Genomic DNA, 72089 nt, shown 5'->3' on the forward strand with positions numbered 1-72089 from the left:
ATCTCAGCATGAGGGGAAAAGACAAAGAGATCTCATTCCCTCTTCTCGTTTTTTTTTTTTTAGGTTCTCAAAATAATTCCCAGGCCCATTTTGGGGCCCTTTTCAGTTGTGATCATTCCAACCGGCTCAAAGCAAAGAGCCAAATGTATGAAAGAAGACTTCGCTGGGATCAAGACAGGAAATGAACGTGGGAAATGATTTATACGGAATCAGGGGAGTGTTCCCATAACGTACATGGTGGGACCGCGGAGGACCCAGATATCTAAGATGGACGACGACCACACAGGGAGGAAATTATTATTCAATGTAGACGAATGATCACTAAGCGTAGTACCGCAAACAACAACAACAAAAACATTGTAAGATCCTGCAGAGACTGGCTACAGTATGTCAACACAAAGACACTCCTTGAGAAATCACTGTGGTTTAACTTTCCTTTGCCAGATAACTGTGGTTTAACTTTCCTTTAACAGATAACTGTGGTTTAACTTTCCTTTAACAGATAACTGTGGTTTAACTTTCCTTTAACAGATAACTGTGGTTTAACTTTCCTTTAACAGATAACTGTGGTTTAACTTTCCTTTGCCAGATAACTGTGGTTTAACTTTCCTTTAACAGATAACTGTGGTTTAACTTTCCTTTGCCAGATAACTGTGGTTTAACTTTCCTTTAACAGATAACTGTGGTTTAACTTTCCTTTGCCAGATAACTGTGGTTTAACTTTCCTTTAACAGATAACTGTGGTTTAACTTTCCTTTAACAGATAACTGTGGTTTAACTTTCCTTTGCCAGATAACTGTGGTTTAACTTTCCTTTGCCAGATAACTGTGGTTTAACTTTCCTTTAACAGATAACTGTGGTTTAACTTTCCTTTCCAGATAACTGTGGTTTAACTTTCCTTTGCCAGATAACTGTGGTTTAACTTTCCTTTGCCAGATAACTGTGGTTTAACTTTCCTTTAACAGATAACTGTGGTTTAACTTTCCTTTAACAGATAACTGTGGTTTAACTTTCCTTTCCAGATAACTGTGGTTTAACTTTCCTTTGCCAGATAACTGTGGTTTAACTTTCCTTTAACAGATAACTGTGGTTTAACTTTCCTTTCCAGATAACTGTGGTTTAACTTTCCTTTGCCAGATAACTGTGGTTTAACTTTCCTTTAACAGATAACTGTGGTTTAACTTTCTTTTAACAGATAACTGTGGTTTAACTTTCTTTTAACAGATAACTGTGGTTTAACTTTCCTTTGCCAGATAACTGCAGAGACTGGCTACAGTATGTCAACACAAAGACACTCCTTGAGAAATCACTGTGGTTTAACTTTCCTTTGCCAGATAACTGTGGTTTAACTTTCCTTTGCCAGATAACTGTGGTTTAACTTTCCTTTAACAGATAACTGTGGATAAAGGAAACAACACTCTGTGCACGAGAAAGATGAGAGAAAGATGAGAGAAAGATGAGAAAAAGAAGAGAGAAAGAGAAGGATAGCAGCAGACAATAGTCACAAATTGGAAAAACGTAAAAAAAAATAATAATGTTTTGCTAATATATTGAGAGAAAAAATTACTGAAATATCTAATTTCATAGCTCGTGAAATGCCATTCCTGCCCCATGATTGGGTCTAGACTAAAGTTCAATCTGACCTTTGACCTTAGAAAGGGGATCTGAGAAATGTAACCAGCCAGTGGATACAGTATATTCTAGGAATAAAGTTGAAAGGATGCTGATGTTCTGTGAATACAACAACGTAGAGGACCAAAATAAACACGCCGGAAAGAATGGATTTCATCAGGGATCACGGTCTGAGGTTCCTGAGTGTGCGGGAATCCTGACGGGACTCGGGGGTTGAAAGATGGACTCGTTTGACAACTCTCGTTTGGAGTAATGTCCCTGGAATTTCTAGGAAAGTGGACTTTTGTTATGCATTCCAAATTGCACCCTGTTCCCTATATAGTGCGTTACGTTTGATCAGAGCCCTATGGGTGTCACTTGGGACTCAGCCTTTGGCTTTGGTTCCGCTGATATGGAACAAGTCCATCTATCCTCGATGGTGCAAACGATGGTGTATCGTTTACTAATTTATCTAGAAATGAACTAAATGCTTCTCGGTGAAGTACTATTGTGAGCAGCGATAAGGATAAGACAGGGATGGGATAGCAGGCACTGCTTGGGGTCTGGTTTGTGTCAGACATGTTTCAATTTACAATACATTTACTGTTCCACTAGAGGGAGTACTGTCTATTTTAAAAGGACAGGAGCAGCAGTTGATCCGTCCACCTTCGTTACCAAGTTAATTAATTACTGACGCCGATGTTCTACCATTTTCCTCTAACAGTGATTAACGCAATCAGATCAATAAAAATCACATCAAGAGTAATTGTACGCTATCAAAATAGGCAACAAGCAACATTGTAGGGTATTTTGATCCTTAGATTTTGATCCTGAGATTACTCGTTGGTTATTACTGCATTGTTGGAACGAGAAACACAAGCATTTCGCTACACTCGCATTAACATCTGCTAACCATGTGTATGTGACAAATAAAAGTTGAATTGATTTGAAGTAATAATAAAGTCAAAGAACTAAAATGTATCACTTTAAACTATTAAAAAAATATAAAATATGATAAACGGTTAGAATTACATATGATATGACACATTGTATTGAACTGATAATTGGTTATATTTTGAGATTTTAGAACTTCTCCACAGAATAGAGTTATGGTCATATGGGATAGATAACCTGTGGTCCTTCCTCCATCAAAACGTCACAGCCGTCGGTATAAAAGAAACGTGAGCCCGTGCTGGAGGGCGCACAGCTCTGCAACGTGACGTTAGCCCGGCACTGTTCGGAGAAGGTGCGTGCGGGTCAGTGGCACGAGGTGAACGACAAGGGTTAAATAGAAGAATGATAAAGAAAAGACAATAGGCGGTATGCGTTCAGTTACTAGAATGATGATTGAGACCGTTATTGCACTGAGTAGATTTTAGTTTGGCCCGCGCTTGGCATTTTATTCATTTGGAACGGCTGGGCGATAGATGTCTGATGGCTGAATTACACACCTGGATTTCTATGGATCACAAACCAGCGAACATGGATTTCCCCGGGAGAGAACATACGTGTATGAAGAAGACAAATGAAAGTGCGAGAAAATAGTTTTTGTAAACTGCTATGAAGTTGATTTTGAAAGTTTAAACATACTTTTACGCTTAAGGTTAAGTTTAAACATACTTTTACGCTTAAGGAACCTTGTGAAATAGTCACCGGTTTGAATCCGCTATTAGACTAAATTTGTTTACCTAAGTGCTTCACGAACCAAGTGCATCATTGAGCAATAGAAACATGTATCTCGGTAAAGCTCTTCTGTTGGTGCTTCTCCTAAACTACACGACTACCAGTCTTTCTCTGTCAACCTGCGCCACGGTGGATATCGATCATGTGAAGCGGAAGAGGTTCGAGGCGATACGGGGACAGATACTGAGTAAGCTCCGGCTGACCAGCCCGCCACACTCCCTGGGACCCAGTCAGGTCTCCTACCAGATCCAGTCGTTGTATAACAGTACCCGGGAGCTGCTTGAGGAGTTGGGGAGAGACCGGCAGCAAAGTTGCGGCCAAGACAACACGGAGACCGAATATTATGCCAAAGAGATATACAAATTCAACATGGTCCAGGGACCGCCAGAAAATAGTAGGCTAAGTCGTGTTATGTTATATTCATCTTAATTCTCTTTTGGTTGATAAGCTATATTCTATTGTTATTTTTTGTGAAACTCTTATTGATGGTAGTTTGGTGCTCCATTACGCACGAGATCAATGAATAGAGAGCGTGCCAAATGCTTAATTTTGAAAACTTCCACGTGATCACAAGAGGGAGGGCTGTTACCTGAGTGAAGATCATACAATTAGTGGTTGATCTATTTGTCATGACAATGATGGGTCCTATCTGGGCTTTACATAGTTGATAGATGACAACGGATAGGAACCGATCAACTCTGTATATTGCATATATGGAGTGTGTGGATAACATACAGTAAACCCGAGTTTCCCAAACTCGGTCCTCGGGACCCCAATGGGTGCACGTTTTTTCCCGTTTTTTTCCCATAACACTACACAGCTGATTTAACATGAATAAAGCTTGATTTAAAGTGAATTATTTGAATCAGTTGTGTAGTGCTGGAGGAAAAACCAAAACGTGCACCTCATTGAGGTGATGAGGACGGAGTTTGGGAAACCCTGTGAGTACCCAGATGGAACCCTGTGAGTACCCATATGGAACCCTGTGAGTACCCATATGGAACCCTGTGAGTACCCAGATGGAACCCTGTGAGTACCCAGATGGAACCCTGTGAGTACCCAGATGGAACCCTGTGAGTACCCAGATGGAATGTGTCAGAAACGATCTGTTTAAGATCTCCTTAGATGTGCTAACTATTCACGTTATTGGCCGTATTCAGGAATGTGTCTAGGACTCCAGTGAGATGTGGGACTAGTAGAAGCTGTGTTGTGGGTGAACCTGGAAGTTGCCTCAGCTCTTTCCCCCAACCTATTTCAATCCAGAAGACTCGAGCTTTGTGCAGTCGTTCCTACTCCTCCTTCCTCACTCTTCCTCTTCCCTCCCTCTTTGTCCCCATGGACCCAGTCCCTCTCACCAGATGTGTCCGTTTTAGTTTCAGCCAGGCCCAAATGAGAGGGACATCTGCCCCAAGCTGATTGGAACAGGGCTGGGAAAGGGAAGGGGAAGCCTTGCTGAGGGGAGATAGGAAAAGTTAACATGGAGACAGGAAAACTTAGCTGAGGGAAGGACAGTGAAAGTTAACATGGAGAAAGAAACAGTTTGCAGATGGAAGGACCTCCTCCACTCCTTAGTCAGAGAGCCACTCCCCACCACACACTATCCCCCTTTCCCGATCTCGCCTAATTATCCCCTTTATAGACATCCACTCCCCACCACACACTATCCCCCTTTCCCGATCTCGCCTAATTATCACCTTTATAGACATCCACTCCCCACCACACACTATCCCCCTTTCCCGATCTCGCCTAATTATCACCTTTATAGACATCCACCGCACACTATCTCCCTTTCCCGATCTCGCCTAATTATCACCTTTATAGACATCCACCGCACACTATCTCCCTTTCCCGATCTCGCCTAATTATCCCCTTTATAGACATCCACTCCCCACCACACATTGTCTGTGAGGTCTGAGTAACAATTTCTGAGAAGAGAGGTGACAGGGAAGGGGGGTAGAGAGGTGGTGGTGGGGGGTAGAGAGGGAGTGGGTGGAGAGGGAAGGAGGGGGGTAGAGAGGGAGAGGGAGGGTTAGTGTTTTTAAGTGTGGAAGAATTTGAAGAAGGTCTTTTGGGTCGACACAAAGCCCATTGCATCGTGGTCCCTTTGAAGTCAACAAGTGTTGTAGTAAAACGCCTCCCCCTCCCTCCATATAAAGTGCTCCTGACCAATAAGCAACACCACATGGACAGATTGCTGCCTTTAGCTCCTACTACATCCTGGAGCCCAGTTAAAAACACAATGTAAACAAACATAATGAGTGATGCATATTGAGGAGGCTCCAGGGTGAAGGTTCCTCTAGGGACAGATCTAGGATCAGATTCCCATCCCTTAAATCCTAACTTTAACAATTAGTGGGTGGGTGGGTGGGTGGGGGGGGGGGGGCGACTAAAATGCAAAACTGACCCAAGATCGGTGTCTAGAGGCAATTACACCCTACTCCCATTTAGGATACACCATTCCTCTTGTTTACAAAATCTCTATAGCGTTGCAGTTTTTCCCTGGGTGTCAAAGGTCAAACTTTTCTTAATGTTCTCGATCGACATCGATTGACGATCTTCCTCTTTAGTCACTTGGCTCATCCTAATGAACTATTATCCCTTGTAGTGTATAGAAAAAAAGTGACAATAGTCATCTGTAACACTTATAGGTTGAAGTTTAGATTTGACTGAATATTCACTGTGATTACTTTCATATGATCTCATACTCTGTATGAAAAGACGATTGTCAAACCCACCGAAATGCAAAAAGATTCACATAATCTTGTTGTGGTTCTATATTTAACCAGAGGTCACACATTGAGATTTGCATTTCTTTTTATTTCCAGGTCTGACCAAGAGTGCTGCATATACATGAGATACAACACAACATAACTAACTATAAATGAAAGTTAAAAACAGTGCAAAGTGCAAAAGAGAGCTTTAAAAGAGCAGGTTCAGTTGTCAATAGAGTCATCATGTGAAACGGCTAGCTAGTTAGCGGTGTTCGCGCTAAATAGCGTTTCTATCGGTGACGTCACTTGCTCTGAGACCTTGAAGTAGTAGTTCCCCTTGCTCTGCAAGGGCCGCGGCTTTTGTGGAGCGATGGGTAACGATGCTTCGTGGGTGACTGTTGTTGATGTGTGCAGAGGGTCCCTGGTTCATGCCCGGGTATGGGCGAGGGGACGGTCTAAATTTATACTGTTACACATGCATATACAGTATTCACCCCAATGGGGACTAATGACTTCAGCATATGCAGCTTTCTGGATGGAGCCAGCAGCGAACACGGAGGATGGTTTTTATATATGTTACCTGTTGTGCACATTGCCCTTTCCCTCAGCTGGCTACAGACTTTTAGAGACCCAAGTTTTTTGTAAATGCCTTCCAATGCCAGGGAAGTCTTGACTGTAGGAGCTAGTCTTTACACCTGAGAATTTCTAGTGACTTGAATTACTCAAGAAAATAGTGCTCACCGGTTCAACATTGTTATACAGTGGGAAGAAAAAAAAAGTATGTGTACCCTTTTAGTTTACCTGGATAAATTGGTCATAAACCTTTATCTGATATTCGTCTCGGTCACAACAATAGACACACACAGTCTGCTTAAACTAATAACACAAACGATTATATTTTTTCATGTCTTTATTGAACACACCGTGTAAACATTCACGTTGCAGGTTGGAAAAAGCATGTGAACCTTTGGATTTAATAACTGGTTGACCCTTCTTTGTCAGCAATAACCTCAACCAAACGTTTTCTGTAGTTGCGGATCAGACCTGCACAACGGTCAGGAGGAATTTTGGACCATTCCTCTTTACAAAACTGTTTCAGTTCCACAATATTCTTGGGATGTCTGGTGTGAACCGCTCTCTCGAGGTCATGCCACAGCATCTCAATCGGGTTGAGGTCAGAAGGGGTATTTTCTTCTGTTGAAGCCATTCTGTTGTTGATTTACTTGTGTCTTTTAGGTTGTTGTCCTGTTGCATCACCCAACTTCTGTTGAGCTTCAATTTGCAGACAGATGACCTTACATTCACCTTCAAAATGTCTTGATAAACTTGGGAATTAATTTTTCCATCGATGATAGCAAGTTGTCCAGGCCCTGAGGCAGCAAAGCAGCCCCAAACCATGATGCTCCCTCCATCATACTTTACAGTTGGGATGAGGTTTTGATGTTTGTGTGCTTTGCCTTTTTTTCACACATAGTGTTGTGTGTTCCTTCCAAACAACTCAACTTTAGTTTAATTCATCCACAGAATATTTAGCTAGAAGCGCTGTGGAACATCCAGGTGCTCTTTTGCAAACTTCAGACATGCAGCAATGTTTTTTTGTTTAGTAGTGGGTTCTTCCGTGGTGTCCTCCCATGAACACCATTCTTGTTTAGTGTTTTACGTATTGTAGATTCGTCAACAATAACGTTAGCATGTTCCAGAGATTTCTGTAAGTCTTTAGCTGACACTCCTAGGATTCTTCTTAACCTCATTGAACATTCTGCGCTGTGCTCTTACAGTCATCTTTGCAGGACGGCCACTCCTAGGGAGAGTAGCAACAGTGCTGAACTTTCTCCATTTATAGACAATTTGTCTTACCGTGGACTGACTTTTAGAGGTACTTTTGTAACCCTGTCCAGGGCAAGGCAACAATTCTTAATTGTACACCTTCTGAGATCTCTTTTGTTGGAGGCATGGTTCACAACAGGCAATGCTTCTTGTGAATAGCAAACACACATTTTGTGAGTATTTTTTTTAATAGTGCAAGGCAGCTTTAATCAACATCTTCAATCTCATCCTATTGATTAGACTCCAGGTTGGTTGACTCCTGACTCCAATTAAAAAAGTAATTAGCCTTTAGGGGGTTCACATACATTTTTCCAACCAACACTTTGAATGTTTAAATTATGTATTCAATATAGACAAAGAAAAATAAAATAATTTGTGTGTTATTAGTTCAAGCACATTGTGTTTCTCTATTGTTGTGACTTAGATCAGATCAAATGTTATGTCAAATTTATTGAGAAATCCAGGTAATTCCAAAGGGGTTCACACACTTTTTCTTGCCACTGTGGTGCCATTGCCAATCTGGTACCCCTGATTGTGGAAATAAAGAGAGCACATATCATGTTGACATTATAGTAGTGTTATGATGAACCTCCCTTTGCCAGATGAACTTCACCAGGTGCACAGACTTCCTCATCTAAAGAAAATCTTTGAAGTTATATCCCTTGACCCTTGATGCTTTCCACCTGACAAGATCTATTCAAAGCCTTTTCTACTTCAGACCAGACCCCTCCTACTTCAGACCAGACCCCTCCTACTTCAGACCATACTCCTCCTACTTCAGACCAGACCCCTCCTACTTCAGACCAGACCCCTCCTACTTCAGACCAGACCCCTCCTACTTCAGAGCAGACCCCTCCTACTTCAGACCAGACCCCTCCTACTTCAGACCAGACCCTCCTACTTCAGAGCAGACCCCTCCTACTTCAGACCAGACCCCTCCTACTTCAGACCAGACCTCCTCTACTTCAGAGCAGACCCCTCCTACTTCAGATCAGACCCCTCCTACTTCAGAGCAGACCCCTCCTACTTCAGACCAGACCTCCTCTACTTCAGAGCAGACCCCTCCTACTTCAGATCAGACCCCTCCTACTTCAGATCAGACCCCTCCTACTTCAGATCAGACCCCTCCTACTTCAGATCAGACCCCTCCTACTTCAGACCAGACCCCTTCTACTTCAGAGCAGACCCCTCCTACTTCAGACCAGACCCCTCCTACTTCAGAGCAGACCCCTCCTACTTCAGACCAGACCGCTACTACTTCAGACCAGACCCCTCCTACTTCAGAGCAGACCCCTCCTACTTCAGACCAGACCCCTACTACTTCAGAGTAGACCCCTCCTACTTCAGACCATACCCCTCCTACTTCAGAGCAGACCCCTCCTACTTCAGACCAGACCGCTACTACTTCAGACCAGACCCCTCCTACTTCAGAGCAGACCCCTCCTACTTCAGAGCAGACCCCTCCTACTTCAGAGCAGACCCCCTCCTACTTCAGACCAGACCCCTCCTACTTCAGACCAGACCCCTCCTACTTCAGAGCAGACCCCTCCTACTTCAGACCAGACCCCTCTACTTCAGATCAGACCCCTCCTACTTCAGATCAGACCCCTCCTACTTCAGAGCAGACCCCTTCTACTTCAGACCAGACCCCTCCTACTTCAGACCAGACCCCTCTACTTCAGACCAGACCCCTCCTACTTCAGACCAGACCCCTCCTACTTCAGACCAGACCCCTCCTACTTCAGAGCAGACCCCTCCTACTTCAGAGCAGACCCCTCCTACTTCAGAGCAGACCCCTCCTACTTCAGAGCAGACCCCTCCTACTTCAGAGCAGACCCCTCCTACTTCAGAGTAGACCCCTCCTACTTCAGAGGACTGGATAAAAGCGTCTGCTAAATGACTTAAATGTAAATGTAAATGAGACCCCTCCTACTTCAGACCAGACCCCTCCTACTTCAGACCAGACCCCTCCTACTTCAGAGCAGACCCCTCCTACTTCAGACCAGACCCCTCCTACTTCAGACCAGACCCTCCTACTTCAGAGCAGACCCCTCCTACTTCAGACCAGACCCCTCCTACTTCAGAGCAGACCCCTCCTACTTCAGAGCAGACCCCTCCTACTTCAGAGCAGACCCCTCCTACTTCAGACCAGACCCCTCCTACTTCAGACCAGACCCCTCCTACTTCAGAGCAGACCCCTCCTACTTCAGACCAGACCCTCCTACTTCAGAGCAGACCCCTCCTACTTCAGAGCAGACCCCTCCTACTTCAGACCAGACCCCTCCTACTTCAGACCAGACCCCTTCTACTTCAGACCAGACCCCTCCTACTTCAGACCAGACCCCTACTACTTCAGACCAGACCCCTCCTACTTCAGACCAGACCCCTCCTACTTCAGACCAGACCCCTCTACTTCAGAGCAGACCCCTCCTACTTCAGAGCAGACCCCTCCTACTTCAGACCAGACCCCTCCTACTTCAGAGCAGACCCCTCCTACTTCAGAGCAGACCCCTCCTACTTCAGAGTAGACCCCTCCTACTTCAGAGGACTGGATAAGAGCGTCTGCTAAATGACTTAAATGTAAATGAGACCCCTCCTACTTCAGACCAGACCCCTCCTACTTCAGACCAGACCCCTCCTACTTCAGAGCAGACCCCTCCTACTTCAGAGCAGACCCCTCCTACTTCAGACCAGACCTCTGCTACTTCAGACCAGACCCCTCCTACTTCAGACCAGACCCCTCCTACTTCAGACCAGACCCCTCCTACTTCAGACCAGACCCTCCTACTTCAGAGCAGACCCCTCCTACTTCAGACCAGACCCCTCCTACTTCAGAGCAGACCCCTCCTACTTCAGAGCAGACCCCTCCTACTTCAGAGCAGACCCCTCCTACTTCAGAGCAGACCCCTCCTACTTCAGAGCAGACCCCTCCTTCTTCAGAGCAGACCCCTTCTACTTCAGAGCAGACCCCTCCTACTTCAGAGCAGACCCCTCCTACTTCAGACTACTTCCTCAGACCAGAGTAACTGTGAGTCACACCAGAGGGAGGTGAGAGACTGAGAGGACTGGCTTCCTGTGTTTGCAGAGGGGCGTATTTCCCATAAAGTACTGCGGTCAAGACCTAGCTGCTGGACAGATACAGCAAAAAGAACCCAAAACAGTGCACGACTAGACTCTCATCAAAGGTAGGGAATAGGGTGCCATTTGGGATGGAGCATAGGTCTCTCTCTCTGTCTCTCTATCTTTGTCTCTCTTTCTGACTCCTCTCTATCTCTTTCTCTCTCTTTCTCTTTCTGTCTTTTCTCTCTCTCTCTCTGTGTCTCTCTTTCTGAAGAAGATTTGCTTTCGGTGGATCTGCTGTTGACATCCCGAGCCAGTGACGTCACTCCTTTCCTTTCCCTCCTCTTTAGTGTGGTGTGGACAAACACGTTAGCTCCTGACAGCTCTGCTGAAAGGCTTTAGGTACACTGTTGACATTTGGCGGATCTAAGGCTAGAGTCTGCATTGCCTCAAATCCCTGAAAGGTGCAAATGAAACAAAGTTAAAGGGAAAGAACGGGATGGACAGGGCAGGGAGACTACAGCGCAGGGGAGACTACAGGGCAGGGGAGACTACAGCGCAGGGGAGACTACAGGGCAGGGGAGACTACAGGGCAGGGGAGACTACAGGGCAGCGAGACGACAGGGCAGGGGAGACTACAGGGCTGGGGAGACTACAGGGTAGGGGAGACTACAGGGCAGGGGAGACTACAGGGCTGGGGAGACTACAGGGCAGGGGAGACTACAGTGTAGGGGAGACTACAGGGCATGGAGACTACAGGGTAGGGGAGACTACAGGGCAGGGGAGACTACAGGGCAGGGAGACTACAGGGCTGGGGAGACTACAGGGTAGGGGAGGGGAGACTACAGGGCAGGGGGACTACAGGGCAGGGGGACTACAGGGCAGGGGAAACTACAGGGCAGGGGAGACTACAGGGCTGGGGAGACTACAGGGCTGGGGAGACTACAGGTTAGGGGAGACTACAGGGCAGGGGAGACTACAGGGCAGGGGAGACTACAGGGCTGGGGAGACTACAGGGCAGGGGAGACTACAGGGCATGGAGACTACAGGGTAGGGGAGACTACAGGGCAGGGGAGACTACAGGGCAGGGAGACGACAGGGCAGGGGAGACTACAGGGCTGGGGAGACTACAGGGTAGGGGAGACTACAGGGCAGGGGGACTACAGGGCAGGGGGGACTACAGGGCAGGGGAGACTACAGGGCAGGGAGACTACAGGGCTGGGGAGACTACAGGGCTGGGGAGACTACAGGGCAGGGGAGACTACAGGGCAGGGGAGACTACAGGGCAGGGAGACTACAGGGGAGGGGAGGGAAGACTACAGGGCAGGGGAGGGGAGAGCATGTCTGATCTCTTTCTAATGTCTCCCTCTCTTTTACAGAAGACCAGCCCGACGGTGCTAAGAGTATTAACATCAGTGTGCAAGCATTACTGAGCTCGGTCCTCCCTATGCCTGTTTCTTGCAAATAAACTGCCCTACTGTCCGTCTGCCACAACCTGCCCTACTGTCTGTCTCCTCTCTGTCTGCCACAACCTGCCCTACTGTCTGTCTCCTCTCTGTCTCCAACAACCTGCCCTACTGTCTGTCTCCTCTCTGTCTCCAACAACCTGCCCTACTGTCTGTCTGTCACAACCTGCCCTACTGTCCGTCTGCCACAACCTGCCCTACTGTCTGTCTCCTCTCTGTCTCCAACAACCTGCCCTACTGTCTGTCTCCTCTCTGTCTCCAACAACCTGCCCTACTGTCCGTCTGCCACAACCTGCCCTACTGTCTGTCTCCAACAACCTGCCCTACTGTCTGTCTCCTCTCTGTCTCCAACAACCTGCTCTACTGTCTGTCTCCAACAACCTGCCCTACTGTCTGTCTCCAACAACATGCCCTACTGCCTGTCTCCTCTCTGTCTCCAACAACCTGCCCTACTGTCTGTCTCCAACAACCTGCCCTACTCTCTGTCTCCAACAACCTGCCCTACTGTCTGTCTCCTCTCTGTCTCCAACAACCTGCCCTACTGTCCGTCTGCCACAACCTGCCCTACTGTCTGTCTCCAACAACCTGCCCTACTGTCTGTCTCCTCTCTGTCTCCAACAACCTGCTCTACTGTCTGTCTCCAACAACCTGCCCTACTGTCTGTCTCCAACAACATGCCCTACTGTCTGTCTCCTCTGAGACAGTAGGGCAGGTTGTGGCAGACGGACAGTAGGGCAGGTTGTTGGAGACAGAGGAGACAGACAGTAGGGCAGGTTGTTGGAGACAGACAGTAGGGCAGGTTGTTGGAGACAGACAGTAGAGCAGGTTGTTGGAGACAGAGAGACTGTCTGTCTCCTCTCTGTCTCCAACAACCTGTCCTACTGTCTGTCTCCAACAACCTGCCCTACTGTCTGTCTCCTCTGTCTCCAACAACCTGCCCTACTGTCTGTCTATCACAACCTGCCCTACTGTCCGTCTGCCACAACCTGCCCTACTGTCTGTCTCCTCTCTGTCTCCAACAACCTGCCCTACTGTCTGTCTGTCACAACCTGCCCTACTGCCTGTCTCCACTCTGTCTCCAACAACCTGCCCTACTGTCTGTCTCCTCTGTCTCCAACAACCTGCCCTACTGTCTGTCTATCACAACCTGCCCTACTGTCCGTCTGCCACAACCTGCCCTACTGTCTGTCTCCTCTCTGTCTCCAACAACCTGCCCTACTGTCTGTCTGTCACAACCTGCCCTACTGCCTGTCTCCACTCTGTCTCCAACAACCTGCCCTACTGTCTGTCTCCAACAACCTGCCCTACTGTCTGTCTCCAACAACCTGCCCTACTGCCTGTCTGTCTCCTCTGTCTCCAACAACCTGCCCTACTGCCTGTCTGTCACAACCTGCCCTACTGTCTGTCTCCTCTGTCTCCAACAACCTGCCCCACTGTCTGTCTGTCACAACCTGCCCTACTGTCTGTCTCCAACAACCTGCCCTACTGCCTGTCTCCTCTCTGTCTCAAACAACCTGCCCTACTGTCTGTCTGTCACAACCTGCCCTACTGTCTGTCTCCTCTCTGTCTCCAACAACCTGCCCTACTGTCTGTCTCCAACAACCTGCCCTACTGTATGTCTCCAACAACCTGCCCTACTGTCTGTCTCCAACAACCTGCCCTACTGCCTGTCTCCTCTCTGTCTCCAACAACCTGCCCTACTGTCTGTCTCCAACAACCTGCCCCACATGACCTTCTCTACTATCCTAAAAGTCTCTTCTCTCTGTCCTACAGATGACCTTTCCTACTGTCCTAAAGGTCTATTCTCTCTGTCCTACAGATGACCTTCCCTACTGTCCTAAAGTTCTCTTCTCTCTGTCCTACAGATGACCTTCCCTACTGTCCTAAAGGTCTCTTCTCTCTGTCCTACAGATGACCTTCCCTACTGTCCTAAAGGCATCACCTCCAAAGTTTTCCGTTTCAATGTGTCGGCCATGGAGAGGAACTCCACCAACCTGTTCCGAGCTGAGTTCCGTGCTCTCAGGGTTCCAAACTCTGCTGCCAATAGGAACGAACAGAGGGTCGAGCTCTACCAGGTGTGTAAAGGTACCCCTCCGTCTCTCCATGTCCTTCAGAGATCTTTAACTCCGCCTGACCCCCGAGAAATAACTGAATAGTTTTCTAAGGACCTGAAGCGAGGGGACCATCAACAAGATGGAGCCGGCAGAGATGGTCTCTTCCTGTTCACCCCGCTATCATCCAGATGGCGAGGTCAGTACAGGTGCATCAAAGCTGGGGCCGAGAGACTGAAGAACAGCTTCTATCTCTGGCCATCAGACTGTTAAACAGCCACCACTAACATAGAGAGGCTGCTGCCTACATACAGACTCAAATCTCTGGCCATCAGACTGTTAAACAGCCATCACTAACATAGAGAGGCTGCTGCCTACATACAGACTCAAATCTCTGGCCATCAGACTGTTAAACAGCCACCACTAGCATAGAGAGGCTGCTGCCAACATACAGACTCAAATCTCTGGCCATCAGACTGTTAAACAGCCACCACTAACATAGAGAGGCTGCTGCCAACATACAGACTCAAATCTCTGGCCATCAGACTGTTAAACAGCCATCACTAACATAGAGAGGCTGCTGCCAACACACTGAATTTACCACTTTAATAAATGGATCACTATTCACTTTAAATAACACTGCTTTAATAATGTGTACATACCCTACATTACTCTTCTCATATGTATATACTGTACTCTGCATCTTGCCTATGCCGTTCGGCCATCACTCAACCATATATTTTTATATGTACATATTCTTATTCATTCCTTTTATATTTGTGTGTACTAGGTAGTTGTTGTGAATTTGTTAGATTACTTGTTCGATACCACTGCATTGTCGGGAACAAGAAACACAAGCGTTTCCCTACACTCGCATTAACATCTGCTAACCATGTGCATGTGACCATTAACATCTGCTAACCATGTGCATGTGACCATTAACATCTGCTAACCATGTGTATGTGACCATTAACATCTGCTAACCATGTGTATGTGACCATTAACATCTGCTAACCATGTGTATGTGACCATTAACATCTGCTAACCATGTGTATGTGACCATTAACATCTGCTAACCATGTGCATGTGACCATTAACATCTGCTAACCATGTGTATGTGACCATTAACATCTGCTAACCATGTGTATGTGACCAATACAATTTGATTTGACAATGACAAGTCTTTCCTCCTAGTTTAATTTAGAGGCAGGGAACACAAAGGCCTGCAAAACAACATCCAGGTCATCAGGCATCAACATGGAATGTGTGTTCCAAATGACACCCTATTCCCTACATAGTGCACTACTTTAGACCAGATCCCTATGGCACCCTATTCCCTACATAGTGCACTACTTTAGACCAGAGCCCTATGGCACCCTATTCCCTACATAGTGCACTACTTTAGACCAGATCCCTATGGCACCCTATTCCCTACATAGTGCACTACTTTAGACCAGAGCCCTATGGCACCCTATTCCCTACATAGTGCACTACTTTAGACCAGATCCCTATGGCACCCTATTCCCTATGTAGTGCACTCCTTTAGACCAGAGCCCTATGGCACCCTATTCCCTATGTAGTGCACTACATTAGACCAGATCCCTATTGGCCCTGATCAAAAGGTAGTGTACTGTAAAGGGACAAGGGTGCCATTTGGGATGTAACAGTTGTCAATTAATACTGCTAGAAGTCTTGCTCTTTAAGCAGGGGGCGAAAGAGTATGTGAGGGAGGGGCCTGGTAGAGGTAACACAGTGCTCTAAGATGTGAGGGAGGGGCCTGGTAGAGGTAACACAGTGCTCTAAGATGTGAGGGAGGGGCCTGGTAGAGGTAACACAGTGCTCTAAGATGTGAGGGAGGGGCCTGGTAGAGGTAACACAGTGCTCTAAGGTGTGAGGGAGGGGCCTGGTAGAGGTAACACAGTGCTCTAAGATGTGAGGGAGGGGCCTGGTAGAGGTAACACAGTGCTCTAAGATGTGAGGGAGGGGCCTGGTAGAGGTAACACAGTGCTCTAAGGTGTGAGGGAGGGGCCTGGTAGAGGTAACACAGTGCTCTAAGATGTGAGGAGGGGCCTGGTAGAGGTAACACAGTGCTCTAAGGTGTGAGGGAGGGGCCTGGTAGAGGTAACACAGTGCTCTAAGATGTGAGGGAGGGGCCTGGTAGAGGTAACACAGTGCTCTAAGATGTGAGGGAGGGGCCTGGTAGAGGTAACACAGTGCTCTAAGGTGTGAGGGAGGGGCCTGGTAGAGGTAACACAGTACTCTAAGATGTGAGGGAGGGGCCTGGTAGAGGTAACACAGTGCTCTAAGGTGTGAGGGAGGGGCCTGGTAGAGGTAACACAGTGCTCTAAGATGTGAGGGAGGGGCCTGGTAGAGGTAACACAGTGCTCTAAGATGTGAGGGAGGGGCCTGGTAGAGGTAACACAGTGCTCTAAGGTGTGAGGGAGGGGCCTGGTAGAGGTAACACAGTGCTCTAAGATGTGAGGGAGGGGCCTGGTAGAGGTAACACAGTGCTCTAAGATGTGAGGGAGGGGCCTGGTAGAGGTAACACAGTGCTCTAAGATGTGAAGGAGGGGCCTGGTAGAGGTAACACAGTGCTCTAAGATGTGAAGGAGGGGCCTGGTAGAGGTAACACAGTGCTCTTCACACACAGCAGCGTCACCACCAAGACATTTAAAGAAATAAATATATATATACAATTCAATAGCTTTTGTTTTGCTGAGGAGCATGATCGGTAGTGGACTTTTTTACATTTTCGTATGGCCAGAAAGTTTAGTTTAGCATAGATAGGTTTAGTTTAGCATAGATAGGTTTAGTTTAGCATAGATAGGTTTACCATACTGACATTGACAATAAAAACAAGTTGCCTAGTATTCCGCATCCTCATTTTTTCAAACTTCAGTTTCAACTGAAGAAGGGGAGAGAGAGAAGAGGGCATCCAGCTTGTGGTTTGGTGGTGGGCAGCCGCCAGACCCTAACTCCAGCTCGCCAGGCCCGGAGAATGTGTACAGGCTCTGGCTCGGGGCAGGGGAACGCTGGGATAAAAGGAGACTCTTTTTCAATGTTTTACTATTTTTATGAAATTCACTGAGGAGGATGGTCCTCCCCTTCCTCCTCTGATGAGCCTCCAATGTTTGTTTTAATTTAGTCTGTTTTTGAATACCGATTCACTTAAAAAATATATATATATATTAAACTGAATGTACCGCAAACATTCTACAAGCATCTCTCTCTAAAGCCTCTAGATGCGGTGTCATGGCGGTAATGATGTCCTTATTGTCGAGCTTCTTTATGTGTTTCCTCTCACAAGTTGCTTAAAAATGTCTCCACTCGTTGCAACAGCATCAGTGCAGTGACTCTGTATCGTCCGTATAAAATAAAAAGTAAATGCCCTACTCTCGGTGTTTAGATCCTAAGACCAGACGAGCACATAGCTAAGCAGCGCTACATCGGAGCCAAGAACGTGCTGACCAAGGGCACGCCAGAATGGGTCTCCTTCGACGTGACAGAGACGGTACGGGAGTGGTTGATGTACAGAGGTGAGGGTTTGATTCATTAATTGATTGTAGTGTTGAGCAATTTTTGTGCATTTTGAGGTCGGTTTGTGGTTTCAGCGAGTGAGATAAAATATATACAAAAAATTTATAATACATGAAAATGCATTATGTGGGTTGAATGCTGTAACACAGAATAAAAGTCCCATGATGCTAGTGACTGTCCGTTACTGCTGATCACTCATTAACCATTTTACCTTTATTTAACCAGGCAAGTCAGTTAAGAACAAATTCTTATTTTCAATGACGGCCTAGGAACAGTGGGTTAACTGCCTGTTCAGGGGCAGAATGACAGATTTGTACCTTGTCAGCTCGGGGATTCAAACTTGCAACCTTTCGGTTACTAGTCCAACACTCTAACCACTAGGCTACAAGCCGTTGTGTTTGTTACATTAGTTTTATTTGATGACTTTATTATTTAGTTCCCAAGTCATCATCTCATCTCAATAGAGCCGCTGTCTGTCAACATCACTATTTTAGTAGTTCTTCAAAGTAAATAAGGCTTACTTTTATGACTGCTGAGTACCAACTATCAGTCACTTAATGTATTTTCAGGTTCGTAACCCAACTGTTTTCTATCCCGTCTTCTCTCTGTCTCCATGTCAAGTTTATTAAGCTCCCATGCAATGCATTCTGGTCTTGGGTAGATAATTAGCACATTTCCTGCACTAAACAATGAATACTGAACAAATATATAAATGCAACATGTAACAATTTCAAACCATTTTATTGAGTTACAGTTAATATAAGGAAATCAGTCAATTGAAAATAGATTCATTTGGCCCTAATCTATAGATTTCACATGACTGGGCACATGACTGGGCAGTCATGGGTGGGCCTGGCTCCCAAGTGGGTGGGCCTGGCTCCCAAGTGGGTGGGCCTGGCTCCCAAGTGGGTGGGCCTGGCTCCCAAGTGGGTGGGCCTAATCAGAATACGTTTTTACCCACAAAAGGGCTTTATTACAATGGTTCTCCTTCAATGTGACAGAAATACATCTCCGTTTCATCAGATGTCTGGGTGGCTGGTCTCAGACGATCCTGCAAGTGAAGAAGCTGGATGTGGAGGTCCTGGGCTGGTGTGGTTACACGTGGTCTGCTGTTGTGAGGCCAGTTGAATGTACTGCCAAATTCTCTAAAAGAACATTGGTGGTGGCTTATGGTAGAGAAATTTACATTAAATTCTCTGGCAACTGCTCTGGTGGACATTCCTACAGTCAGCATGTCAATTGCTCGCTCCCTCAAACTTGAGACGTCTGTGGCGTTTTATTGTGTGACAAAACTGCACATTTTAGAGTGGCCTTTTATTGTCCCCAGCACAAGGTGCACCTGTGTAATGATCATGTTGTTTAATCAGTTTCTTGATATGCCACACCTGTCAGGTGGATGGATTATCTTGGCAAAGGAGAAATGCTCACTGACAGGGATGTAAACAAATGTGTGCATAAAATTGTAGAGAATTAAGCTTTTTGTGCATATGGAACATTTCTGGGATCTTTTATTTCAGCTCGTGAAACATTGGACCAACACTTTATATGTGTTGCGGTTTATATTTTTGTTCAGTGTAGAATATTGGCCTGTTGAAAACTACAACTCCCTACTACATTGCACAGTTCAGGCTGGATCTGATTTATTCCTAGAGAAACTACAACTCCCTACTACATCACAGTTCAGGCTGGATCTGATTTATTCCTAGAGAAACTACAACTCCCTACTACATCACACAGTTCAGGCTGGATCGGATTTATTCCTAGAGAAACTACAACTCCCTGCGACATCACACAGTTCAGGCTGGATCTGATTTATTCCTAGAGAAACTACAACTCCCTACTACATCACAGTTCAGGCTGGATTTGATTTATTCCTAGAGAAACTACAACTCCCTACGACATCACACAGTTCAGGCTGGATCTGATTTATTCCTAGAGAAACTACAACTCCCTACTACATCACAGTTCAGGCTGGATTTGATTTATTCCTGGAGACACTACAACTCCCTGCTACATCACACAGTTCAGGCTGGATCGGATTTCTCTCTACAGAAACTACACATCGACCTCACAGAAGAAGAAAAAAACGAACTAAATGGAATTCAAATAATTGAACCGACTTTGATCAATTCGTTTAATTTTAAAAAGTATAATATTTTGGTTAATCACTCAACACTAATCGATTGACATGATGAAACTACTTATCTTTCCCATGATGCCTCTCTCCTGTCAGCGACCAACCTGGGTCTGGAGATCAGCGTACACTGCCCCTGCCACACCTTCAACCCCAACGGCGACATCATCGACAATGTGAACGAAGTGCTGGAGGTCAAGTTCAAAGGTCAGCAGGCATAACATTATCTTCTTCGTGTGGTCCTTTTTGTTGTTGTTACACCACCCAATAACTGGCAATGAACTGCAAGTCTCGCTCTGTCCTCCACATACTGATAGCTTCTTGAGCTGCATCTGTGTTCCTTTTGATAAAGTGAACATTGAACTGACATTCCCCAAAAAAAAAATAATAATAATAAACATTTTTAAAATGGCTTTATAAGACACAAAGTCACAAGTGAGGAGGCCTATGACGTCCTGGGGTACAGCACCCGTTGTCCTCAACCCGCAGTTCAAACTGCTCCACCTTGACGGACGCCGCCTGCCCTGTCTGCAGTGCGCCACCAATAGGAGCAGGGCCTCGTTTGAGCCCGAGGCCATCCACCTGGTTAACAGGACCATCAAGGAATATATAAGGAACTGTCCTAGAGATAGTTCAGCCCTGATGTTAATTAACAACTGTGGCTTCCGTGAACTTGTCGTTTCTTAAATTGCACCGTGCAACATTTTAATTGATGCCTTAAATTATATTTCTTATGTTGTCTACAGTTGTCCTAATTTGAAAGCAACCTGTCAGTCCTGAACAAATCGCCCCTCTGGGATTAATAAAGTTGTAATTGTAATGACTGACCTTTTGACCTCTCTCTCTCTCTCTGCTGCAGCGGAGAAACATACAAAATGTCTGCCCTGTAACATGTACTGGCTGATATGTAACGTCTCTCTGCTACAGGTATGGAAGGGGAGTATGAGGAGCTGGGTCGTTGGGACCTGGGTCGTCTGAAGAAGAAGAAGAAGAAGAAGAAGAAGGAGCAGAAGGAGCCGTACCTGCCTCACCTCATCCTCATGATGATCCCTCCTCACCGCCTCGACTCACAGCCACGTAGACGCAAACGGGCCCTGGACACCAACTACTGCTTCTCGTAAGGACCCTTACGGAAACCGTTAGCACTTCTGTTTCCACCTATCGGTTGTCATGTCCTGAAAGGCGCTTTAGAAGTGGTTTATGGTAAAAATCTGTTGTAACATAAAACAACAATAGCAGATGAAGGATCAATGAGCCAGCTAACCTTTCCCATACGTGCAATCTGAAACCATTCATGTGTTGGTTGATCAAGACGAGAAACTTTAATAACTTAATTGCAACTTCAACTGAGTCTAACTAAAGTTTTGTGTTGTTATTAACGAGAAAATCGTTGAGTTGTAACTGAACAGTTATCAAAGTTGACTACTTAGCTCATTGTTGTATAAGTGAGAAGGTATGAGTGATTCATCATAGTTTGCCCCCCCCCCCCCCCCCCCCAGCACTGTTGAGGAGAACTGCTGTGTCCGTCGTCTCTACATCGACTTCCGTCGGGACCTGGACTGGAAGTGGATCCACGAGCCTAGAGGATACTTCGCTAACTACTGCTCTGGACCCTGCCCTTACCTGAGGAGCTCCGATACCACACACACACAGGTGAGGGCAGTCTGACACCACACACACACACACACACATACAGACACACACACACAGACACACACACACACAGACTCACACACAGACACACACACACACACACACACACACACACACACACACACACACACACACACACACACACACACACACACACACACACACAGGTGAGGGCATTCTGACACCACACACACAGACACAGACACACGCACACATACAGACACACACATACAGACACACACATACAGACTCACACACACTCACACACACACACACACACACACACACACACACACACACACACACACAGGTGAGAGCAATTGTGGTTATTTGCACCAAGGCTATAATGACAAAAAAATACAGGCTAGCCAGGTAGCTGCTCAATAGCCCATGTAAGGTAGCTAAGGGGAGACTCAGCAAAATTACATCATACACAGGATTCAACCAGAATAAAATTCAGATCTGCCAGGATTGATTTATTTACGCAATTTAGTAGTAGACCGGGACAGTTGCACATTAATCAAAATGAATCCATATTTCAGCTTCCACAGCAGAAACACCAAAATGTCTCGTTCACAGCCTAAAATGAACACCTGTCCCCTGTGGGTATATTTTGGCGGGTATGATGTCTATTTCACTTGTTGGTGGGAAGTCAGGGCTCCACTGTGCGAGCGTTTTCACTTGTGTTTGTGAATACAAATAGTGAAATATGATCACATTTACAGTAGAAAAAAATAAACGCTGCAGTAACTGTTTTCAAAGTATTTCCGCAATTTTGTTTCGTAGCTGGTAAATTTAATCGCACCAAATCGAAATGACAAATGCTATATATCCCACCTCGCTGCAACACCGTCTGGCTGGGAGCTGTGCGCACCTGAAAAGCTGAGTGAAATATTCATTTTTAGAAGCGTTGCGCACAGGCATAAAAATGTGTTTAAGTTACTTGAAACTAAAGTCTACTGAAGTGAGACTTTGTCCTTGTTTTTCTTAGCTATTTACATTTATTTTTTTTCACAAGCAAGGTTGTTTTTCTATGCTTAAATTTCAACTGCTGGAGAAGAGAAGACAGTGTTTCTACTAGTCAAACTCAATCTCACAGGTACACACATGACTGGAGTCACGTTACCGCGGTAACCTCCCGCTCTTAAAAGGGCAGGTGAACATTTAGTCTCATCTGTGATATTTTAGTTAAGACTCAGGTCATAAAAAAAAATGTAATTATTCAATAGACCACATTTACTTCTTACTGGTAATACATTTATTATAGAAACATTAGAAAGAATATTCATCTGATTTTTTGTTGTTGTGTGCTTTGTTGAAAAAATGTAAATGCCCCAAAAATATTTTGGCTGGTAAAAAATCTGAATGACTGGTAGACCAAAAAAAGTCTATTTTATACCCTCGTCTCTTTCTTGTTCCTTTATAGCTGCTGAGCCTGTATAACACTCTGAACCCAGAGGCTTCAGCCTCTCCCTGCTGCGTTCCCCAGGACCTGGAGCCTCTTACTATTCTCTACTACTCTGGACGTACCCCGAAAGTAGAGCAGCTGTCCAACATGATCGTCAAGTCCTGCAAATGCAGCTGAGGAGGCCAGGAGTAGGCCCGAAGCCTGGGAGTAGAGTAGAGTAGAGGGGAATGGCCCACGTAGGTGATCTGTATTGGGACACTAGAGTCAGTCGGCCTGCCTACCTGTGGAGGACTAGACTACTACTATCCAGGCTATTTGTATTAATCAACAAACTACGTTGCCTAGCGCTTAACACCACTTGAACTGGAGGGCCCCATCCTTGTGTAAGGAGGACATACTATGCTAGACTTTGGGATCTCATTCTTTTGATTTGTTCAGTTTAGAGTTAGTAGTTTCCTTTTACAGTTTTCTATCTGGGTTTCCTTTCCTTCCTACAAACAAACTGGGTTCCCTTCCTTCCTTCCTTCCTACAAACAAACTGTGTTTCCTTTCCTTCCTATAAACAAACAGAGTTTCCTTCCTTCCCTTCCTACAAACAAACTGAGTTTCCTTCCTTCATTCCTACAAACAAACGGAGTTTCCTTCCTTCCTTCCTACAAACAAACAGAGTTTCCTTCCTTCCTTCCTACAAACAAACTGAGTTTCCTTCCTTCCTTACTTCCTACAAACAAACTGGGGTTCCTTCCTTCCTTACTTCCTACAAACAAACTGAGTTTCCTTCCTTCCTTCCTTCCTACAAACAAACTGGGTTCCCTTCCTTCCTTCCTTCCTTCCTACAAACAAACTGAGTTTCCTTCCTTCCTTCCTTCCTTCCTACAAACAAACTGAGTTTCCTTCCTTCCTTCCTATAAACAAACTGAGTTTCCTTCCTTCCTACAAACAAACTGGGTTTCCTTCCTTCCTTACTTCCTACAAACAAACTGAGTTTCCTTCCTTCCTTACTTCCTACAAACAAACTGAGTTTCCTTCCTTCCTTACTTCCTACAAACAAACTGGGTTTCCTTCCTTCCTTCCTACAAACAATCTGGGTTTCCTTCCTTCCCTTCCCTTCCTACAAACAAACTGAGTTTCCTTCCTTCCTTCCTTCCTACAAACAAACTGAGTTTCTTCCCTTCCCTTCCTACAAACAAACGGGGTTTCCTTCTTTCCTTACTTCCTATAAACAAACTGAGTTTCCTTCCTTCCCTTCCTATAAACAAACTGAGTTCCTTCCTTCCTTCCCTTCCTACAAACAAACTGGGTTTCCTTCCTTCCTTCCCTTCCTATAAACAAACGGGGTTTCCTTCCTTCCTTCCCTTCCTGTAAACAAACTGGGTTTCCTTCCTTCCCTTCCTACAAACAAACTGGGTTTCCTTCCTTCCTTCCTACAAACAAACTGTGTTCCCTTCCCTTCCTATAAACAAACTGTGTTCCCTTCCCTTCCTATAAACAAACTGTGTTCCCTTCCCTTCCTATAAACAAACTGTGTTCCCTTCCCTTCCTACAAACAAACTGTGTTCCCTTCCATTCCTACAAACAAACTGTGTTCCCTTCCCTTCCTATAAACAAACTGTGTTCCCTTCCCTTCCTATAAACAAACTGTGTTCCCTTTCCTTCCTATAAACAAACGGGGTTTCCTTCCTTCCCTTCCTATAAACAAACAGAGTTTCCTTCCTTCCCTTCCTACAAACAAACTGTGTTCCCTTCCCTTCCTATAAACAAACTGTGTTCCCTTCCCTTCCTATAAACAAACTGGGTTTCCTTCCTTTCCTTCCTATAAACAAACTGGGTTTCCTTCCTTCCCTTCCTATAAACAAACTGGGTTTCCTTCCTTCCCTTCCTACAAACAAACTGTGTTCCTTCCCTTCCTATAAACAAACTGGGTTTCCTTCCTTTCCTTCCTATAAACAAACTGGGTTTCCTTCCTTCCCTTCCTATAAACAAACTGGGTTTCCTTCCTTCCCTTCCTACAAACAAACTGTGTTCCCTTCCCTTCCTATAAACAAACTGGGTTTCCTTCCTTTCCTTCCTATAAACAAACTGGGTTTCCTTCCTTTCCTTCCTATAAACAAACTGGGTTTCCTTCCCTTCCTATAAACAAACTGTGTTCCCTTCCCTTCCTATAAACAAACTGGGTTTCCTTCCTTTCCTTCCTATAAACAAACTGGGTTTCCTTCCTTTCCTTCCTATAAACAAACTGGGTTTCCTTCCTTTCCTTCCTATAAACAAACTGGGTTTCCTTCCTTCCCTTCCTATAAACAAACTGGGTTTCCTTCCTTCCCTTCCTACAAACAAACTGTGTTCCCTTCCCTTCCTATAAACAAACTGGGTTTCCTTCCTTTCCTTCCTATAAACAAACTGGGTTTCCTTCCTTTCCTTCCTATAAACAAACTGGGTTTCCTTCCTTCCCTTCCTACAAACAAACTGTGTTCCCTTCCTATAAACAAACTGGGTTTCCTTCCTTTCCTTCCTATAAACAAACTGGGTTTCCTTCCTTCCCTTCCTACAAACAAACTGTGTTCCCTTCCCTTCCTATAAACAAACTGGGTTTCCTTCCATTCCTTCCTATAAACAAACTGGGTTTCCTTCCTTCCTTCCTATAAACAAACAGGGTTTCCTTCCTTCCCTTCCTGTAAACAAACTGGGTTTCCTTCCATTCCTTCCTATAAACAAACTGGGTTTCCTTCCTTCCTTCCTATAAACAAACTGAGTTTCCTTCCTTCCCTTCCTGTAAACAAACTGAGTTTCCTTCCTTCCCTTCCTACAAACAAACGGGGTTTCCTTCCTTCCTTCCTATAAACAAACAGGGTTTCCTTCCTTCCCTTCCTGTAAACAAACTGGGTTTCCTTCCATTCCTTCCTATAAACAAACTGGGTTTCCTTCCTTCCTTCCTATAAACAAACTGAGTTTCCTTCCTTTCCTTTCCTTCCTATAAACAAACAGGGTTTCCTTCCTTCCCTTCCTGTAAACAAACTGGGTTTCCTTCCATTCCTTCCTATAAACAAACTGGGTTTCCTTCCTTCCTTCCTATAAACAAACTGAGTTTCCTTCCTTCCCTTCCTGTAAACAAACTGAGTTTCCTTCCTTCCCTTCCTATAAACAAACGGGGTTTCCTTCCTTCCCTTCCTATAAACAAACTGTGTTCCCTTCCCTTCCTACAAACAAACTGTGTTCCCTTCCCTTCCTATAAACAAACTGAGTTTACTTCCTTCCCTTCCTATAAACAAACGGGGTTTCCTTCCTTCCCTTCCTATAAACAAACTGTGTTCCCTTCCTACAAACAAACTGTGTTCCCTTCCCTTCCTACAAACAAACTGTGTTCCCTTCCCTTCCTATAAACAAACTGTGTTTCCTTCCTTTCCTTCCTATAAACAAACTGAGTTTCCTTCCTTCCCTTCCTGTAAACAAACAGGGTTTCCTTCCTTCCCTTCCTATAAACAAACTGTGTTCCCTTCCCTTCCTACAAACAAACTGTGTTCCCTTCCCTTACTATAAACAAACTGGGTTTCCTTCCTTCCCTTCCTATAAACAAACGGGGTTTCCTTCCTTCCCTTCCTATAAACAAACTGGGTTTCCTTCCTTCCCTTCCTACAAACAAACTGGGTTTCCTTCCTTCCTTCCTACAAACAAACTGTGTTCCCTTCCCTTCCTATAAACAAACTGTGTTCCCTTCCCTTCCTATAAACAAACTGTGTTCCCTTCCCTTCCTATAAACAAACTGTGTTCCCTTCCCTTCCTATAAACAAACTGTGTTCCCTTCCCTTCCTACAAACAAACTGTGTTCCCTTCCATTCCTACAAACAAACTGTGTTCCCTTCCCTTCCTATAAACAAACTGTGTTCCCTTCCCTTCCTATAAACAAACTGTGTTCCCTTCCCTTCCTATAAACAAACGGGGTTTCCTTCCTTCCCTTCCTATAAACAAACAGAGTTTCCTTCCTTCCCTTCCTACAAACAAACTGTGTTCCCTCCCCTTCCTATAAACAAACTGTGTTCCCTTCCCTTCCTATAAACAAACTGGGTTTCCTTCCTTTCCTTCCTATAAACAAACTGGGTTTCCTTCCTTCCCTTCCTATAAACAAACTGGGTTTCCTTCCTTCCCTTCCTACAAACAAACTGTGTTCCCTTCCCTTCCTATAAACAAACTGGGTTTCCTTCCTTTCCTTCCTATAAACAAACTGGGTTTCCTTCCTTCCCTTCCTATAAACAAACTGGGTTTCCTTCCTTCCCTTCCTACAAACAAACTGTGTTCCCTTCCCTTCCTATAAACAAACTGGGTTTCCTTCCTTTCCTTCCTATAAACAAACTGGGTTTCCTTCCTTTCCTTCCTATAAACAAACTGGGTTTCCTTCCTTCCCTTCCTACAAACAAACTGTGTTCCCTTCCTTTCCTTCCTATAAACAAACTGGGTTTCCTTCCTTTCCTTCCTATAAACAAACTGGGTTTCCTTCCTTTCCTTCCTATAAACAAACTGGGTTTCCTTCCTTTCCTTCCTATAAACAAACTGGGTTTCCTTCCTTCCCTTCCTATAAACAAACTGGGTTTCCTTCCTTCCCTTCCTACAAACAAACTGTGTTCCTTCCCTTCCTATAAACAAACTGGGTTTCCTTCCTTTCCTTCCTATAAACAAACTGGGTTTCCTTCCTTTCCTTCCTATAAACAAACTGGGTTTCCTTCCTTCCCTTCCTACAAACAAACTGTGTTCCCTTCCCTTCCTATAAACAAACTGGGTTTCCTTCCTTTCCTTCCTATAAACAAACTGGGTTTCCTTCCTTCCCTTCCTACAAACAAACTGTGTTCCCTTCCCTTCCTATAAACAAACTGGGTTTCCTTCCATTCCTTCCTATAAACAAACTGGGTTTCCTTCCTTCCTTCCTATAAACAAACAGGGTTTCCTTCCTTCCCTTCCTACAAACAAACTGTGTTCCCTTCCCTTCCTATAAACAAACTGGGTTTCCTTCCTTTCCTTCCTATAAACAAATGGTGTTTCCTTCCTTCCCTTCCTATAAACAAACTGTGTTCCCTTCCCTTCCTATAAACAAACTGTGTTCCCTTCCCTTCCTATAAACAAACTGTGTTCCCTTCCCTTCCTATAAACAAACTGTGTTCCCTTCCCTTCCTACAAACAAACTGTGTTCCCTTCCATTCCTACAAACAAACTGTGTTCCCTTCCCTTCCTATAAACAAACTGTGTTCCCTTCCCTTCCTATAAACAAACTGTGTTCCCTTCCCTTCCTATAAACAAACGGGGTTTCCTTCCTTCCCTTCCTATAAACAAACAGAGTTTCCTTCCTTCCCTTCCTACAAACAAACTGTGTTCCCTCCCCTTCCTATAAACAAACTGTGTTCCCTTCCCTTCCTATAAACAAACTGGGTTTCCTTCCTTTCCTTCCTATAAACAAACTGGGTTTCCTTCCTTCCCTTCCTATAAACAAACTGGGTTTCCTTCCTTCCCTTCCTACAAACAAACTGTGTTCCCTTCCCTTCCTATAAACAAACTGGGTTTCCTTCCTTTCCTTCCTATAAACAAACTGGGTTTCCTTCCTTCCCTTCCTATAAACAAACTGGGTTTCCTTCCTTCCCTTCCTACAAACAAACTGTGTTCCCTTCCCTTCCTATAAACAAACTGGGTTTCCTTCCTTTCCTTCCTATAAACAAACTGGGTTTCCTTCCTTTCCTTCCTATAAACAAACTGGGTTTCCTTCCTTCCCTTCCTACAAACAAACTGTGTTCCCTTCCTTTCCTTCCTATAAACAAACTGGGTTTCCTTCCTTTCCTTCCTATAAACAAACTGGGTTTCCTTCCTTTCCTTCCTATAAACAAACTGGGTTTCCTTCCTTTCCTTCCTATAAACAAACTGGGTTTCCTTCCTTCCCTTCCTATAAACAAACTGGGTTTCCTTCCTTCCCTTCCTACAAACAAACTGTGTTCCCTTCCCTTCCTATAAACAAACTGGGTTTCCTTCCTTTCCTTCCTATAAACAAACTGGGTTTCCTTCCTTTCCTTCCTATAAACAAACTGGGTTTCCTTCCTTCCCTTCCTACAAACAAACTGTGTTCCCTTCCCTTCCTATAAACAAACTGGGTTTCCTTCCTTTCCTTCCTATAAACAAACTGGGTTTCCTTCCTTCCCTTCCTACAAACAAACTGTGTTCCCTTCCCTTCCTATAAACAAACTGGGTTTCCTTCCATTCCTTCCTATAAACAAACTGGGTTTCCTTCCTTCCTTCCTATAAACAAACAGGGTTTCCTTCCTTCCCTTCCTACAAACAAACTGTGTTCCCTTCCCTTCCTATAAACAAACTGGGTTTCCTTCCTTTCCTTCCTATAAACAAATGGTGTTTCCTTCCTTCCCTTCCTATAAACAAATGGGGTTTCCTTCCTTTCCTTCCTATAAACAAATGGGGTTTCCTTCCTTTCCTTTCTATAAACAAATGGGGTTTCCTTCCTTTCCTTCCTATAAACAAATGGGGTTTCCTTCCTTTCCTTCCTATAAACAAATGGGGTTTCCTTCCTTTCCTTCCTATAAACAAACGGGGTTTCCTTCCTTTCCTTCCTACAAACAAACTGAGTTTCCTTCCTTCCTTCCTATAAACAAACTGAGTTTCCTTCCTTCCTACAAACAAACTGGGTTTCCTTCCTTCCTTACTTCCTACAAACAAACTGAGTTTCCTTCCTTCCTTACTTCCTACAAACAAACTGAGTTTCCTTCCTTCCTTACTTCCTACAAACAAACTGGGTTTCCTTCCTTCCTTCCTACAAACAATCTGGGTTTCCTTCCTTCCCTTCCCTTCCTACAAACAAACTGAGTTTCCTTCCTTCCTTCCTTCCTACAAACAAACTGAGTTTCCTTCCTTCCCTTCCTACAAACAAACAGGGTTTCCTTCCTTCCCTTCCTACAAACAAACAGGGTTTCCTTCCTTCCCTTCCTATAAACAAACTGGGTTTCCTTCCTTCCTTCCTATAAACAAACTGAGTTTCCTTCCTTCCCTTCCTGTAAACAAACTGAGTTTCCTTCCTTTCCTTCCTATAAACAAACGGGGTTTCCTTCCTTCCCTTCCTATAAACAAACTGTGTTCCCTTCCCTTCCTACAAACAAACTGTGTTCCCTTCCCTTCCTATAAACAAACTGGGTTTCCTTCCTTCCCTTCCTATAAACAAACGGGGTTTCCTTCCTTCCCTTCCTATAAACAAACTGGGTTTCCTTCCTTCCCTTCCTATAAACAAACTGGGTTTCCTTCCTTCCCTTCCTACAAACAAACTGGGTTTCCTTCCTTCCTTCCTACAAACAAACTGTGTTCCCTTCCCTTCCTATAAACAAACTGTGTTCCCTTCCCTTCCTATAAACAAACTGTGTTCCCTTCCCTTCCTATAAACAAACTGTGTTCCCTTCCCTTCCTATAAACAAACTGTGTTCCCTTCCCTTCCTACAAACAAACTGTGTTCCCTTCCATTCCTACAAACAAACTGTGTTCCCTTCCCTTCCTATAAACAAACTGTGTTCCCTTCCCTTCCTATAAACAAACTGTGTTCCCTTCCTTCCCTTCCTACAAACAAACTGTGTTCCCTTCCCTTCCTATAAACAAACTGGGTTTCCTTCCTTTCCTTCCTATAAACAAACTGGGTTTCCTTCCTTCCCTTCCTACAAACAAACTGTGTTCCCTTCCCTTCCTATAAACAAACTGGGTTTCCTTCCTTTCCTTCCTATAAACAAACTGGGTTTCCTTCCTTTCCTTCCTATAAACAAACTGGGTTTCCTTCCTTCCCTTCCTACAAACAAACTGTGTTCCCTTCCCTTCCTATAAACAAACTGGGTTTCCTTCCTTTCCTTCCTATAAACAAACTGGGTTTCCTTCCTTTCCTTCCTATAAACAAACTGGGTTTCCTTCCTTTCCTTCCTATAAACAAACTGGGTTTCCTTCCTTTCCTTCCTATAAACAAACTGGGTTTCCTTCCTTCCCTTCCTATAAACAAACTGGGTTTCCTTCCTTCCCTTCCTACAAACAAACTGTGTTCCCTTCCCTTCCTATAAACAAACTGGGTTTCCTTCCTTTCCTTCCTATAAACAAACTGGGTTTCCTTCCTTTCCTTCCTATAAACAAACTGGGTTTCCTTCCTTCCCTTCCTACAAACAAACTGTGTTCCCTTCCCTTCCTATAAACAAACTGGGTTTCCTTCCTTTCCTTCCTATAAACAAACTGGGTTTCCTTCCTTCCCTTCCTACAAACAAACTGTGTTCCCTTCCCTTCCTATAAACAAACTGGGTTTCCTTCCATTCCTTCCTATAAACAAACTGGGTTTCCTTCCTTCCTTCCTATAAACAAACAGGGTTTCCTTCCTTCCCTTCCTACAAACAAACTGTGTTCCCTTCCCTTCCTATAAACAAACTGGGTTTCCTTCCTTTCCTTCCTATAAACAAATGGTGTTTCCTTCCTTCCCTTCCTACAAACAAACTGTGTTCCCTTCCCTTCCTATAAACAAACTGGGTTTCCTTCCTTTCCTTCCTATAAACAAACTGGGTTTCCTTCCTTTCCTTCCTATAAACAAACTGGGTTTCCTTCCTTTCCTTCCTATAAACAAACTGGGTTTCCTTCCTTCCCTTCCTATAAACAAACTGGGTTTCCTTCCTTCCCTTCCTACAAACAAACTGTGTTCCCTTCCCTTCCTATAAACAAACTGGGTTTCCTTCCTTTCCTTCCTATAAACAAACTGGGTTTCCTTCCTTTCCTTCCTATAAACAAACTGGGTTTCCTTCCTTCCCTTCCTACAAACAAACTGTGTTCCCTTCCCTTCCTATAAACAAACTGGGTTTCCTTCCTTTCCTTCCTATAAACAAACTGGGTTTCCTTCCTTCCCTTCCTACAAACAAACTGTGTTCCCTTCCCTTCCTATAAACAAACTGGGTTTCCTTCCATTCCTTCCTATAAACAAACTGGGTTTCCTTCCTTCCTTCCTATAAACAAACAGGGTTTCCTTCCTTCCCTTCCTACAAACAAACTGTGTTCCCTTCCCTTCCTATAAACAAACTGGGTTTCCTTCCTTTCCTTCCTATAAACAAATGGTGTTTCCTTCCTTCCCTTCCTATAAACAAATGGGGTTTCCTTCCTTTCCTTCCTATAAACAAATGGGGTTTCCTTCCTTTCCTTTCTATAAACAAATGGGGTTTCCTTCCTTTCCTTCCTATAAACAAATGGGGTTTCCTTCCTTTCCTTCCTATAAACAAATGGGGTTTCCTTCCTTTCCTTCCTATAAACAAACGGGGTTTCCTTCCTTTCCTTCCTACAAACAAACTGAGTTTCCTTCCTTCCTTCCTATAAACAAACTGAGTTTCCTTCCTTCCTACAAACAAACTGGGTTTCCTTCCTTCCTTACTTCCTACAAACAAACTGAGTTTCCTTCCTTCCTTACTTCCTACAAACAAACTGAGTTTCCTTCCTTCCTTACTTCCTACAAACAAACTGGGTTTCCTTCCTTCCTTCCTACAAACAATCTGGGTTTCCTTCCTTCCCTTCCCTTCCTACAAACAAACTGAGTTTCCTTCCTTCCCTTCCTACAAACAAACTGGGTTTCCTTCCGTCCTTCCTTCCTTCCTACAAACAGACTGGGTTTCCTTCCTTCCCTTCCTATAAACAAATGGGGTTTCCTTCCTTCCCTTCCTATAAACAAACGGGTTTCCTTCCTTCCCTTCCTACAAACAAACTGGGTTTCCTTCCATCCTTCCTTCCTTCCTACAAACAGACTGGGTTTCCTTCCTTCCCTTCCTATAAACAAACTGGGTTTCCTTCCTTCCCTTCCTGTAAACAAACTGGGTTTCCTTCCATCCTTCCTTCCCTTCCTACAAACAGACTGGATTTCCTTCCTTCCCTTCCTACAAACAGACTGGGTTTCCTTCCTTCCCTTCCTATAAACAAACTGGGTTTCCTTCCTTCCTTCCCTTCCTGTAAACAAACTGGGTTTCCTTCCATCCTTCCTTCCCTTCCTATAAAAAAACTGGGTTTCCTTCCTTTCCTTCCTATAAACAAACTGGGTTTCCTTCCTTCCCTTCCTACAAACAAACTGTGTTCCCTTCCCTTCCTATAAACAAACTGGGTTTCCTTCCATTCCTTCCTATAAACAAACTGGGTGTCCTTCCTTCCTTCCTATAAACAAACAGGGTTTCCTTCCTTCCCTTCCTACAAACAAACTGTGTTCCCTTCCCTTCCTATAAACAAACTGGGTTTCCTTCCTTTCCTTCCTATAAACAAATGGTGTTTCCTTCCTTCCCTTCCTATAAACAAATGGGGTTTCCTTCCTTTCCTTCCTATAAACAAATGGGGTTTCCTTCCTTTCCTTTCTATAAACAAATGGGGTTTCCTTCCTTTCCTTCCTATAAACAAATGGGGTTTCCTTCCTTTCCTTCCTATAAACAAATGGGGTTTCCTTCCTTTCCTTCCTATAAACAAACGGGGTTTCCTTCCTTTCCTTCCTACAAACAAACTGAGTTTCCTTCCTTCCTTCCTATAAACAAACTGAGTTTCCTTCCTTCCTACAAACAAACTGGGTTTCCTTCCTTCCTTACTTCCTACAAACAAACTGAGTTTCCTTCCTTCCTTACTTCCTACAAACAAACTGAGTTTCCTTCCTTCCTTACTTCCTACAAACAAACTGGGTTTCATTCCTTCCTTCCTACAAACAATCTGGGTTTCCTTCCTTCCCTTCCCTTCCTACAAACAAACTGAGTTTCCTTCCTTCCTTCCTTCCTACAAACAAACTGAGTTTCCTTCCTTCCCTTCCTACAAACAAACTGGGTTTCCTTCCGTCCTTCCTTCCTTCCTACAAACAGACTGGGTTTCCTTCCTTCCCTTCCTATAAACAAATGGGGTTTCCTTCCTTCCCTTCCTATAAACAAACGGGTTTCCTTCCTTCCCTTCCTACAAACAAACTGGGTTTCCTTCCATCCTTCCTTCCTTCCTACAAACAGACTGGGTTTCCTTCCTTCCCTTCCTATAAACAAACTGGGTTTCCTTCCTTCCCTTCCTGTAAACAAACTGGGTTTCCTTCCATCCTTCCTTCCTTCCTACAAACAGACTGGGTTTCCTTCCTTCCCTTCCTACAAACAGACTGGGTTTCCTTCCTTCCCTTCCTATAAACAAACTGGGTTTCCTTCCTTCCTTCCCTTCCTGTAAACAAACTGGGTTTCCTTCCATCCTTCCTTCCCTTCCTATAAACAAACGGGGTTTCCTTCCTTCCCTTCCTACAAACAAACTGGGTTTCCTTCCTTCCTTCCTATAAACAAACTGTGTTCCCTTCCCTTCCTATAAACAAACGGGGTTTCCTTCCTTTCCTTCCTACAAACAAACTGTGTTCCCTTCCCTTCCTATAAACAAACTGTGTTCCCTTCCCTTCCTATAAACAAACTGTGTTCCCTTCCCTTCCTATAAACAAACTGTGTTCCCTTCCCTTCCTACAAACAAACTGTGTTCCCTTCCATTCCTACAAACAAACTGTGTTCCCTTCCCTTCCTATAAACAAACTGTGTTCCCTTCCCTTCCTATAAACAAACTGTGTTCCCTTCCCTTCCTATAAACAAACTGGGTTTCCTTCCTTTCCTTCCTATAAACAAACTGGGTTTCCTTCCTTCCCTTCCTATAAACAAACTGGGTTTCCTTCCTTCCCTTCCTACAAACAAACTGTGTTCCCTTCCCTTCCTATAAACAAACTGGGTTTCCTTCCTTTCCTTCCTATAAACAAACTGGGTTTCCTTCCTTCCCTTCCTACAAACAAACTGTGTTCCCTTCCCTTCCTATAAACAAACTGTGTTCCCTTCCCTTCCTATAAACAAACTGGGTTTCCTTCCTTTCCTTCCTATAAACAAACTGGGTTTCCTTCCTTCCCTTCCTATAAACAAACTGGGTTTCCTTCCTTCCCTTCCTACAAACAAACTGTGTTCCCTTCCCTTCCTATAAACAAACTGGGTTTCCTTCCTTTCCTTCCTATAAACAAACTGGGTTTCCTTCCTTCCCTTCCTACAAACAAACTGTGTTCCCTTCCCTTCCTATAAACAAACTGGGTTTCCTTCCTTTCCTTCCTATAAACAAACTGGGTTTCCTTCCTTTCCTTCCTATAAACAAACTGTGTTTCCTTCCTTTCCTTCCTATAAACAAATGGGGTTTCCTTCCTTCCCTTCCTATAAACAAACGGGTTTCCTTCCTTCCCTTCCTACAAACAAACTGGGTTTCCTTCCATCCTTCCTTCCTTCCTACAAACAGACTGGGTTTCCTTCCCTTCCTATAAACAAACTGGGTTTCCTTCCTTCCCTTCCTGTAAACAAACTGGGTTTCCTTCCATCCTTCCTTCCCTTCCTACAAACAGACTGGGTTTCCTTCCTTCCCTTCCTACAAACAGACTGGGTTTCCTTCCTTCCCTTCCTATAAACAAACTGGGTTTCCTTCCTTCCTTCCCTTCCTGTAAACAAACTGGGTTTCCTTCCATCCTTCCTTCCCTTCCTATAAACAAACGGGGTTTCCTTCCTTCCCTTCCTACAAACAAACTGGGTTTCCTTCCTTCCTTCCTATAAACAAACTGTGTTCCCTTCCCTTCCTATAAACAAACGGGGTTTCCTTCCTTTCCTTCCTACAAACAAACTGTGTTCCCTTCCCTTCCTATAAACAAACTGTGTTCCCTTCCCTTCCTATAAACAAACTGTGTTCCCTTCCCTTCCTATAAACAAACTGTGTTCCCTTCCCTTCCTACAAACAAACTGTGTTCCCTTCCATTCCTACAAACAAACTGTGTTCCCTTCCCTTCCTATAAACAAACTGTGTTCCCTTCCCTTCCTATAAACAAACTGTGTTCCCTTCCCTTCCTATAAACAAACTGGGTTTCCTTCCTTCCCTTCCTATAAACAAACTGGGTTTCCTTCCTTTCCTTCCTATAAACAAACTGGGTTTCCTTCCTTTCCTTCCTATAAACAAACTGGGTTTCCTTCCTTTCCTTCCTATAAACAAACTGGGTTTCCTTCCTTCCCTTCCTATAAACAAACTGGGTTTCCTTCCTTCCCTTCCTACAAACAAACTGTGTTCCCTTCCCTTCCTATAAACAAACTGGGTTTCCTTCCTTTCCTTCCTATAAACAAACTGGGTTTCCTTCCTTTCCTTCCTATAAACAAACTGGGTTTCCTTCCTTCCCTTCCTACAAACAAACTGTGTTCCCTTCCCTTCCTATAAACAAACTGGGTTTCCTTCCTTTCCTTCCTATAAACAAACTGGGTTTCCTTCCTTCCCTTCCTACAAACAAACTGTGTTCCCTTCCCTTCCTATAAACAAACTGGGTTTCCTTCCATTCCTTCCTATAAACAAACTGGGTTTCCTTCCTTCCTTCCTATAAACAAACAGGGTTTCCTTCCTTCCCTTCCTACAAACAAACTGTGTTCCCTTCCCTTCCTATAAACAAACTGGGTTTCCTTCCTTTCCTTCCTATAAACAAATGGTGTTTCCTTCCTTCCCTTCCTATAAACAAATGGGGTTTCCTTCCTTTCCTTCCTATAAACAAATGGGGTTTCCTTCCTTTCCTTTCTATAAACAAATGGGGTTTCCTTCCTTTCCTTCCTATAAACAAATGGGGTTTCCTTCCTTTCCTTCCTATAAACAAATGGGGTTTCCTTCCTTTCCTTCCTATAAACAAACGGGGTTTCCTTCCTTTCCTTCCTACAAACAAACTGAGTTTCCTTCCTTCCTTCCTATAAACAAACTGAGTTTCCTTCCTTCCTACAAACAAACTGGGTTTCCTTCCTTCCTTACTTCCTACAAACAAACTGAGTTTCCTTCCTTCCTTACTTCCTACAAACAAACTGAGTTTCCTTCCTTCCTTACTTCCTACAAACAAACTGGGTTTCCTTCCTTCCTTCCTACAAACAATCTGGGTTTCCTTCCTTCCCTTCCCTTCCTACAAACAAACTGAGTTTCCTTCCTTCCCTTCCTACAAACAAACTGGGTTTCCTTCCGTCCTTCCTTCCTTCCTACAAACAGACTGGGTTTCCTTCCTTCCCTTCCTATAAACAAATGGGGTTTCCTTCCTTCCCTTCCTATAAACAAACGGGTTTCCTTCCTTCCCTTCCTACAAACAAACTGGGTTTCCTTCCATCCTTCCTTCCTTCCTACAAACAGACTGGGTTTCCTTCCTTCCCTTCCTATAAACAAACTGGGTTTCCTTCCTTCCCTTCCTGTAAACAAACTGGGTTTCCTTCCATCCTTCCTTCCCTTCCTACAAACAGACTGGATTTCCTTCCTTCCCTTCCTACAAACAGACTGGGTTTCCTTCCTTCCCTTCCTATAAACAAACTGGGTTTCCTTCCTTCCTTCCCTTCCTGTAAACAAACTGGGTTTCCTTCCATCCTTCCTTCCCTTCCTATAAACAAACGGGGTTTCCTTCCTTCCCTTCCTACAAACAAACTGGGTTTCCTTCCTTCCTTCCTATAAACAAACTGTGTTCCCTTCCCTTCCTATAAACAAACGGGGTTTCCTTCCTTTCCTTCCTACAAACAAACTGTGTTCCCTTCCCTTCCTATAAACAAACTGTGTTCCCTTCCCTTCCTATAAACAAACTGTGTTCCCTTCCCTTCCTATAAACAAACTGTGTTCCCTTCCCTTCCTACAAACAAACTGTGTTCCCTTCCATTCCTACAAACAAACTGTGTTCCCTTCCCTTCCTATAAACAAACTGTGTTCCCTTCCCTTCCTATAAACAAACTGTGTTCCCTTCCCTTCCTATAAACAAACGGGGTTTCCTTCCTTCCCTTCCTATAAACAAACAGAGTTTCCTTCCTTCCCTTCCTACAAACAAACTGTGTTCCCTTCCCTTCCAATAAAAAAACTGGGTTTCCTTCCTTTCCTTCCTATAAACAAACTGGGTTTCCTTCCTTCCCTTCCTACAAACAAACTGTGTTCCCTTCCCTTCCTATAAACAAACTGGGTTTCCTTCCATTCCTTCCTATAAACAAACTGGGTTTCCTTCCTTCCTTCCTATAAACAAACAGGGTTTCCTTCCTTCCCTTCCTACAAACAAACTGTGTTCCCTTCCCTTCCTATAAACAAACTGGGTTTCCTTCCTTTCCTTCCTATAAACAAATGGTGTTTCCTTCCTTCCCTTCCTATAAACAAATGGGGTTTCCTTCCTTTCCTTCCTATAAACAAATGGGGTTTCCTTCCTTTCCTTTCTATAAACAAATGGGGTTTCCTTCCTTTCCTTCCTATAAACAAATGGGGTTTCCTTCCTTTCCTTCCTATAAACAAATGGGGTTTCCTTCCTTTCCTTCCTATAAACAAACGGGGTTTCCTTCCTTTCCTTCCTACAAACAAACTGAGTTTCCTTCCTTCCTTCCTATAAACAAACTGAGTTTCCTTCCTTCCTACAAACAAACTGGGTTTCCTTCCTTCCTTACTTCCTACAAACAAACTGAGTTTCCTTCCTTCCTTACTTCCTACAAACAAACTGAGTTTCCTTCCTTCCTTACTTCCTACAAACAAACTGGGTTTCATTCCTTCCTTCCTACAAACAATCTGGGTTTCCTTCCTTCCCTTCCCTTCCTACAAACAAACTGAGTTTCCTTCCTTCCTTCCTTCCTACAAACAAACTGAGTTTCCTTCCTTCCCTTCCTACAAACAAACTGGGTTTCCTTCCGTCCTTCCTTCCTTCCTACAAACAGACTGGGTTTCCTTCCTTCCCTTCCTATAAACAAATGGGGTTTCCTTCCTTCCCTTCCTATAAACAAACGGGTTTCCTTCCTTCCCTTCCTACAAACAAACTGGGTTTCCTTCCATCCTTCCTTCCTTCCTACAAACAGACTGGGTTTCCTTCCTTCCCTTCCTATAAACAAACTGGGTTTCCTTCCTTCCCTTCCTGTAAACAAACTGGGTTTCCTTCCATCCTTCCTTCCCTTCCTACAAACAGACTGGATTTCCTTCCTTCCCTTCCTATAAACAAACTGGGTTTCCTTCCTTCCCTTCCTACAAACAGACTGGGTTTCCTTCCTTCCCTTCCTATAAACAAACTGGGTTTCCTTCCTTCCTTCCCTTCCTGTAAACAAACTGGGTTTCCTTCCATCCTTCCTTCCCTTCCTATAAACAAACGGGGTTTCCTTCCTTCCCTTCCTACAAACAAACTGGGTTTCCTTCCTTCCTTCCTATAAACAAACTGTGTTCCCTTCCCTTCCTATAAACAAACGGGGTTTCCTTCCTTTCCTTCCTACAAACAAACTGTGTTCCCTTCCCTTCCTATAAACAAACTGTGTTCCCTTCCCTTCCTATAAACAAACTGTGTTCCCTTCCCTTCCTATAAACAAACTGTGTTCCCTTCCCTTCCTACAAACAAACTGTGTTCCCTTCCATTCCTACAAACAAACTGTGTTCCCTTCCCTTCCTATAAACAAACTGTGTTCCCTTCCTTCCTATAAACAAACTGTGTTCCCTTCCTTCCTATAAACAAACTGGGTTTCCTTCCTTTCCTTCCTATAAACAAACTGGGTTTCCTTCCTTCCCTTCCTATAAACAAACTGGGTTTCCTTCCTTCCCTTCCTACAAACAAACTGTGTTCCCTTCCCTTCCTATAAACAAACTGGGTTTCCTTCCTTTCCTTCCTATAAACAAACTGGGTTTCCTTCCTTCCCTTCCTACAAACAAACTGTGTTCCCTTCCCTTCCTATAAACAAACTGTGTTCCCTTCCCTTCCTATAAACAAACTGGGTTTCCTTCCTTTCCTTCCTATAAACAAACTGGGTTTCCTTCCTTCCCTTCCTATAAACAAACTGGGTTTCCTTCCTTCCCTTCCTACAAACAAACTGTGTTCCCTTCCCTTCCTATAAACAAACTGGGTTTCCTTCCTTTCCTTCCTATAAACAAACTGGGTTTCCTTCCTTCCCTTCCTACAAACAAACTGTGTTCCCTTCCCTTCCTATAAACAAACTGGGTTTCCTTCCTTTCCTTCCTATAAACAAACTGGGTTTCCTTCCTTTCCTTCCTATAAACAAACTGTGTTTCCTTCCTTTCCTTCCTATAAACAAATGGGGTTTCCTTCCTTCCCTTCCTATAAACAAACGGGTTTCCTTCCTTCCCTTCCTACAAACAAACTGGGTTTCCTTCCATCCTTCCTTCCTTCCTACAAACAGACTGGGTTTCCTTCCTTCCCTTCCTATAAACAAACTGGGTTTCCTTCCTTCCCTTCCTGTAAACAAACTGGGTTTCCTTCCATCCTTCCTTCCCTTCCTACAAACAGACTGGGTTTCCTTCCTTCCCTTCCTACAAACAGACTGGGTTTCCTTCCTTCCCTTCCTATAAACAAACTGGGTTTCCTTCCTTCCTTCCCTTCCTGTAAACAAACTGGGTTTCCTTCCATCCTTCCTTCCCTTCCTATAAACAAACGGGGTTTCCTTCCTTCCCTTCCTACAAACAAACTGGGTTTCCTTCCTTCCTTCCTATAAACAAACTGTGTTCCCTTCCCTTCCTATAAACAAACGGGGTTTCCTTCCTTTCCTTCCTACAAACAAACTGTGTTCCCTTCCCTTCCTATAAACAAACTGTGTTCCCTTCCCTTCCTATAAACAAACTGTGTTCCCTTCCCTTCCTATAAACAAACTGTGTTCCCTTCCCTTCCTACAAACAAACTGTGTTCCCTTCCATTCCTACAAACAAACTGTGTTCCCTTCCCTTCCTATAAACAAACTGTGTTCCCTTCCCTTCCTATAAACAAACTGTGTTCCCTTCCCTTCCTATAAACAAACTGGGTTTCCTTCCTTTCCTTCCTATAAACAAACTGGGTTTCCTTCCTTCCCTTCCTATAAACAAACTGGGTTTCCTTCCTTCCCTTCCTACAAACAAACTGTGTTCCCTTCCCTTCCTATAAACAAACTGGGTTTCCTTCCTTTCCTTCCTATAAACAAACTGGGTTTCCTTCCTTCCCTTCCTACAAACAAACTGTGTTCCCTTCCCTTCCTATAAACAAACTGTGTTCCCTTCCCTTCCTATAAACAAACTGGGTTTCCTTCCTTTCCTTCCTATAAACAAACTGGGTTTCCTTCCTTCCCTTCCTATAAACAAACTGGGTTTCCTTCCTTCCCTTCCTACAAACAAACTGTGTTCCCTTCCCTTCCTATAAACAAACTGGGTTTCCTTCCTTTCCTTCCTATAAACAAACTGGGTTTCCTTCCTTCCCTTCCTACAAACAAACTGTGTTCCCTTCCCTTCCTATAAACAAACTGGGTTTCCTTCCTTTCCTTCCTATAAACAAACTGGGTTTCCTTCCTTTCCTTCCTATAAACAAACTGTGTTTCCTTCCTTTCCTTCCTATAAACAAACGGGGTTTCCTTCCTTCCCTTCCTATAAACAAACTGGGTTTCCTTCCTTCCCTTCCTACAAACAAACTGTGTTCCCTTCCCTTCCTATAAACAAACTGGGTTTCCTTCCTTTCCTTCCTATAAACAAACTGGGTTTCCTTCCTTTCCTTCCTATAAACAAACTGGGTTTCCTTCCTTCCCTTCCTACAAACAAACTGTGTTCCCTTCCCTTCCTATAAACAAACTGGGTTTCCTTCCTTTCCTTCCTATAAACAAACTGGGTTTCCTTCCTTCCCTTCCTACAAACAACTGTGTTCCCTTCCCTTCCTATAAACAAACTGGGTTTCCTTCCTTTCCTTCCTATAAACAAACTGGGTTTCCTTCCTTCCTTCCTATAAACAAACAGGGTTTCCTTCCTTCCCTTCCTACAAACAAACTGTGTTCCCTTCCCTTCCTATAAACAAACTGGGTTTCCTTCCTTTCCTTCCTATAAACAAATGGTGTTTCCTTCCTTCCCTTCCTATAAACAAATGTGGTTTCCTTCCTTTCCTTCCTATAAACAAATGGGGTTTCCTTCCTTTCCTTCCTATAAACAAATGGGGTTTCCTTCCTTTCCTTTCTATAAACAAATGGGGTTTCCTTCCTTTCCTTCCTATAAACAAATGGGGTTTCCTTCCTTTCCTTCCTATAAACAAATGGGGTTTCCTTCCTTTCCTTCCTATAAACAAACGGGGTTTCCTTCCTTTCCTTCCTATAAACAAACTGGGTTTCCTTCCTTTCCTTCCTATAAACAAACTGTGTTCCCTTCCTATAAACAAACTGTGTTCCCTTCCTATAAACAAAATGGCTTCCCTTCCCTTACTACAAACAGTGGGCATTATTATCATAACACAAAGGAGAAAGGACAGACTAGCTGCCGAATCCAATGACATTTACTACTGTTCAGAAGTTTGGGGTCACATTGAAATGTCCTTGTTTTTTAAAGAAAAACACTATTTGTTCATTTAAAATAACATCAAATTGATCAGATATACAGTGTAGACATTATTGTAGCTGGAAACGGCAGATTTTTTCAAATGGAATATCCACATTGGCGTACAGAGGCCCATTATTCTCAACCATCACTCCTGTGTTCCAATGGCACGTTGTTAACGAATCCAACTTCATCATTTTAAAATACTAATTGATCATTAGAAAACCCTTTTGCAATTATATTAGCAAGCACAGCTTAAACATGTTGTCCTGATTTAAAGAAGCAATAAAACTGGCCTTCTTTAGACTAGTTGATTATCTGGAGCATCAGCATTTGTGGGTTTGATTACAGGCTGAACATGGCTAGAAACAAGGCACGTTCTTCTGAAACTCGTCAGTCTATTCTTGTTCTGAGAAATGAAGGCTATTCCATGCGAGAAATTGCCAAGAAACTGAAGATCTCATACAACGAGATAGGGTAGCCTGGTGGTTAGAGCATTGGACTAGTAACTGGAAGGGTTGCAAGTTCAAACCCCCGAGCTGACAAGGTACAAATCTGTCGTTCTGCCCCTGAACAGGCAGTTAACCCACTGTTCCTAGGCTGTCATTGAAAATAAGAATTTGTTCTTAACTGACTTGCCTAGTTAAATAAAGGTACAAAAAAAATGCTGTGCACTACCTTCATAGAACAGAGCAAACTGGCTCTAACCAGAGGAGTGAGAGGCCCCGGTGCACAACTGAGCTTGAGGACAAATACATTGGTGTCTAGTTTGAGAAAGATGCCTCACAAGTCCTCAACTGGCAGCTTCATTAAATAGTGCCCACAAAACACCAGTCTCAACGTCAACAGTGAAGAGGTGACTCCGGGATGCTGAGTTCCTCTGTCCAGTGTCTGTGTTCTTTTCCCCATCTTAATCTTTTCTTTTTATTGGCCAGTCTGAGAGATGGCTTTTTCTTTGCAATTCTGGAGTCGCCACTTCACTGTTGACGTTGAGGGTTTTCTAATGATCAATTAGCCATTTAAAATTCTAAACTTGGATTAGCTAACACCTCGTGCCATTGTAACACAGGAGTAATGGTTGCTGATAATGGGCCTCTGTACGCCTATGTAGATATTCCATAAAAAAATCTGCTGTTCAACTACAATGTCAACATTGTATTTCTGATCAATTTGATGTTATTTTAATGGACAAAAAAAGAGCTTTTCTTAAAATAAAACAAGGACATTTCTAAGTGACCCCTAAACTTTTGAATGGTAGAGTAGCTTCATCCAGGCAGAGGGGAAGGAGAAAGACAGACTGTGACAAAGAGATAGAAGATACTGACTTCTTTTTTTTTGGGGGGGTGGGGGCTGACACAGCAGTGACCATTTTCATTGTTTGCTTCTATGGCAACGGGAGTGGGAGGAGAAGGGTCCTTTTTAATAACAAACCTCAAAAAACCAACAAGCTGCTCTCTTTGAAGACTTTCTCGACAGGTTTGAATAAATAAAATAACTCAACTATAAAAAAGGGACCCAAACACAATATGCTGGAAGACATTGATCTGAAAAACTATTACGTAACAGATTTTGTGAGATATATATTTTTCTTTAAAATGGCAAATATTCTCTGGTGGTGTCATATGATTAATGTTAATGTGTTTCTGTCTATTATATTACACCATGATCCTCATCATGTTGTTTTACTGGTGATTTTGAATACCTACTCTATGGTCATGCCAGGTTTGCTATTTATGAGTAGATGAAACATTAAGCAAAGGCATGATAGGTGGCACAGTTGATCGTCTTGTATTTCTTTTTATATTTAAAAACAAATAAATTCCATCAGAGTTATTTATCTCCATTGTAAGCGAAGCCTCAACACCAAACCAAATCAAAAGCCATGTTTGGGTTTGTTAAAAGTGCCTAGAGTTTACCGCCCACAATGCAACAGTCACATGACGACTTAGAGAAAGAGGACTTCCAGGACCCAAAAGCACATGTATAGCATGTGCCAGTGCCATTGAGGATGCACCCTTTCAGTTTGTTTACCAACTCGTAGACGTAGTAGAAGAAAATGTACTATTTCAAAATAGAGATGGCCTCAATGACCGTATATGATGTCACAGATAGATGTAATGTCGCGTCCTCTAAATAAATATAAATATATAATAATATAATATGTATAATATAAATATCTAAATATCTCTATGACACTTCGACATCCTCCATTTTGAACACGTGTTCCAAAGCTGAAGGAGTGAAAATGATCGACGGAGTTGGCGCTAATTAGCCTGCAACGATGCCGGATTCATAGCAAGGTGGAATCCCATAAGGCACTGTTATTTTTGAGTTTGCGCAATTTCACACAAAAAGAATGGAGAGGCGTGCCTAATTATATGGCATGTGCATTTGTTTATGTCTGATGTTGAGACTTGACACAGGTAAATCAATCTTCAACTGTTACTGAGGTTTATATTTTGTAGACGACAGGGGATTCGTTCATTTCAATTTCATGCTAATTTTATTATTTACAAGTGGAACATGAATTGCATCATTCAAGTCACTAGTGTGTTCCGAAGTTGATAGGTTTATTGATTTCCCCCCCGTCGCCACTCTCTGGAAGTTAGCAACACGTGACAACAGAGAGGGAGGAGTGGGGGGGAGAGGGAGGATTGGGTAGGAGAGAGAGGAGTGGGGGGGAGTGGGGAGGATTGGTTAGCAGAGGGAAGATTGGGTAGGAGAGGGAGAAGTGGGGAGGAGAGGGAGGTGTGGGGAGGATTAGAGGGAGGTGTGGGGAGGATTAGAGGGGGGAGTGGGGAGGAGAGGGAGGATTGGGGAGGAGAGGGAGGAGTGGGGAGGAGAGGAGAGGGAGGAGAGAACGAGGAGTGACATGACAGCAGCTAGACAGTCTTTCTCCAAGTCAGCAGTAAGAGTGGTGTGAAGGCCAACCATCCCTCACTTCGTCTCCCCTTTCTCTCTTATTGGCTCCCCTGTCGTCTCCCTAGCGCCGGCCCAGCCATAGTGAGGAGGTATGTTATCTAGCCTTGAGATGACTAAACAGGAGAAGAAACCGTACAACAACATTTGTTCCAATGGAAAATTAGAAGGTCGATGGGCTAGATATGAAGCAATGGGATGTTTTGAATAATAAATGGTCACACTTTATTAAACAACAGAAAGGCCTACAATAGCTTTGGTGAAAATGCTCATTTAAGTCTCACGCTCCTCTTTCCCAGGGTCTCCTCCTCCACCTGACTTTCCTCTCAACACATAATACAAACCCAGACGCCATTTTCTATTTTCTTTCTCTGTCCAATAAATTCCCCTTTGGCTGGTTTTCTCCCAAACAGCTTTCCCAGACCAGACCATTCCTAGCTCTACTACATTTAAAACATATATATTATACAGAAGGTGTTTTAAAATCATTTATCTCATCTTCACTGAACTGCTCAGAGAACAGTTTAGATAGGATTTAATGCCATCAGTGGGGCAGCTTCAACAAACAGGAGAGATTAGTGCCGTCAGACTTCTGGCAACCCTAATGCCTACATAGTGCACTACTTTTGACCAGAGAACTATGGGGACTATACATTTGGGACACAGTAAGTTCAGGGAATGGGAATATCCCATAGCATTAGTGGTGAATGGGAATTGCCCATAGCATTAGTAGTGAATGGGAATAGCCCTTAGCATTAGTGGTGAATGGGAATAGCCCTTAGCATTAGTGGTGAATGGGAATAGCCCTTAGCATTAGTGGTGAATGGGAATATCCCTTAGCATTAGTGGTGAATGAGAATATCCCTTAGCATTAGTGGTGAATGAGAATAGCCCTTAGCATTAGTGGTGAATGGGAATATCCCATAGCATTAGTGGTGAATGGGAATTGCCCATAGCATTAGTGGTGAATGGGAATAGCCCTTAGCATTAGTGGTGAATGGGAATGGCCCTAAGCATTAGTAGTGAATGGGAATAGCCCTTAGCATTAGTGGTGAATGGGAATGGCCCTTAGCATTAGTGGTGAATGGGAATTGTCCATAGCATTAGTGGTGCATGGGAATAGCCCTTAGCATTAGTGGTGAATGGGAATGGCCCTTAGCATTAGTGGTGAATGGGAATGGCCCTTAGCATTAGTGGTGAATGGGAATTGCCCATAGCATTAGTGGTGAATGGGAAGAGCCCTTAGCATTAGTGGTGAATGGGAATAGCCCTTAGCATTAGTGGTGAATGGGAATATCCCATAGCATTGGTGGTGAATGGGAATGGCCCTTAGCATTAGTGGTGAATGGGAATAACCCTTAGCATTAGTGGTGAATGGGAATAGCCCTTAGCATTAGTGGTGAATGGGAATAGCCCTTAGCATTAGTGGTGAATGGGAATAGCCCTTAGAATTAGTGGTGAATGGGAATAGCCCTTAGCATTAATGATGAATGGGAACATCCCTTAGCATTAATGATGAATGGGAACAGCCCTTAGCATTAATGGTGAATGGGAACAGCCCTTAGCATTAGTGGTGAATGGGAATAGCCCTTAGCATTAGTGGTGAATGAGAATGGCCCATACCGTTAGCTACATAGCTGTGAATGGGGCTAATGTGTACTGGCAAGTGATCAGGGAGAATGTGGTCTCTGTTGGGCTCTGCCATCACTCACTGTCAGAGCCTATCAGAGAGTGGAGGCCACAAATAACACAAAGGCCAGTCATCTGGGTCTCAGGAGATGAAAACGTGATGGCATTCAATGGATTTGAAGACAGCTGAGAACCTTTGGCATTCAATGGATTTGCAGACAGCTGAGAACGTTTGGCATTCAATGGATTTGCAGACAGCTGAGAACCTTTGGCATTCAATGGATTTGCAGACAGCTGAGAACCTTTGGCATCCAATGGATTTGCAGACAGCTGAGAACCTTTGGCATCCAATGGATTTGCAGACAGCTGAGAACGTTTGGCATCCAATGGATTTGCAGACAGCTGAGAACGTTTGGCATCCAATGGATTTGAAGACAGCTGAGAACGTTTGGCATCCAATGGATTTGCAGACAGCTGAGAACGTTTGGCATCCAATGGATTTGAAGACAGCTGAGAACCTTTGGCATCCAATGGATTTGAAGACAGCTGAGAACCTTTGGCATCCAATGGATTTGCAGACAGCTGAGAACGTTTGGCGTCCAATGGATTTGCAGACAGCTGAGAACGTTTGGCGTCCAATGGATTTGCAGACAGCTGAGAATGTTTGGCATCCAATGGATTTGCAGACAGCTGAGAACCTTTGGCATCCAATGGATTTGCAGACAGCTGAGAACGTTTGGCATCCAATGGATTTGCAGACAGCCCCAGTGCTGTTGGATCAAATAAGACGGGTGGTGGTGCTCAATAGTTGCACAGCCAGACAAAACATCCCAGCCCTGACCTAACAGCCCCTGTTGAAGAATAGCCATGCTCAATACATGGTAAGAACCCCAAGTAGCAGCCCAAAGGTCGCCTGATAAAACCCCAAATAGAACCCTATAGAACTCTAAATAGAACCCTATAGAACTCCAAATAGAACTGCTAATAGAACGTCAGGTAGCCTAGTGGTTAGAGCGTTGGACTAGTAACCGAGAGGTGGCAAAATATAATACCTGAGCTGACAAGGTAAATATCTGTCGTTCTACCTCTGAACAAGGCAGTTAACCCACTGTTCCTAGGCTGTCATTGTAAATAGGATTTTTTTCTTAACTGACTTGCCTAGTTAACTAAAGGTTAAAACAAAATAGAACTCTAAATAGAAACCTATAGAACTCTAAATAGAAACATATAGAACTCTAAATAGAAACCTATAGAAATCTAAATAGATACCTATAGACCTCTAAATAGATACCTATAGACCTCTAAATAGATACCTATAGAAATCTAAATAGAAACCTATAGAACTCTAAATAGAAACCTATAGATACCTATAGAACTCTAAATAGATACCTATAGACCTCTAAATAGATACCTATAGAACTCTAAATAGATACCTATAGAACTCTAAATAGAAACCTATAGAACTCTAAATAGAAATCTGTAGAACTCTAAATAGATACCTATATAAATCTAAATATAACCCTAAATATAGAACCCTATAGAACCCTACAGAACTCCAAATAGCACCCCAAGGAACGCCTGATAAAGCCCCAAATAGAACCCTATAGAACTCTAAATAGAACCCTATAGAACTCCTAATAGAACTGCTAATAGAACGTCAGGTAGCCTAGTGGTTAGAGCGTTGGACTAGTAACCGAGAGGTGGCAAAATATAATCCCGGAGCTGACAAGGTAAATATCTGTCGTTCTACCTCTGAACAAGGCAGTTAACCCACTGTTCCTAGGCCGTCATTGTAAATAGGAATTCTTAACTGATTTGCCTAGTTAAATAAAGGTCAAAACAAAATAGAACTCTAAATAGAACCCTATAGAACTCTAAATAGATACCTATATAACTCTAAATAGATACATATAGAACTCTAAATATATACCTATAGAACTCTAAATAGATACATATAGAACTCTAAATAGAACCCTATAGAACTCTAAATAGATACCTATAGACATCTAAATAGATACATATAGAACTCTAAATATATACCTATAGAACTCTAAATAGAAACCTATAGAAATCTAAATAGAAACCTATAGAAATCTAAATAGAAACCTATAGACCTCTAAATAGATACCTATAGAAATCTAAATGGAACCCTATAAAACTCTGAATATAACCCTAAATATAGAACCCTATAGAACCCTACAGAACTCCAAATAGAACTCTAAATAGAACCCCAAATAGAACCCCATAGAACCCCAGATAGAACTCTAACTATAACCCTATAGAACTCTAAATACAACCCTATGGAACCCTATAGAACTCCAAATAGAACCCTGTTATAAAAAGACAGCTAATGCCTGAAACCAACTCCTCTCCTGTTCCTTTCTTCCTTTTTAATACTAAACCAAAATAATCCAAGAGCCAAAACATCCCCCTCCATCCCATTAACCCCCCCATGCCTACACCCCCTTTTACCGTGAAACAAGAAAACACATTTATGCAATTCAGAAGCTGTCTGGTAAGATGTATGCACCATTTGTTCACACAAACTATCCTGGGAAGAAAGGAAGAAGAAAATAAATGAAAAAATAAATCCCCCCCCTCAGAATCCCTCCCTTATTTTTCATCAGGCGCATGGAAAAACTCCTGCTACTCAGCTTTGTGAGAATATGATGCCTGCTCCTTTTGGGCTTCAATCTGACCACGCACGCACGCATGCACGCACGCATGCACGCACGCACTCTCACTTCTTGGGGGGGCAGCATAGCATAGTGGTTAGAGCGTTGGACTAATAACCGAAAGGTTGGATGTTTGAATCCCGCAGCTGACAAGGCACAAATCTGTCGTTCTGCCCCTGAACAAGGCAGTTTAACCCACCGTTCCTAGGCTGTCATTGAAAATAAGAATTTGTTCTTAACTTACTTGCCTAGTTAAATAAATGTTAAAAAACAAACACCCCCAACCCTCCCGCTACTGAATGAGGAAGTTATGATCCAGATCTGTTTTGGCTTCTAAGAAGCTCAACTCTTCCAAGACTCAACTCAACGATGATGAATTACGTGACATGTAAAACGAACCAAGGTTTGGAAAAGTCTGTCTGCAGAAATCAAACTGACCACATTAACAGATGGTGAGAGGAGAGGAGAGGAGAGGAGAGGAGAGGAGAGGAGAGTGAGCGAGATGGAAGTAGAGAGACAAAGAGGGGGAGAGAAAGAGAGACAAACTGCTCAATATGACTGTTGCATATACAATCATCAGGTGCTTTCAGCCCAGTTCTCAGGCTCCAGGGTGGAAAGAGTCGTGGCATTTACACACAGCACCTGCATCTCTCATCATGCTCTGTACAGTATGTAACGTAGCGACTCAGAACCACTAGGCCAGCTGGCTTGGAGCATCACCAAGGGAACAACCAAATGAGACACCCTATAACCTCTATACTGCCCTATGGGCCCTGGTCAAAACAAGTGCACTATATAGGGAATAGGGTGCCATTTGGGAAGCAGACATCTCCTTACTATCGCTGCCATTACATAACTGACCAAACCCATGAAGACCTCAAGCCAGCCTATTGCATCACACTCAAGGACACAAACACCCCCAAAACAAGTTAGCTAATTATTGCAATAAAATACAATTATGTGCTTTCGAAACCATTTTGATTTAACCAAATACAATAACACAGAACAGCCATATCCATAGTGGGTACGGCTCTTCTGAGGTGATCTCCTGAGGCCGTCTCTCCTATGTAGATGTACAACAGATACACTACAGATAGAAAATATATCAACATGTAACACACACACACACACGCACACACACACAGGGCCTCCACCATAAAACCATAGAAACGGCTTTCATTGTCCTCCAAGGCCCATTACTCTGCCAACAGTTGGTTTAGGTTTACCTCTTCCTTCTCTCCAGCCGCCATTTTGTCTATGTTTAGTGGTGAACACTGACTCCATTACCTAATGGTTAGACAGTAATGCTTAGCCTCCCATGTATAAATGTACAGTGAACAGGGAAGAACTCAAACTAAGTGAAGCATATTGCACATGATCCTGTGGAGTATATGTTTGTGTGTGTGCTCATTCACACTCCTGCATACGTATGTACAATGTTTCAGCGACAGAGAGCGTGTGCTAAACTCAAGCAGACGTGAACATTAATCTTCTTGGTAAGGGCTCCTCTTGGTAAGAGTCGTCCTGGTAATGATCCTCTTGGTATTGACGCTCTTGGTAATGTTTCTCTTGGTAATGGTTCTCTTGGTAATGAGGCTCTTGGTAAGAGTCGTCCTGGTAATGATCCTCTTGGTATTGACGCTCTTGGTAATGAGTCTCTTGGTAATGGTTCTCTTGGTAATGAGGCTCTTGGTAATGAGTCTCTTGGTAATGGTTCTCTTGGTAATGAGGCTCTTGGTAATGAGTCTCTTGGTAATGGTTCTCTTGGTAATGAGCCTCATGGTAATGGTAATGGTTCTCTTGGTAATGAGCCTCTTGGTAATGGTTATCTTGGTATTGAGCCTCTTGGCATTGATTATCTTGGTAATGGTTCTCTTGGTAATGAGCCTCTTGGTAATGATTATCTTGGTATTGAGCCTCTTGGTAATGATCCTCTTGGTAATGGTTCTCTTGGTATGGGTTCTCTTGGTAAGGGTCTCTTGATAATGGTTCTCTTGGTAAGGGTTCTCTTGGTAATGAGGTACTTGGTAATGAGCCTCTTGGTAATGTGTCTCTTGGTAATGGTTCACTTGGTAATGAGCCTCTTGGTATTGAGCCTCTGGTTATGATGTCATGGTAAGGCTCCTCTTGGTAAGGATTCTCTTGGTAATGATCCTGTTTGTAATGGTCCTCTTGATAATGGTTCTCTTGGTAATGAGGCTCTTGGAAATGGTTATTTTAGTAATGCGCCTCTTGCTAATGAGCCTCTTGGTAATGAGCCTCTTGGAATTGAGTCTCTTGGTAATGGTTATCTTGGTAATGGGCCTCTTGGTATTGAATATCTTGGTAATGATGTCCTGGTAATGAGCCTCTTAGTTTTGAACCTCTTGGTAATGAGCCTCTTGTTAAAGAGTCTCTTGGCAATGCTTCTCTTGGTAATGGTTATCTTGGTAAGGGCCCTCTTGGTAATAGTTATCTTGGTAATGAGGCTCTTGGTAATGACCCTCTTTGTAATGAGCCTCTTGGTAATGATAACACTGGTTGCTACTCCTAAACACTGCACAGACCTACTGCACAGAACCTATAAGCAGGGAGTTGCCTTCAGAGCTGTGTGTGTGTGTGTGTGTGTGTGTGTGTGTGTGTGTGTGTGTGTGTGTGTGTGTGTGTGTGTGTGTGTGTGTGTGTGTGTGTGTGTGTGTGTGTGTGTGAGAGAGAGAGAGAGCAGACTCCAGGACAGGCAGGGAAACAGTTATTTGCCCTTGTATCCTGAAGGATGTTCTACCATTACAAGTCTAGGATGGAAATCAAAAATGTAATCACAGGAAGAGGCTGGAGCCTGCCAACAGCATTGTATTTGTTATAATAACAACAGGACAAACACACACACACAGAGAAACACAAAGCGAGACCTCTTGACTGCTTCAGTTGGCAACTGTACGGGCCATTGACTGCTGTAGGTCCTACTATGTACCAGTGGAGGCTGGTGGGAGGAGTTATAGGAGGACCGACTCATTTTAATGGCTGAAATTGAATCTACAGAATGGAGTAAATGGTTCCTTTTGGTTTGATACTGTTCCATTTAGTCCGCATCAGCCATTACAATGAGCCCGTCCTCCTATAGCTCCTCCCACCAGTCTCCATTGCTGTGTACATGTAATCACTTGAGTTGGAATGTGAATCAACAGCTGACAACCCTCATTGACCTTCCCCAATCAGACACTATTGGTGGCTCATTGACCTTCCCCTCTCAGAAAGTCTTCATGGCTCATTGACCTTCCCCTATCAGACACTATTGATGTCTCATTGACCTTCCCCTCTCAGAAAGTCTTTATGACTCATTGACCTTCCCCTCTCAGAAAGTCTTCATGGCTCATTGACCTTCCCCAATCAGACACTATTGGTGGCTCATTGACCTTCCCCTCTCAGAAAGTCTTCATGGCTCATTGACCTTCCCCTCTCAGAAAGTCTTCATGGCTCATTGACCTTCCCCTATCAGACACTCTTGATGGCTCATTGACCTTCCCCTCTCAGACACTATTGATGGCTCATTGACCTTCCCCAATCAGAAAGTAATTATGGCTCATTGACCTTCGCCTATCAGACACTATTGATGTCTCATTGACCTTCCCCTATCAGACACTATTGGTGGCTCATTGACCTTCTCCTTTCAGAAAGTCTTTATGGCTCATTGAACTTCCCCAATCAGAAAGTATGTATGTCTCATTGATCTTCCCCTTTCAGAAAATATTGATGGCTCATTGACTTTCCCCTATCAGACACTATTGATGGCTCATTGACCTTCCCCTCTCAGACACTATTGATGGCTCATTGACCTTCTCCTTTCAGAAAGTCTTTATGGCTCATTGACCTTCCCCTATCAGACACTATTGATGGCTCATTGACCTTCCCCTCTCAGACACTATTGATGGCTCATTGACGTTCCCCTATCAGACACTATTGATGGCTCGTTGACCTTCCCCTCTCAGAAAGTCTTTATGACTCATTGACCTTCCCCTATCAGACACTATTGATGGCTCATTGACCTTCCCCTATCAGACACTATTGATGGCTCGTTGACCTTCCCCTCTCAGACACTATTGATAGCTCGTTGACCTTCCCCAATCAGAAAGTCTTTATGGCTCGTTGACCTTCCCCAATCAGAAAGTCTTTATGGCTCATTGACCTTCGCCTATCAGACACTATTGATGGCTCATTGACCTTCGCCCATCAGACACTATTGATGTCTAATTGACCTTCCCCTATCAGACACTATTGATGGCCCATTGACCTTCCCCTCCAGATACTATTGATGACTCATTGACCTTCCCCAATCAGAAAGTCTTTATGGCTCGTTGACCTTCCCCAATCAGAAAGTCTTTATGGCTCATTGACCTTCGCCAATCAGAAAGTCTTTATGGCTCTTTGACCTTCGCCAATCAGAAAGTCTTTATGGCTCGTTGACCTTCCCCAATCAGAACGTCTTTATGGCTCATTGACCTTCCCCTCTCAGACACTATTGATGGCTCATTGACGTTCCCCTATCAGACACTATTGATGGCTCGTTGACCTTCCCCTCTCAGAAAGTCTTTATGACTCATTGACCTTCCCCTATCAGACACTATTGATGGCTCATTGACCTTCCCCTATCAGACACTATTGATGGCTCGTTGACCTTCCCCTCTCAGACACTATTGATAGCTCGTTGACCTTCCCCAATCAGAAAGTCTTTATGGCTCGTTGACCTTCCCCAATCAGAAAGTCTTTATGGCTCATTGACCTTCGCCTATCAGACACTATTGATGGCTCATTGACCTTCGCCCATCAGACACTATTGATGTCTAATTGACCTTCCCCTATCAGACACTATTGATGGCTCATTGACCTTCGCCTATCAGACACTATTGATGACTCATTGACCTTCCCCTATCAGAAGTCTTTATGGCACCCTATTCCCTACAGTGTACTACTTTTGATCAGAGAACAATGGGCCCTGATCAAAGGTAGTGATTAGATTGTTGTTGTGATTAGATTGATTAGGATCCCATTAGCGACGCCAATGACAACAGCTAGTCTTACTGGGGTCCGACTTACAACGAAAAACGCTTTTACAATTGACATACATTTAAAAACATGGACCGATATCTGTGTGTGTGCATCTATTAGTTACACATACTGTACATGTCGGTACATACACACAGCAAGTAGGTCACATGAGGGAGAGGTGTTATTCCGTTTCTTAATTTGTTTTTGAAACCAGGTTTGCTGTTCACTGGAGCTATATGAGATGGAAGGGAGTTCCATGTGTAACAGTATAACTTTAGACCGTCCCTCTCTTCGCCCCGACCCGGGCTCAACCCAGGGACCCTCTGCACACATCAACAGTCACCCTCGAAGCATCGTTACCCATTGCTCCACAAAAGCCGCGGCCCTTGCAGAGCAAGGGCAACCATTACTTCAAGGTCTCAGAGCAAGTGACGTCACCGATAGAAACACTATTAGCGCGCCCCACCGCTATCTAGCTAGCCATTTCACATCCGTTACACTTGGCTCAGTATAATACTTTATGTTTCCTTGAATTTGTTCTGGAAATGTGAAAAGACCCCTGGTGGCATGTCTGGCGGGATATGTTTGTGTGTCAGTGCTGTGTGTGAATTGACTATGCAAATAATTAGGAATGTCCAACAGATTCATGTCCATGCATGATATTATAAAAACAAAAAGTGACACAGTCAGTCTTTACTCAACTCTTAACCAAGAGAGACGTGCATGCATATTATTAATATTAGCCCTCTTACAATGAAGAGCAAGACGTGCTGCTCTGTTCTCAGCTCAACTAGGTCTTTCTTTGCAGCACTTGACCATATGACTGGACAATAATCAACATAAGATATAACTAGAGGCTGCAGGACTTGCTTTGTGGAGTGTGGTGTCAAAAAAGCAGAGCATCTCTTTATTACAGACAGACCTCTCCCCATCTTTACAACCATTTAATCTATATGTTTTGACCATGACAGTTTACAAACTAAGGCAGGCCTGGGCAACTCCAGTCCTTGGGGGCCTTATTGTTGTCACATTTTTACCCCCAGTTCCAGCTAACACACCTGACTCCAATAATCAACTAATCATGATCTTGGAAAATGGCGCCGGAGGAGATGGCCGCATTTTTACGGTCTCCAAACCAATTGAACCAACTAATCCTGATCTTCAGTTTAGAATGCAATTAGTTTAAATCAGGTGTGTTTGCTAGGGATGATGGGGGAAGTGTGTGACACCAATCAGACCCCAGAAGATTGGAATTGCACCTGCCTGATCTAATGTAACACCAAGTAATTTAGTCTGCTCAAAATGTTTGACAGCCACTCCATTCATTACCAGATTCAGCTGAGGTCTAGAACTTGGGGAATGATTTGTACCAAATATAATGCTCTTCGTTTTAGAGATGTTCAGGACCAGGTTATTACTGGCCACCCATTCCAAAACAGACTGCAACTCTTCGTTAAGTGTTTCAGTGACTTCATTAGCTGTGCTTACCAATGCGTATGTGGTTGAATAATCAGCATATGTGGGCACACATGATTTGTTAAATTCCAGTGGCAGGTCATTTGGTAAAAAATAGAAAACAGTAGAGGGCCTAGAGAGCTGCCCTGTGGTACACCACATTTTTACATGTTTGACATTAGAGAAGCTTCCATTAAAGAAAACACTGAGTTCTATTGGATAGAATGAATCCACAATATGGCAGAGATGGAAAAGACATGACAGATATGTGTTTTCAACAACAGGTTATGGTCAATAATATCAAAGGCTGCAATGACATCTGACAGTACAGTGCCCACCAACATCTTATTATCAATTTATTTCAACCAATCATCAGTCATTTGTGTCAGCGCAGTACATGTTGAGTGCCCTTCTTTATAAGCACGCTGAAAGTTTATTGTTAATTTGTTTACAGAGAAGTAGCATTGTATTTGGTCAAACACAATTTTTTTCAAACAGTTTGCTAAGAACTAGCAGCAAGCTGATAGGTCTGCTGTTAGAACCAGCAAAGACCGGTTTATCACTCTTGGGTAGCGAAATGACTTTGGCTTCCTTCCAGGCCTGATGACAAAGATTTTATTCCAGGCTCAGATTAAAGATATGACAGTTAGGAGTGGCTATAGTCAGGTCCCATCCTCAGGAGCTTTCCATCTAAATTGTCAATGCCAGGAGATGTGTCATTATTGATTGATAAGCTTTCCCACACTAACTTTACAAAATTCTAACTTGCAATGGTTTTCTTTCATTATTTGTTTTTTAATGAATTAATGCGATGGCTCACTGTTTATTGTTGGCATTTCCTGCCTAAATTTGCCCACTTTTCCAATGAAGTAATTATAAAAAATAATAGCCAGTATCAAATGGTTTTGTGATGAATAAGGCATCTGATTTGATGAAATATGGAGTTGAATTTGTCTCTAACCATAATTTCACTTAAAATACTCCAAATGTTTTTTTCCATCATTCTTTATATCATTGATTTTGGCTTTATAATGCAATTTATTCTTCTTTTAGTCACATAATTTCTCGCTTTGCAGTCAGATGTGCAGCCAGACTTATTAGCCACTCTTTTTGCCCCATCTCGTTCAACCATACAGTTTTTCAATTCCTCATCAATCCATGGAGCCTTAACAGTTCTAACAGTCCGTTTCTTAATGAACAGCTTCTTAACAGTTGCATGCTTATCAATAAAGCAATTTCATAAATTCATCAAGTGCAGCATCTGGACCAACACATATGTTTAACATCATCCACATAAGAGTCACAACAAAATATTTTGTATGATCTCTAATACAGTTGAAGTCCGAAGTTTACATACACCTTAGCCAAATACATTTAAACTCAGTTTTTCACAATTCCTGACATTTAATCCCAGTAAAATTCCCTGTCTTAGGTCAGTTAGGATCACCACTTAATTTTAATAATGTGAAATGTCAAAATAATAGTGGAGAGAATGATTTATGTCAGCTTTTATTTATTTCTTCACATTTCCAGTGGTTCAGAAGTTGACATACACTCATTTCGTATTTGGTAGCATTGCCCTTAAATTGTTTGACTTGGGTCAAATGTTTTGTGTAGACTTCCACAAGCTTCTCACAATAATTCCTCCTGACAGAGCTGGTGTAACTGAATCAGGTTTGTAGGCCTCCTTGCTCACAAACGCTTTCAGTTTTGCCGACAAATTTTCTATAGGATTGAGGTCAGGGCTTTGTGTTGGGCACTCCAATACCTTGACTTTGTTGTCCTTAAGCCATTTTGCATCAACTTTGGAAGTATGCTTGGGGTTATTGTCCATTTGGAAGACCCATTTGCGACCAAGCTTAATCTTCCCGACTGATGTCTTGAGATGTTGCTTTAATATATCCACCAAATATTCAATCCTCATGATGTCATCTATTTTGTGAAGTGCACCAGTTCCTGTGCAACCCCACAACACGATGCTGCCACCCCCGTGCTTCACGGACAGGATGGTGTTCTTCGGCTTGCAAACCTCCCCCTTTTCCTCCAAACAAAACGATGGTCATTATGGCCAAACAGTTCTATTTTTGTTTCATCAGACCAGAGGACATTTCTCCAAAAAGTACGATCTTTGTCCCCATGTGCAGTTGCAAACCGTAGTCTTGCTTTTTTATGGCGGTTTTGGAGCAGTGGCTTCTTCCTCAGCTGTGCGGCCTTTCAGGTTATGTCGATATAGGACTTGTTTTACTGTGGATATAGATATTTTTGTACCTGTTTCCTCCAGCATCTTCACAAGGTCTATTGCTGTTCTGGGATTGATTTGCACTTTTCACACCCCAAAGTACGATCATTCGGTCTCTCAGGAAGGAGACCGAATGTGTCTCCTTCCTGAACTGTATGACGGCTGCGTGGTCCCACGGTGTTTATACTTGCATACTATTGATTGTACAGATGAACGTGCATTTGGAAATTGCTCCCAAGGATTAACCATATTTGTGGAGGTTTACACATTTTTTTTGAGGTTTTGGCCTGATTTCTTTTGATTTTCCCAAGCAAAGAGGCACTGAGTTTGAAGGTCGGCCTTGAAATACATCTACAGGTACACCTCCAATTGACTTAAATTATGTCAATTAGCCTATCAGAAGCTTCTAAAGCCATCATTTTCTGGAATTTTCCAAGCTGTTTAAAGTCACAGTTAACTTAGTGCATGAAAACTTATAACCCACTGGAATTGTGATACAGTGAAATAATCTGTCTGTAAACAATTGTTGGAAAAATTACTTGTGTCATGCACCAAGTAGATGTCCTAACCGACTTGCCAAAGTTGTAGTTTGATAACAAGAAATGTGTGGAGTGGTTGAAAAACTAGTTTTAATGACTCCAACCTAAGTGTATGTAAACTTCCAACTTCAACTGTACATTATTTTAGGCCCAGCTGTTGTAACTTTTGCTTTCCTGGATATAGCCACTATTGTGATCACTGCATACATTTTTAGAACAAAGTTCTACAGTATTAGTAAAAATGTGATGAACACATATAGATGATATAGCTCCTGTAGTGTTTGTAAACACCCTGGTAGGTTGATGAAAAGCGGACAGCTTGATGAAAACCCATCAATATTCAGGTCTCCGAGAAAGTAGACCTCTCTGTTTACATCACATACACTATCAAGAATTTCACACATATTATTTAGATACTGACTGTTAGCACTTGATGGCCTATAGCAACACCCCCAAAAGAAAAGGCTTTCGATGTGCCAAGTGAACCTGCAACCACAACACTTGAATAACACTTGACATAAGAGCTTCTCTAAGCATTCCAGGGATATTGCTCTGAATTTAAACAGCAACACCTCCCCTATAAGAATTCCTGTCTCTTCTATAGATGTTATATAATTGTATTGCTACTATCGTCAAATTATTTATCTAGGTGAGTCTCAGAAATGGCTAATATATTAATGTTATCTGATGTTAGCAAGTTATTGATTTAATGAACCTTATTTCTAAGGCTACACATATTAATATGGACTATTTCCAGCCCTTTCCTGGGAAGCTGATCAGAGATGGACATACCATGGAAAAGAGAAAACAAAGCAAGAAAATATACATTCAGCAGTCCATTAATCAGTTGGTGTGTGTAAGTGTATGTGCTGTGCTGTGGAGTTGAAGCTATGAGCCCATAGGCTTGGCTTTCTCATCCCTTCCAATCTTTTTGGAGGGAGAGTGGAAAATGAGCGTGTCATAGCGGATGTAAGCAATGTCACCGCGCTCTCCGACAGCTTTCATGGCTGGGATAAGTTCTTTCCTCTTCTGGCGCATAGCTTCAGGATAGTCCTCATTGAGGAAGATATACGTCCCTCTCGAGTTCTTGGCTCTTTCAGAACAGCTACTTTGTCCTTGAACGTCAGGAACATGACCACTGTTGGCCTGGGCCTGTCACCCTGGCTGGTGGTGAGTTTTCCACTCCACCTGAATCTTCCTGTGGATCATCTTCAGTTTCTCCCGAGATTATTTCCCTCACTGTTATCATGGATTCACATACAGAACTGATGTCATCTCTCAATAACTTGCTGTCATTTTGCCATTCTAAACCCTTGTGTAGTCTGAACATTCTGTATACTCAAAAATGTACCTGCCTTCACTAAACCCCTAAAATAAAGCAGCTTAATTGAATTTTAAACCCCAAATCTATTTTGCATGAAGAAACAACCTGTCATTCATCACAACCTTTGTGAATATCTGGGTTTTCCTTCTTCACAATGCAGAAAGACTGCATTTAATCAGTGGACACCACTCGCTTTTATTACAACACACCTGTCATCATTGTTTTCTTTACTAAAGTAGAGGTTTATTATTATTATTGCTAAAGGTACTTCATAAGTGTAAAAACATTTTAAAGCAAAGCATTTGTATAGCCTAAGAAGTAGCAGAAATGTGCAGGAAGTAATTTTGAATGCATTTTATTGAAGGGAAACAATAACAGTCTTGAACTTTTTTGGCAACATAGTGATATATTAATATATATTGTACAATGAGGAATTCAACTACAAAATACTAGTCTTCTCCCATGTTTATAACCATTGCCACCACCCACAAGGTGTATAAACAACAACAATAAATAAGATTAAAATAAGATAATAGATCCAAACAAAAATGTGAAGAACATAAATCAATCAACTCTAATTAGCACATGTAGGACAGTATGCAAGTGTGTGTGCATGGACTTTGCAGATGTATTTCTCACATGTGCAGCACATAATATTTGTTTTACAGTCCTTCCTTGGAGGGCAGAATTGGTATCTCCTCCTCTTGCCTGCCCCAGCTGCAGCCTCAGGTGGACCAGGACAAGATTCAGCCCCCTGAACAGCTTTCACAAGCGCTGCAGAGGCTGCTGTGCGGTGGAGGCGCTCCCTTCTTTGGATGTGTGGGGTTACAAGTGCCTTTTCCAGCTGCTCCAGGAACATCCTCCTCTTGTTCTGCTTATCAGGCATCCAGGTAGGGTTGATCTTGTTCCATATCACAAAGGCATTGTATGAGGACATAATAATGATATTATGGAAGATGATCAGGGGCCAGCGGACAGTCATCCTCCTGCAGCTGTAAATTCCAATCACCTTGTCCAGGTTGTCCACACCTCCTTTGTTGTGGTTGTCATCCAGGATGATGGCTGTCTTCCTGTCCTCACGATCACTGATCTCAGCCGTTTTGTGCAGTGTGCTCAGGACGACCACATTCTTGTTCCTCTTTGGGAGGTTTTCCCTGTTGTTGTAACAACTGCTTGTAGAACTTGTTTTGTCGTTCATCCTCAATGGCTGCTTTGGTCTTGTCATGGTAACAACGTAGGTAAATGCTGTTACTCCTCGCAGTTCCAGACAGGGCAGGTCGCAGGGAAAATTGGAAACAACGACATTCAAACAGCAAGGATCTAGACCGCCACAAGCACGGGACAATATGCGATCCCAGCCACAATGGCTAACCGCGTCGTGGGCTTTGTTCAATTCCTCAAGAAAACCCTGATAGCTTTATATGTAGCTAGCTAGCGGCTAGGCTAGCTGCTACGCCAAACAGCTCCTCAGACCCGGCCTTGGTCAGCAGGATCACGTGACAGATAGTAATGGTCCCAGCAACTGATGTCAACTTTCCAAAACATCAAACTTTCCAAATAAGCTAGCCAAGCTCTTCCTCGTTCAACAGGAAGTGAAGGGGGGGTGCCATTTGAAATGCAGTCAGAATGACTTTAGCTGTATGAAATCAAACGTTTACCATTAGTCTTAATCTTACAATGGACATTTCCATTTCTATAGTGATGTTGTTTTAGCAATAGTGATCAGTGGACACCACTCGTTTTTATTACAACACACCTATCATAAAACAACTAAATATATAGTGCTTTACATTCAACTATACAATACCACCCATTCCCAACTTAATCAGGACAAAAATCATATAGTCAGATAGCTGGTTGCTCCCACACTGTGTTTTGCCACACTGTAAACAGCCACACTGTAAACAGCCACACTGTAAACAGCCACACTGTAAACTGCCACACTGTAAACTGCCACACTGTAAACTGCCACACTGTAAACTGAAAGAAGCCTTTATTTGGGGAACCACCCTATGACAAACATGCACACACACACACACACACACCCATGTAGTGTAGTGCATAATAGAGGTTATAGAGATTAGAGATTATGATATAGAGACTAGATGAAAAAGACTAGGATATAGAGACTATGATATAGAGATTAAAAAGACTAGGATATAGAGACTATGGCATAGAGACTAGATTAAAAACACTAGGATATAGAGACCAGATTAAAAAGACTAGGATATAGAGAGTAAGATATAGAGACTGGATTTAAAAGACGAGGATATAGAGATAGGATATAGAGACTAGATTAAAGCGACTAGATTAAAGAGACTAGGATAAAGAGACTAGGATAAAGAGACTAGATTAAAGAGACTAGATTAAAAAGACTAGGATATAGAGACTAGGATATAGAGACAAAGATATAGAGACTAGGACATAGAGGATATAGAGACTAGGACATAGAGGATATAGAGACTAGGATATAGAGACTAGATTACAGAGACTAGGATACAGAGACTAGGATATAGCAGATATAGAGACTAGGATATAGCAGATGTAGAGACTAGGATATAGCAGATATAGAGACTAGGATATAGCAGATATAGAGACGAGGATATCCTAGCTTCTATATCCTAACTTCTATGTCCTAACTTCTATGTCCTAACTTCTATGTCCTAACTTCTTCTTCAGACGAAGAGGAGGAAATCTGCCGTGACAGAATCCCCCACCAACCAAGGACCAAGCGGCGTGGTAACGGACAGCAGCAGCAGCAGCAGCCAGCATCACAAGACTCGTGGACATGGGAGGACGGAAAAGGGGAATATTGCCGCCCTCTTCCCAGGGGAATATTGCCGCCCCAAAGCAGAGATGGATGCAGCGAAAGCAGAGGCGGCATTACGAGGAGCTAGCACGGCAGCGGAGACAGTGAAGGAGTTAATGGGGAGATTGGAGGAGAGAGTTATGAGGGAGGTGCTGTGTTGGTGCATGAGGCACGACATCCGCCCGACAGAGCGTGTCGGGGAGTTGATGTCACCTGGGTCAGCTCTCCATACTCGTCCTGAGGTGCATGCTAGTCGTCTGGGGAAGACTGTGCCAGCCTCACGCACCAAGCCTCCTGTGCACCACTCTAGCCCTGCACGTCCTGTGCCAGCTCAGCGCTACAGCGCTCCTAGCCGTGCTAACCGTGGCGGGCATTGTACTGGTCAGGCACCGTGTTATGCGGTGGAACGCACTGTGTCCCCAGTACGCGTGCTTAGCCCGGTGCGCTACATCCCAGCTCCCCACATCTGCCGGGCTAGGGTGAAGATCCAGCCAGGGCGGATGGTGCCAGCCCTGCTCTCAAGATCTCCAGCACGCCTTCAAGGTCCGGTCTATCCAGTGCCACCTCCACGTACCAGCCCTCCGGTGGCAGCCCCCCGCACCAGGCTGTCTCTCCGTCTTTTGCCTACAGGTGCTCCCGCCTCTCCAGTGCCGCCAGAGTCTCCCGTCTCTCCAGAGCTGCCAGAGTCCCCTGTCTGTCCTGAGCCGCCAGAGTCTCCTGTCTGTCCTGAGCCGCCAGCCAGCCAGGAGCTGCCAGAGCCGCCAGCCAGCCAGGAGCTGCCAGAGCCGCCAGCCAGCCAGGAGCTGCCAGAGCCGTCAGCCAGCCAGGAGCTGCCATAGGTGGACTAAGGTGGACTAAGACTATGGTGGAGTGGGGGCCACTGATATGGTTCTCAATCAGAGGCAGGTGTTAGTCGTTGTCTCTGATTGGGAACCATATTTGAGTATCCTGTTTTGTCATTGTGGGTTGTGGGTGATTGTCTATGTTATGTTGCTTGTTAGCACAGTGTTTCAGTAACGTCACGGTTGTCACTTTGTTGTTTTGTATTTGAAAGTGTTCAGTTTTTCCACTAAAATGACGAACACTTACCACGCGCACCTTGGTCCGATCCTTACTCTTCTTCAGGCGAAGAGGAGGAAATCTGCCGTGACAGATGATATAGAGACTAGGATATAGAGACTATAATATGGAGTCTAGAATAAAGAAGCTAGGATATAGAGTCTATGATATAGAGACTATGATATAGTTAGGATATAGAAGCTAGGATATAGAGTCTATGATATAGAGACTAGGATATAGTTAGGATATAGAGTCTTGGATATAGAAGCTAGGATATAGAGTCTATGATATAGAGACTAGGATATAGAGGATAAGATAAAACCTTGGTTATTGACAGTAAATGGAATGACCCAGAACTTACTTTCGCACACACACTCCGTCTTTCTCCCCACCCTCTCTTCTTCCCTGACTGGGAAATGGGAATTAGGAGGCGTCGGGCCCTTCCATTGAAGCCACATGCTATAAAGAAACAGCCTTGTTTCTGTCACAGAAAGAGGTTTGGGCGATTCCCTTGTGTAATTTGGCCAGATGTTCAATTATAAAGTCATAACCTAGTGTGGGAAACCGACTCTCTCTCTCTCTCTCTCTCTCTCTGTCTCTCTGTCTCTCTGTCTCTCTCTCTCTCTTATATACACAATAAACAATCAAACAAAACAAACACATGTATCAATGTAAAAATCCCTAGCCTTTCTCCTTAACTGACCCAGAGACAACAACATACCCAAATGAAACGTTACTTGGAGATTATTCCAAATGACAGGGGCCTGGTAGAAAAATGTAGCTTTAACCAACTCTGTGGGTACATGTGGTGTCTGCATCATTAACCAACCTTGTGCTCTAGTGTTGGGAGTGAGGGAGGGAGGGAGGGAGGGAGGGAGGGAGGGAGGGAGGGAGGGAGGGAGGGAGGGAGGGAGGGAGGGAGGGAGGGAGGGAGGGGGAGGGAGGGAGGGAGGGAGGGAGGGAGGGAGGGAGGGAGGGAGGGAGGGAGGGAGGGAGGGAGGGAGGGAGGGAGGAGGGAGGGAGGGAGGGAGGGAGGGAGGGAGGGGGTTCCTTCTCTCCTGTAACCAGTACTGTCCAGCTCCACAGTATTGTGTTAACTGAACACAGACAGCAAACATCCCTGTGTTCTGATTGATTGATTGATTGATACACACACTGTACATTTTAAAAACATGATTTCACACAAAAAATGTCTGAGAATTATTTTCATTAAGGTCCCTAAATTCCATGGTGCAAAAAAACCATTACAACATTACACAGATACTAACCTGACGTACCTGAGTGTTTTTTTCTTTCTGACTGGTCCTGACAACAAAAGAGTCGGGGGAGGTTCTCTTCTGCACTGTTCAACCAATCCAGTTAACGTGGAGGAGGAGTTAAGGTGAAGCGTCGTCTTGTTAAAGTCCGTAAAGGGTGAAGTTGCGTCCAATGCATCTGGTATCACGGTTCAGACTAAGACCCAGATACAGACGCAGGAAGCAGATAGTACGAGTCTCCGAGTTTATTATAGTTCAAGGTGCAGGCCAAAGGTAAGTCAAGGCAGGTAAAGAGTCGTAATCCAAATCAGATTTAGGCAGGTTCAGGATGGCGGTCAGGATCAGGGTCATGACAGGCAGAAAGGTCAGAACTGGGAAGACGAAGAAAAACCTTACAGCAGAGGAAACACGAGGAACACGCTGGTAGGACTTGACGGGACAAGACGAACTGGCCACGAGGAACACGAGGAACACGCTGGTAGGACTTGACGGGACAAGACGAACTGGCCACGAGGAACACGAGGAACACGAGGAACACGCTGGTAGGACTTGACGGGACAAGACGAACTGGCCACGAGGAACACGAGGAACACGCTGGTAGGACTTGACGGGACAAGACGAACTGGCCACGAGGAACACGCTGGGAGGACTTGACGGGACAAGACGAACTGGCCACGAGGAACACGCTGGTAGGACTTGACGGGACGAACTGGCCAGAGACAAACAGAAAACTCAGGAGGATAATGAGAGGAGAAACAGGAGACAAAGGGCTGTGAGACGTAGGTTTCATCCTAGACACATGAAAAGTGGGATGTATGTGGAGAGTGAGGGGCAACAGAAGGGGAACAGTAGAGGGGCTAATGACCTTAGAGATGGAAAAAGTCTGATGAAATGGGTGGGAAAGTTTGCGAGACTCCACCCGGTGGGGCAGATCCCGAGTGAACAGCCTGCTGCCCAAGATGGTAGCGGGGAGCAGGGGTCCGGTGGCAGTCCGCTTGTTGGTAGCGGGGAGCAGGGGTCCGGGGGCAGTCCGCCTGTTTGTAGCGGGGAGCAGGGGTCCGGTGGCAGTCCGCCTGTTTGTAGCGGGGAGCAGGGGTCCGGGGGCAGTCCGCCTGTTTGTAGCGGGGAGCAGGGGTCCGGTGGCAGTCCGCCTGTTTGTAGCGGGGAGCAGGGGTCCGGTGGCAGTCCGCCTGTTTGTAGCGGGGAGCAGGGGTCCGGTGGCAGTCCGCCTGTTTGTAGCGGGGAGCAGGGGTCCGGTGGCAGTCCGCCTGTTTGTAGCGGGGAGCAGGGGTCCGGTGGCAGTCCGCCTGTTTGTAGCGGGGAGCAGGGGTCCGGTGGCAGTCCGCTTGTTGGTAGCGGGGAGCAGGGGTCCGGGGGCAGTCCGCCTGTTGTCATGACCTAGAGGTGGTCGTGACCTAGAGATTGTCGTGACCTAGAGGTGGTCTTGAGAAGAGCGGCCCGGGCTCTCTTTCGGGTAAGGCATCATCGACGGACAAACATCTGGGCAGAAGGTATGCTGACCTCTTCCTCTTGCTCCGGGAAGAGTGGGGTCTGATATCCCAGGGAACACTCAAATGGCAAGAGACCCATTAGCAGAACAGGGAAGGGTGTTGGTCATTGACTGCAGGAAAGGGCTGCGAGATTCTCTCAAAAATCCTTAAAACTCTAGAAGCTAAGCAGGGTTTGGTTATAAGCCTGGATGGGAGACCAATGGATAGATCAACTCTCCAGGAGGTGCTGCCCAGCCTATTATTTTGTTTTTTTGGATAGTGGATATAACGTTGAAGATCTGACGTTGTTTCAAAGCTACAAAAAAAACAAGGTTTATCTATGTTGAAAATTGGTTACAACGATAACATAATCCTTGTGGTTGAAATGTCAACATCAAAAACAACAGTTGAAATGTCACCATCTGTCACGCCCTCGTCGAAATATATTATGTTTATCTTCATTTATTTGGTCAGGCCAGGGTGTGACATGGGTTATTGTGGTGTGTTTTTGTCTTGGGGTTTTGTGGGGTGTCTAGCATAGTCTATGGCTGCCTGAGGCGGTTCTCAATCAGAGTCAGGTGATTATCATTGTCTCTGATTGGGAACCATATTTAGGCAGCCATATTCTTTGAGTGTTTCGTGGGTGATTGTTCCTGTCTCTGTGTTTATGTTCACCAGATAGGCTGTATAGTTTTTCACGTTCCGTCTGTTGTTTTGTACATTCAGTTATTTCATGTCTAGTCGTATTTTCATTAATAAACATGAGTAACCACCACGCTGCATTTTGGTCCGCTCCTCCTTCAACAGACGCACGTCGTTACACCCTCAAAAACAACAGATTTTTCAAATGAATTTTTTCCACATCACAATCCGTTTACAAATTAGGTTGAAATAGAGTTGGTTCAACAAGTTTGTGCCCAGTAGGATGTGTTGATTTCATGTGGCTGTGTTTAGATTTTCTGTGTTTTGGGTAATTGATGTATATATACAGTACCAGTCAAAAGTTTGAAAAAGGGGGATACCTAGTCAGTTATACAACAGAACGCAATGAACTGAAATGTGTCTCCCGCATTTAACCCAACACCTCTGAATCAGAGAGGTGCTGTGGGGGTGGGGGCTGCCATAATCGACCTTCCACGTCTTCGGCGCCCGGGGAAGAGTGGGTTAACTGCCAGTGGAGAACGACAGATCTCCATGCTTTCTTTTTATAGTGCTGCTTCACTGATACGTGGCAGGTGAAGGGTTAAGGCCATCCGGAGACCCAGCTCTGGACCCTCCAGGCTTCCCAGTATACCTGGATATTTAAAAAAATGTTTTTTAAATTTTACCTTTATTTAACTAGGCAAGTCAGTTAATAAGAACAAATTCTTATTTTCAATAACGGCCTAGGAACAGTGGGTTAACTGGCCGAGGATCAGTGGGTTAACTGGCCTAGGAACAGTGGGTTAACTGGCCTAGGAACAGTGGGTTAACTGCCTGTTCAGGGGCAGAACAACAGATTTGTACCTTGTCAGCTCAGGGGTTTGAACTTGCAACGATATGGTGTGTGTAGCACATTGCCACTCACTGTGAATTAGTCCAACTAAATGGGGACGTACTCCTACAGTTGTACCTCAGGGGCTGGCTGAGGTACCTCGTCCGTCCGTCCGTCAGTCAGTCAGTCAGTCAGTCAGTCAGGCCGTCACGGCCGTGTGGTTGTTGCTGAGGATCATTAATAACAGTTGATTATATAAAAAAGACGAGTAGGCTAATTCCGGCGTAACGCAGGTCAATTAGCCAACGTCAATGGCGACAGCTCGTCTTACAGGGGTCTGACACATAGTGAAAAATACATTAAAGACCAAATACTTTACAATTTACATACATTTAAATACATGAACATGTGTGTGTGTGCGTGCAGTGGTCATTTTAAATAAATAAATCTTTGTGGTGCAAAAAGAGGTATAAATGTGTGACGCATGCTAGCAAAGTCACAACACAACACTAAACAGAATTGCACTCTAACGGTGACAAACGGTGCCCACACACTGTTAGGCCCTACATATAGCTATCCTAACAGCAGTCCCAACACCGTACCACTGCTACACCTGGCTATCAGATGAGCCTTGTCTGACAGCGGAACAGTTCATTCCGCCTCATTTACTGCCTTTAAAAAAAACGTAGCTGATATGGTTGACTTGCTTAAAAACAAATATGGTTTCTATTGACAATTGAGATGTACAAACTATGGCATAAGGGGACAACAAGAGGATAAGAGGCAATCTGTAATTTTGATTAAGACATTGATGAGTGAGCTCGGACGGACGTAGTCAATATAACTATTTGTTCAGCACTTTTGAAATGTACAGCGACATAATTTAGAACATGGACCGTTCTTACAGTGTTCTCCCTGTACACCAAGTCAGAACCGTAGGATAAATAAAGGGGGCACATATGCAGACAATGAAAGCTCTTACAATATTAAATGATTACATTTATCTAAAACAGGCTATAGGCTCCATGTGCACCACCAAGTCAGAACAGTAGGTGAAAACACAACACCTCTTGGGTTGTGCCGTGGCGGAGATCTTTGTGGGCTATACTCGGCCTTGTCTCAGGATGGTAAGTTGGTGGTTGAAGGTATCCCTCTAGTGGTGTGGGGACTGTGCTTTGGCAAAGTGGGTGGGGTTATATCTTTCTTTTTTGGCCCTGTCCGGGGGTATCGTCGGATGGGGCCACAGTGTCTCCTGAACCATCCTGTCTCAGCCTCCAGTATTTATGCTGCAGTAGTTTGTGTCGGGGGGCTAGGGTCACTTTGTTATATCTGGAGTAATTCTCCTGTCTTATCCGGTGTCCTGTGTGAATTTAAGTATGCTCTCTCAAATTCTCTCTTTCTCTCTTTCTTTCTCTCTCTCGGAGGACCTGAGCCCTAGGACCATGCCTCAGGACTACCTGGCATGAGGACTCCTTGCTGTCCCCCAGTCCAACTGGCCATGCTGCTGCTCCAGTTTCAAATGTTCTGCCTGCGGCTATGGAATCCTGACCTGTTCACCGGACGTGCTACCTGTCCCAGACATGCTGTTTTCCACTCTCTAGAGACAGCAGGAGCGGTAGAGATACTCTTAATGACCGGCCATAAAAAGCCAACTGACATTTACTCCTGAGGTGCTGACTTGCTGCACCCTCGACAACTACTGTGATTATTATTATTTGACCATGCTGGTCATTTATGAACAGTTGAACATCTTGGCCATGTTCTGTTATAATCTCCACCCGGCACAGCCAGAAGAGGACTGGCCACCCCTCAGCCTGGTTCCTCTCTAGGTTTCTTCCTAGGTTTTGGCCTTTCTAGGGAGTTTTTCCTAGCCACCGTGCTTCTACACCTGCATTGCTTGCTGTTTGGGGTTTTAGGCTGGGTTTCTGTACAGCACTTTGAGATATCAGCTGATGTACAAAGGGCTATATAAAAACATTTGATTAAGAGGGGACAATAGTCCAAATTATTAGTGTGAGGCACATGGGCTACTAACAGGTTACTACACAACATACACTTCTTAGCTACAGTATACCTCCCATTTGTGGAGGTACCTCTCTAAAAGAGTGCAGTGTATAAAGTCAGAATCTACTGTCTCAACCACTGCCTGTCACCAAGGGAGTACCACAAGGCACAATCCTAGGCCCCACGGTCTTCTCAATTTACATCAACAACATAGCTCAAGCTGTATGAATCTCTCTCATCCATTTATATGCAGATGATACAGTCTTATACTCAGCTGGCCCCTCCCCAGATTTTGTGTTAAATGCCCTACAACAATTTTTATTCATGTCCAACAAGCTTTCTTTACCTTTAACCTCGTTCTGAACACCTCCAAAACAAAGGTCATGTGGTTTGGTGTGATTACCACCTATGAGGGTGCAGAGCTTGAGGTAGTCACCTCATACAAGTACTTGGGAGTATGGCTAGATGGTCCACTGTCCTTCTCTCAGCACATATCAAAGCTGCAGGCTAAAGTTAAAGTTAAATCTAGACTTGGTTTCCTCTATCGTAGTCACTCTTCTTTCCCCCTAGCTGCCAAACTAACCATGATTCAGATGACCATCCTACCCCTGCTAGATTACAGAGACATACATTTATTGGAGCCCCAGACCGAAGGTGATTGACCGTCATCTTGAACTTCTTCCATTTTCTAATAATTGCGCCAACAGTTCTCACCAAGCTGCTTGCCTATTGTCCTGTAGCCCATCCCAGCCTTGTGCAGGTATACAATTTAGCCCTGATGCCCTTACACAGCTCTCTGGTCTTGGCCGTTTTGGAGAGGTTGGAGTCTGTTTGATTGAGTGTGTGGACAGGTGTCTTTTATACAGGTAACGAGTTCAAACAGGTGCAGTTCTGTGAGAGCCGGAATTCTTACTGGTTGGTAGGTGATCAAATACTTATGTCATGCAATAAAATGCAAATTAACGAATTAAAAATCATACAATGTGATTTTCTAGATTTTTGTTTTAGATTCCGCCTCTCACAGTTGAAGTGTACCTATGATAAAAATTACAGACCTCTACATGTTTTGTAAGTAGGAAAAACCGGCAAAATCGGCAGTGTATCAAATACTTGTTCTCCCCACTGTATATATACAGTATAGACAGTGCCTTGCGAAAGTATTCGGCCCCCTTGAACTTTGCGACCTTTTGCCACATTTCAGGCTTCAAACATAAAGATATAGAACTGTATTTTTTTTGTGAAGAATCAACAAGTGGGACACAATCATGAAGTGGAACGACATTTATTGGATATTTCAAACTTTTTTAACAAATCAAAAACTGAAAAATTGGGCGTGCAAAATTATTCAGACCCCTTAAGTTAAGACTTTGTAGCGTCACCTTTTGCTGCGATTACACAAAAAATACAGTTTTATATCTTTATGTTTGAAGCCTGAAATGTGGCAAAAGGTCGCAAAGTTCAAGGGGGCCGAATACTTTCGCAAGGCACTGTATATATTCATTCATATATAATTTACCCAGGCCCCCGTCCCCGCAGGAGGCCTTTTCCCTTTTAGGAGGCCGTCATTGTAAATAATAATTTGTTCTTAACTGACTTGCCTAGTTAAATAAAGGTGAAATAAAAAATAAATAAAATATACAAGACATTTTTGGACTCACCTTGTTGTGCTCACTTGAACAGGAAGGTGGCGCAGCGGTCCTTCATGGGCAAATTTTCTCATCAAAGTCGGGCATTCTCTGG

At 43.8% G+C, this 72089-nt stretch overlaps 1 protein-coding gene across 1 annotated transcript; it reads left to right on the forward strand.

Moving 5' to 3' along the window:
* The first annotated feature begins 2823 nt into the window (after positions 1 to 2823).
* On the forward strand, positions 2824 to 24245 carry LOC135557972 (transforming growth factor beta-3 proprotein-like). Its single transcript, XM_064991717.1, has 7 exons — positions 2824 to 3688; positions 14270 to 14433; positions 17816 to 17945; positions 20180 to 20287; positions 21008 to 21197; positions 21580 to 21733; positions 23160 to 24245. Exons 1-7 carry the CDS (start codon positions 3343 to 3345, stop codon positions 23316 to 23318), a joined length of 1251 nt encoding a protein of 416 aa, XP_064847789.1. The 5' UTR covers positions 2824 to 3342; the 3' UTR covers positions 23319 to 24245.
* The last annotated feature ends 47844 nt before the right edge of the window (positions 24246 to 72089 follow it).

Source organism: Oncorhynchus masou, chromosome 16, assembly GCF_036934945.1.
Source record: "Oncorhynchus masou masou isolate Uvic2021 chromosome 16, UVic_Omas_1.1, whole genome shotgun sequence".
Classification (NCBI taxonomy): Eukaryota; Metazoa; Chordata; class Actinopteri; order Salmoniformes; family Salmonidae; genus Oncorhynchus; species Oncorhynchus masou.

Excerpts from the sequence above, each read along its gene's own strand:
- LOC135557972 (XM_064991717.1), top strand. The coding sequence starts at position 3,343 with ATGTATCTCGGTAAAGCTCTTCTGTTGGTGCTTCTCCTAAACTACACG. Across the intron at positions 3,689-14,269 it reads CCAGGGACCGCCAGAAAATA|ATGACCTTCCCTACTGTCCT; the intron begins GTAGGCTAAGTC and ends TCTGTCCTACAG. Across the intron at positions 20,288-21,007 it reads GCTGGAGGTCAAGTTCAAAG|GTATGGAAGGGGAGTATGAG; the intron begins GTCAGCAGGCAT and ends TCTCTGCTACAG.